Source organism: Lutra lutra, chromosome 8, assembly GCF_902655055.1.
Source record: "Lutra lutra chromosome 8, mLutLut1.2, whole genome shotgun sequence".
Taxonomy (NCBI): Eukaryota; Metazoa; Chordata; class Mammalia; order Carnivora; family Mustelidae; genus Lutra; species Lutra lutra.
The window spans coordinates 49,139,901-49,211,989 of NC_062285.1; the positions used below are offsets into that span (position 1 = coordinate 49,139,901).

General features: G+C 39.8%; 1 protein-coding gene across 1 annotated transcript; it reads left to right on the forward strand.

Moving 5' to 3' along the window:
• The first annotated feature begins 5,510 nt into the window (after nt 1-5,510).
• LRIG3 (leucine rich repeats and immunoglobulin like domains 3) lies at nt 5,511-55,638 on the forward strand. The gene is made up of 19 exons (XM_047742245.1): nt 5,511-6,023; nt 11,666-11,737; nt 11,942-12,016; nt 34,574-34,705; nt 35,261-35,404; nt 36,630-36,773; nt 37,089-37,232; nt 37,654-37,797; nt 38,717-38,797; nt 39,688-39,759; nt 42,272-42,343; nt 42,825-42,988; nt 45,014-45,334; nt 46,842-47,123; nt 48,266-48,718; nt 49,507-49,665; nt 51,495-51,638; nt 51,738-52,013; nt 53,242-55,638. Exons 1-19 carry the CDS (start codon nt 5,776-5,778, stop codon nt 53,484-53,486), a joined length of 3,372 nt encoding a protein of 1,123 aa, XP_047598201.1. The 5' UTR covers nt 5,511-5,775; the 3' UTR covers nt 53,487-55,638.
• The last annotated feature ends 16,451 nt before the right edge of the window (nt 55,639-72,089 follow it).

Below are 72,089 nucleotides of genomic sequence, written 5' to 3' on the forward strand. Positions count from 1 at the left end.
GAAACAGAGTTTTAATTCAGGGCACTTGATTTTGAGAATATTCATGACAGAGTCACCTTAATCTGATAGACTTGGGTAAACATTAAGAGTGTAGGAGGATGACTCTGTAAATAAAAGCAATAAATAACTCATTTATGAGGCTTTTACAGTTTGGAAATGCAAATTAATTCTTAGAATACTGTATAGACCAACTGCACATCCAAGAAGTGAAAGAAAAATATTCTTCAGAAAAGTTCTCAGGGGGGATATATGAGTCTTTTCAGTAAACATGCCTAATGATTCTTTTTGACTTCATGGCATAAATCATAACAAATTGAGGTATGCAGTAACTTTTGGAGATGGCATAAGAGACCTATTAAAAATCTCATGATATGTATAGTATGCTGTCATAACACATAGATTAAGGGTCTTATATGAAGGTTATAAAATGTTTTGTTTGTTTTCCATTTTAAGATTAAATATTATTTTCCTCAGGACAAATAGTTGAGGGTTTCCTTAATTCCAATATTCCATTGGTCAAAAACCCCAACAGCAGAATGTTTCTGTAGTGAACTTACTTTATATCAGTGAAACATGGAAAGAAAACAGCAACTTGGGAGTTTAGTAACAGGAACTAGAATCTACACAGGGCTTTGCAGTCACGGCATACTACTGTTTAGCAACGTGTCAGTCTTCACCTGTTTTACAGACCAGCACCATGAGGTAATATACGCCAAAGCTACAATGCATTTGACCTCCCTGTCAGCCTTCTAACTATCTCACATTCTCCATAACAAACTCTCAATCATTTGGATTTCTGCATTTTTGACAGGGTGGGCTATTTTTTATCTGTTGAGAGTCCCAGTAGGGTCTTAGTAATACTGCTGGCTACAGAAAAAGAAGGGAACAGACATTGAAAGAAGAGAATGTACCCTGAAGTCCTTAAAAGAATGGAGAAATTGGAGACCATTGAAAGGATCTGTTGCAGGGGAAGGACACACCACTGAGAAAAATCTGGAGGAGGTCATAGCCCTGAGCTTTCACCCTTTCCCTACCCCCACCTCAGGGCTCCCCACTCCCAGTAGTTCCTGGCTACACCTAGGTGATTTCCAGGGTCTCTAGTTCTGCCCACAATATGAATTCTGCTGAGAGCACTCATTATTCCTAGTGGGTGACTTGAGAAATGGGTAAAATAAAAGATAGGATATGTGTAATTTGTGGTTAAATGAAAAGAAAGTTCAGATAACATTGTTTTCAATTACAGTAATATCACACAGTTGGCCAACCTGAGAGAAACAGATGGGTGGTCATCTTCATTTTTCTAACTATTTTCTGAAGAGTTAGGACATGTTCACAGGGCTTTTATAAAGTAAGATTCTATTCTCCTGTTCTCTAAGTAAAGCATGGCACTTTTTGTGAGAGAGGACGGTTATCTATTTCTTCTAAAATGCCTTAATGAATGGGAAAAGATATGGTTAGGTTACAGAGTACAGCAACATTTGCTTTTGGCATCATTATCTGGGGATTTTTTTGTGCTTTTCTTCCTCCTCTGCCTTATCTCTTTTCCCTTTTCACAGTTCACACTTACACAAACTGTGTCATTCATTGTAATGATAAAGCAAGTACTGAGTGTTTAGCTTTCATTCTTGCCCTGGGATGTTAAAACTGACAGCTTAGCACCTCTATTACTTTTTATCAGTGAGTCATTGCCCTTGCCAACACTCAAGATAAGAAAGTCTCACACTTGCCAGAGAGAGGAAAAAAAAAAAAAAAAAAACAGGAAAACTGAAGAGAGAACTGGGCCTGGGTTACACTAACCACAAAATGGGTGACAGAAGGCTGTTTTAGAAAAATGGATGGGAATTGCCATTCACCAGGACAAAGTTGTCTGGGGTGATGTAGGTCATTCCAATAGTCAGTTTTCAACCACCCAGTTAACCAGTGTAAACCTCTGAAGGAGTACAGAAAGCCAACACTTGATCTCCTTTTAATCCAAATGTTAAAAGACCTCCGTTCAAAATGAATCTGGCTCCTTCACACTAAATCCTTATTTGTGAGAGATTAGCCAAAAGGACGGAAAATCAACATTTGATACTACTTAGTATTTGTGTGTGTGTGTCTGTGTGTCTGTGAGTATGAATGTGTGTACACAGATAAACTACCTCATAAGATCAGAGAACTCAATGACACGTTAAAACTGTTCCTGGACCACTGTTATCCACCAATAAATTCGAGGAGATTAAACAGAGTTTTACGTTCCTTTTCCTCCTCTATTACAAACCATCTTTCCTGACATTCTGCCTCCATTCCTACTGTCTATGTACCTACAAACAAAATGGCATAGGCGTGTAAGGAAACTGCTCATTCAGTAGCCACACCATAGAAGTTCTGTCCTATTGTTCATAAAGGGTTTTAGAAGTCTGGGAAAATAGTACAATGATTTAAAGTTCCCATGTAGAACTAGTTCCCTTTTCTATTGACTGAATCATTGAGGTCATATTGAGATGGAGAATAGCCATATTAATGTGTGCTAAAACCATTTCATGTCATCATTGTTAGCTCTCCCAATGACCATGTGAAGTTCTGAGCAAGCATAAGCCACGTCCATAAAATATCCTCTGCTGATTGATTCCCAATTACAATGACTTTGAAGTGAGAGAAGAACTTCAAGATGCTTGCAAAGCAATCCGTGTGAAGAAATCTCCTAATCTATAATTTCTCCCCAGTTATTCAATTGTCTTGTCCATACCCAATCTGATAGCATTGTGTTTTAGTAATTACCTTTTAAGAATCTTTCCCAAGTTTCAAATTCATCATTAGCTATCATTAAGCTACCAAATTCATTATTTGTTACAAGGAATAAAGCTACTTCCGATTGCACTCGGATTTATTTGGTTAACATAATACTTAATTCACTTGCTTATAGACATAAGCAAGCCTGGAACTACTACGAATCGACCTCCTCTCGGAAGGAGCAACCCTGTAAAGAAAGGACATACTAGGTAGGGGCTGGTTGTGTCTAGGTTTCAGCTACTCATAGGTATTAGTCAATAAATCTTACAGAAGGAATTGAAAGTAACAGCTAATCCAGGGAACTGACTTGGAAAATCTAAGCATTATCTAGGAAGTTCAAGAGTAAAAATGGCCAATTACATTCCAGTGAATAGTGGATATGCTGGTAATGTGAGGGATAGTTAAAACAGGATTCAAGGAAGCCTTCTTCAAAAAGAGGAATGCTTAAGTCGAAGCCCAAACCAATCAGATGGGAAAGAGATATAGGCCCCAGGGGATGAAAGAGAGCCAAAGGCAATGAGGGCAGCACGGGAGAAGAACTGCCAGTAGTTCCTAGAGTAAAAGGAATGGGATTAAATAAAATGAATTAAAGAGGTGATTAGAAGCCAAATACATGTTATGCCAGAGAATTTAAACTTTACTCCGAGAAAAGTAGGAATCAGGCTTTTGAGTTACAAGCTCTGATTTGAGCTTTTGGCTTATCATGTTGAGTGCAATGTGGAGAAAAGACTGCAATGCCAGACAGAGGAGGCTGTAGCAGTAATCCAAGCATGAGCTGCTGGTGGTCTCAGTTTGCATTGTATCTACAGAGATGGATAAGAGATATACATGTAGCTGCTAGGTTCATTAGGACTTGCTGATTGTAGAGGTGATGGTGACAATGAGGAAATATTAAGGGTGAATGAGGTTTCTGGAGTAGTTGACATGGGGACAGAGGGAGGTATCATTCCTCAAGATATCTAACTCAGGAGGAAAAGGAGTAAGGCTGAGGGGTGATGAAATTTAATTCTAGACATGTTACATTTGAATATCGAGTGTGAGATGACCTATGAGTGGTTGAATATACAAGTCTACAGTTTAAGAGAAAGATGTGGGCCAGAAATATAGATATGGTAAATATCAGCGCAGAGGTGTGAATAAGTTCACAGAAAATGAAATAAGGAAAGTGGAAAATGGGGAAAGAAACCAAGCCAAACTTCCTCAAAATGGTAGCCCATTTCTCACTACTTCTGTCATATGGGTGATATTTTAATTAGCAAGTTGCCATACTTATACACAAAGGCATGTGCATAATAGCATACTTCTTTTCAAAAACTCCAATGCACTAAGCCTGACTTTCCTTACATGAAATAGATGAAGACTGAGCTGAAAAATCCATAGCATAACTGTTCTGTTTCTTGACTCCAAGCAGGCAGAATGATCATTCAAAACCAAGGTGCCGTCATTATAAATATTTTCTAATTGCACATCATCAAAACGAGTGGTGGAGTTGACACTAACAGTAACTGGAAGAGGATGGGATATCTTACCTAAAGTGTTTTTCACCTTCAAAGTGAGACTTCTCTCTCCCTCAAGAATGGGGTTGCTTTTACAGGTGATTTGCTACAGTGGAAATTAAAAAGTTAAAGTCTCCACTCTACAAACTATCTCTACTCCTCAATAATGAGCAGTTTAAACAGCCCATACAGAATGCTTTGGCAGACAGCATAAGAAACAATGACTGCAGAAGTCGCATTTGTAAAATAAGCTTCCTCTTTTTACCACAAACAAGTTAGTAACTTTCTCTGGGTATATATCCTCACCTAGAGGAGCAGGATGTTCACAGATGAACTCTGGGGTTTCCAAAATCCTGCAGCCCCAGTCACCTGCAAGATTTATGTTAGAACATAGACTTCACTGGGGAAGTCCCATATGCCTGAATCCACCTCCCACCCCACGCAGGTAGACAAGTACTTCTAGCCTGGTAGCATTCTCAGTAAGAATTTGTCATCACTCAAAGCCCAGGTAGACCACGGTGCCTATGTTAATCTTTTCCTTCAAGGTCCTAGCTCTCATTTTGCCTTGAAGTAACTGTGACTATTTTTATTATCTCCAGCTATTGCATACACTCTATGACTGCCATCACAACTTATTAGAAGGTCACTTCCCATAATTTCGCCACAGCTCTAGCCAGTGCACTAACGGTGGCTGTTTGTAACGCAATATACCATTTCCAACAATTTTATTGTTTTTATTTTTTGAGCTAATATATAACGGGAAAAAATCGACCAATATTAATGTCAGAATAACTGTATTTTCACTGAAACCACTGTTTCATCTGTGGATGATAGGATAATTTCTGATTCTTTTTTTTTCGATTTGGAATTTAAAGTTTTCCTGATAAAGCTAACTTTACTCCCCTCATGTCCGCTAAAATACCTCCAACTCCGAAAGCTGGCCTAATTTTGTTCAGTTGTTTGCACACTCCCTTTTTCTCTTCAACTCCACTTGATATATGTTTCCCAGGACGCAGTGGAGACTGCTGGCCGCAGAGGCTGGAAAATATAACTCCGAATTTCCTACAATCTTAGCTCCACTTTCTCCCGCGCTCCCGCCGGGGTCTGGAGTCCTGTTGTTGTCACGTGGTCTCGGGGCGACCGGGCCGGGCCGGCCAATGGACGCGCGGCTGCTCCGCACACCCCGCCTCCCGACTCCGCCGCGCCGGGACTTTGCGCATTATCGCGGGGAGGAGGCGAAAAAGTTTCTTAGCGGGCGAGAGGGACTTGGGAGCGCCGACGCTGCTCGGACTGCAGCGCAGCCGCAGCTGGCGGTCTTCTCTGGCTCCCCTCTCGCTGCTCCGGGGCATGCAAGGGCTGAGCTGCTGGCGGTAGAAGAAAGGACTTTTGTCGGGAGCGCAGGACAAGGGCGCGCGCACGCGACCGCTCTCGGCTGCAAGTTGGTGCCGGGCCCCCAGCGCGCGCCGGCTGCGGAGCGCGGGGCAGGGTGAGAGGCCGCAGGAGCGCGATGGGCGCTCCCGAGAAGCTCCGCGCGCCGTCGGTGGCACTGGGACTGCTGCTGGGTGCGGTGCTGGGACGCCTGGGCCCGGCCGAGGGCAGCGGTCGCGGCAGCCCGGGAGCACTGGGGCAGTCTTCCGAGGTCGCCGCCGAGCGCCTGTGTCCCGCTCCTTGCCGGTGCCTCGGGGACCTCTTGGACTGCAGCCGCCAGCGGCTGGCGCGCCTGCCCGAGTCTCTCCCGCCCTGGATCGCTCGCCTGTAAGTATTCTCCTTGAGGGCAGAGGGGGACCCGCCTGAGAATCGCGAGGGGCCGGTTCGCTGGGCGCGCGGTTGCCTTTTCTGGGGGAGTTGCTCCTGACCCAGGCCTCCAGCGGTGCTTGGTGGAGATGGAAAAGGAGCCATCGAGGCCTCAGTTGCCCAGCCCTCGTGCCTAGCAGGCCGCGCGGTGGGCCCTGGGCTCGCCCTACCTGGCCGCAGGTGGGCGAGGGAAAGGAGCCACTGACAACTCCGAGGAGTAGAGTCAAGGTCCTGAGCCCAGAGCCTGCGGGCCCTGGATTCAAATGCGTGCCCCTGCGGGGGCGGGACAGCAGAGGTGGCAATCTGTGGGTTACTAGAGTTCGCAGTTCTCCCAGAGGGTAGGATCCTGTGGCTCAACTACAGTTTCTAACTCATTCAGGCCCCCTTTCCTGTTCCCAGCCAGTAACTGAATGAGCTCCTTTCATTTGAGAAGCCTCCTCACCAGAGTTCTGTCACTGCCCAAGCTATAGTAGACATCGTCTTGTTTTCGCCCCTGTACTTAATTTCGCTACAGGAAATTCCGTAAAGCTTCAACCAAATTGTAACACATCCTGGTTCCGGTAAGAAGTTGGCGAAACTAATCAGTAGATATGGAAAGAAAGGAACTAGAGTTTTCAGAACGAAGGGCGTGATTTCTGTAGTTTTGCAGCAAACAGTTTAAGAGAGAGGACTGGGCGCTGTTATGCAAGTTTTTGGATTCGAGCTGTGAAGTCTGGAAACCTGAAATCACTGCCAACTGCGTGGAAGAACAAGGAAGAAAATGTAGTTAAGTTGGAAAGGCTGATTCTTTCCAAATGTCATCTCCTTATTCTCTCCCAGCACTAGTGTTGTTAAAATTGGCGAACTTGTGTAAAATGTAAGCAATTACAAGTTGTGTTTCTTTAAAAAAAAAAAAAAGTTATCTTGTCTAAAAGAAATAAAGTGCAGTCCATCCTTGACCCTCAGATTTGGGCCTAGCAGAATTGCAATGGAAATTCTACATTCTTAAAACAATTCTACTAGACTATCGTAACATACTAATAGTAGTAGGAAGTTTGGTTCCATAGTTTAAGAAACTGTTTTTAAATCATTGTGCAAATCAAAATCTTTATTTGTGAATTGTGCGATGGTTAGCCATCAAAATCATATTCTTTGTGTTAATAAACCTTAGTTTATTAAAAAAGTGGAATTATAGAGTTTTAGATTTTCTAATCTCTTAACATGGGATGTCTTGTTTAATAGTTTTTTGGTTTTGTTTTTGTTTTATAATTGAAGAAGGAGATAAGGGCTTTAACCTGAAGCAGGAAGACTTTCAATTAGTTGTGGCTAATTCTGTTCAATTGCCTCTTGTGGAGGTCATGCTGCCTTATTCATGAAATGTGAATGGCTCTATTGACAACATATGGAACTGAACTGGAGGTGAACATGTATGAATAGAGAGATGAGAAAAAGAAAATGAATAGCTCTTCCTGGGGTGTGTTTAGAAATGCTTGAATGATTCACCAAAGTTAGCTTATATTAGTAGTTTTTCCTTGTCATGTAGCTTCCTGTGTCATGCCAGTGTACAATATATATTTTGTGCGTGTATTTGGATGTCTTAAAAAAAACTATTAGTCTTGATTAGAAGTTGAGTTAAACCAAAAGGGTTTTGATACCTATTTAAACATTGTCTTAAAAGTAGCTGACCTAATTAAGGATTTTGTTTTGCAGATAATTTGGTGGCACACTAAAAACAAATTACAGTTTATTTGGTTAGCACAATCTTTAATTACATTTCCGCCAGCAGTAAATTGTCTCAATACAAGTCCACATTCCTTAAATATATGTGAAAATAAGTTCCACTTGTACAAATAAGCACTAGGTCTGTTGTCAGAAGCCCCACTGTGATCACTCATTGGACAGCTCTGTCATTCTTGTACTTGTGTGACTTTTAACTAGCTTTGTAGTTGTCACCAAACCATGTGGTCTAAATTCTTTATTGTAAATGTTTCTTTTGTTTGTGCCTGAAGCTCTAGAGATCTCCTCTCTCTGCCTTTGAAAGAGGCAGAAAAACACGTGGAATTGGGCTTTAATTCTCACTTACTTGGTGTTTGGAACAAGAGACATAAGATAGCTGTTTCTTAAATTTTACATAATTATGTAAGTATTTAGTTGACTGTTTGAGAGTTCAGAAGTAAGTAGAAAAATACGTATTGTTTTTTCCCATATCTTAACTTTTTCTCAGGTAATTAAGATAGTAAACCTTTGCCTTAGGACTAATTTATGAGAGCACCATTCAAGGAAACTTTATCTTTTGTATCATTTGTTGAATTTGCAAGTTTAAAAAAAATAATTTCTCTAAAATACGTGTGCATGTATTTTTTTCACTTTATTTAGTTGTAACTTATTGCCTTAAGAATCTCACTTGTGAAAAAAATAGTTTGAGCTATAAAATAATATTGTAGTTCTCCTTTCAAAGAGTGACTTGTAATACTTTAATGAAAGTGGCTTTTAAAACAGTAACTATTTGAAGCTTTGCTTACAACTGCCTTTAAAGGCAGACTTGAGTTTACATCTAGATTTTGTGCTTACAAAGAGTTCTGAACCCAAAAAGGAGTTGCTTGATGGAATATGTTAGCCAAAAGAGGGAAAAGTTGCTCAATTGCCAATGAGAGCTTAATGTATTAAAATTTCACTGGAATTTCAGAATTATTTATCTTATCACGTAGAAATGTTTGCATGAGCTGGACTGAGGCGAAAGTCCGAAAGGTAATTTCTGCTGCTGTGACTTCTTTAGTGTTAGCCGTTATAAATCGTCTGGTCGGTACCAGAATTGGGGCTGGGGTGGGGGTCATGGTCCTCATGGTTTTCACAGCTGTTTTTCTATATTTTCCAGACTAAAACTTGAACGTAGCAGGCTGATTTATGAGTCACTTTGGATCAGTGTCTTAAAACAGCTACAGCCTGGCTTTTTGTTTTTCAGCTTTCCAGATTTCTGCTGAATTAGCAGCTCTGCAGGCCCCAGTGGGATTGATTAAGAAGCTGTGCTGGATTTGCATTTTAAAATTTGACTTGGAAGTCAGATTTCCAAATGCTAAAAGGAAGAAAATGATGGCTGGAACCAAATGTTATAAATTAATTATTTTCATATATATTTATTTGCTTGCTAATGTGCAGGAGGAAAGATATTTTTTTCTACTATGTAGAGTTTGATTTTCCAGCATTTGGCCAGCTGAGTTCTAGGTAAATAGTTAACACCTCCCCACCTTACCACTTATCCCATTTATTAAACTCACTACAGAGTTTTTTCAAAAGGTTTCCTGGGGAAAGTGTTCATACATGGAACTCTGAAAATGAAGAATCTTCTTTTCTTACTGAACGTTCTCATGGGTTTAAGAAAATATCAACATTGTACAACTTGTTTTTGTTTTTAATGTGGTCTAGCCATAGAAACAATATAGGGAAGATTTAGGAAAATATGACATCCTTTAACTGGAAAGTAATCATTTCTGAAACATAAACTGTATTAAACCTAAATTTAGACACATTAAAAGTTTCATGGCTTAAGTATTTAGCAGTAAAAGTCACTTAAGAGGTGATTCTTTTTTTCTCCCATATAATGTGGTTTTAATAGTACACAAAACTCAGGAATGGAAGTGTGTTGCAATAACTAAAATATTTAAGGTTGCCAGCTCCCGCTTCTGGATCAGAAATGAGTGGTCTCCAGCATGTGCACACTTCTCGGAAGGCAGTTTCTCATTTTTAAAGTCTTTTGTTGGAGAACTCGTTCCATTACTGGTTGGGGGGGGGGAGTTAAACACCCTCTTTTCTCATAGGATTGCCTTACAAAATAATCCTTAAAATGAAGTGAAGTGTGGTTTTCGTTTTTTTCTAATTAAAAAGAAAACCACCTGTAATAAATGTAAATGCCAGATCGGTTCCCCTTTTCCCTTTACACATTGAAACAATAGGGGATGCAGTTTTCTTCTGGTTCAATGTTCTTTCGTTAAGTGGATCCAAATGAGACTTTCTGTTGATTCAGGCTACCTCCCAGGTGAAGGACTCTTTCTGCTGGTTGTTTTTGAAACCCTGTGGGAAATCTGTGACTGTCTGTGGTGCTAAAAGCACACAGGTTTTGTTTGAATCCTAACATGAGTTGTTGGGCTCACGGGTTCCTTGATGAACTCCAGACGGACGTGAGCTGGGCTGGGAGGGAAAGTGTCTGGCTCCAGCGTGGTGAGCATGCACCGCAGTGGTTGTAATTGCAGGATTTTTATAGTTTAAAGACTGTGCCAGATTTTTTTTTCATGTTATAACTCTACCAGAACAAATCTACTCATGTCTGTTACTGTCTGGTAGGTCTTTAGGCAAACATGTTTCAAATAAAACCTTTGCAGATTTTTTTTTTTTTTTTTTAAGGTGAAGTAGAGAAATCCAGGTTTAGTCTCAAAACAAACATGAAAAGACTAAAAGGATCTCTGATTTCTCATTGTTCACTTTGTAGACTGGACGAGGTTATACTGTGTTTCTCTGGGTGTGATGTTTCTGCCTTTCATTTTTGGTTCATGCTTTGCACCAGTACAGTTTGGTTCTCTAAAACGCTGGTTGGTTAAAAGTAAACACTGAAAGAATTCATTTGGTAAGGGTTAGTAAACCCTTTGGAGGAGAGAGCTTTCAGCCATACTGTTTGTAAGTCTGGTTTTCAGTAGCTGTTCCAGCCTCTCACTTTCAATTCACCACATGGCAGGCACACACTCAGTGTGTCAACACATAAAGGAATGTAAGCGAACGTTCACTGGGCTTTCTTTAACACTGTGGAGTCTTAAATGCCAAGATGGCCTAGTCTAGGAATATTGTATATGTAGGAGTTCTGTTTCATTTTTTTAAAAATAAAATGTATTATGGAAATTGCTAGTAAGTCTGATGAAGTCTCTAAGAAGCAGATTTATTTAATGATTGCGAAGACATCTGATCGTAGGTTCCTATATAGCCTGCGTTGTACGTGGTTTATGTGGCTTAAATTATACATTATATTATCAGTTACTGAGATTTGGGGAATTCAGGAAAGCAGAGTTGTTTTCAACTCTCTCAACACATACACACAATGATACCTTCAGTAATTTGGTACCTAAACCCAGAGAAACAAATAGGTGTGAAAAGTAATTTCTATTTTGTTGCCTATAATAAATACACCAATGCTTAACTTTATGATAATAGTAAAAAGGTTTCTTTAGAGGTTTGAGTTTCAACAGCCTGCCTAATGAGCCCCTTTTCATAGGCCATGACTTCATCATATCATGTTGGAGGTGAGAAGATGGTAGGGGATGGGGAGGGTGAAGCAAAACAACCAGTTCACAGAAGACCTGTTCACCCTTTGCCAAAAAACATCTCCTAAAAATCTGTGGGCTTAAAGCACTTGAACCTACCAGTCTCCTAAACTAATTTTGTCCTCAGAATTTGTATTTTTGAGTTTGGCAATTTGGTTGCCATCTAGTTTGGGGATAGGATGAACCAGATCTTTCTTACATTGTCACTAGTGTCGATAGAGGTATTTCATAAATCCATTCTATCTTGCACATCATTAAACACTACTAGTGATTTTTGGAAACCACTTACAACTTGACTTTTTTTTTTTTTTCTCGTAGGGACTTCAGTCACAACAGATTGTCTTTCATCAAGGCAAATTCCATGAGCCACCTTCAAAACCTTCGAGAAGTGTGAGTCTTACTTTCTATTTGAGATTTGAATAAAATATGCTATTTAACCATAAAGAACATTTGGATTGCAATTAATTAAAAATTTTTTAACTTGGGAGGTGTTTTTAAATAATTTTATGAAGTTTTCACCTCTGTGATTTACAGATGATCTAATCAGCTTTTCTTTTTTTCCTGTTTTGTTTTGTTTTGTTTGGGCACTTAAAGGAAACTGAACAACAATGAATTGGAGACCATTCCGAATCTAGGACCAGTCTCAGCCAATATTACACTTCTGTCCTTGTAAGTGAATGTTAATAGGATTTTGCATGTATGTTTGCAGGGACCATGGGTAGCAGTTCCACAGTTCCATATGGGCTGGAGTAAAGGTCTTATGAACAAAATATGAATACTTCCTTCTGTAGATAATGGAGAAGGTTTTTTTAAGTTGTTGGCTTGTTTTCCAGGCTTTTTCTTTCCTAAATTTTAAGTACCATTTTAACAACACACTTTCCTTGTTGCTGTCACTGCTGAACTGGTATCCCAGATTCAGAGAAGCTGCCTTCACCTCATAGAGACATGGGTTTGATTATGTCCTTCAGACTAGGACTAATTCTGGTCATTACTCAGTGGCCGGCATGGGATCTGTGGATTAGGTATTACACAGTTGCTACTAGAGGGTGATCGGAATTGTTTTGTGAGAGGAAGTGGGAGTTGGTAATAAGGCACTGGAGTATTCTCTTTTAAGTGTGGTACCTATAGTAGAAATCAAGATTCAGAAACATCAACTCAAAATATCAACTTTGTACAGTTAAAATTAAGTATCTGATTGAAGTTATAAATACCATTGCATGTTGTTTTGCAAAGATGAGTTTTCACATTAAAATTGTGCTAAATTTTCTGTATTTTTAAGACCTAACATGTTTATAGTCACACATTGGAGATGTTTTGGAATAATTTTGACTTTTGGCACTTAAGGGTAGCATTTAGAATGTGCAGTATTTATTTCTAAGCTTTAAGTAGCTTGCCACCTTCATCTTGAATAATTTAAAAATATACCTAAGCCACCGAGGTTAAAATATTTTCCTTCCTTAAACCAGTTAAAAGACCACCATTGTTGGTTGCTTCTGAGAAAGGTGTCGCGAGGGTTAAAATTATACAGTAAATTTCAGGAAAGCTGTTCAATTAATTAAAGTGATCACTACCCAATTGCTTACATCTGGTGATTTATAGAGGTTGGTTTTTACTGAGGGCCCAGGTCACCTAAGTCACGGGTGCAGCCGCTGTGTCTGCTTCCCTCTGTTTGAATAAGAACTAAGTGACATTTGATACTGATGTGGTTTTTCCAAAGATCAGAAACAGAAAGGAATGGAAAAAAAAAAAAAAAAAAGGAGTCGGTATTTGACAAATAAACACTAAATTTCAAAAACATTTTTATGCTAGCATTAATACCTGTTTTCTTTGTCTTTCACATTTGCTTAAGAACTTAGAGTCTAAATGGAATACTGGTTTTGGTATCTTAAACAGCTTTAGCTATTCTCATTTGACCAATGGGGCCTTTCTAACTCCCAGGGAATGCTGCTTCCCCCTGCTGTTCTTACTCTGTGTCTTGGCAGATTCTGTCAGCATGTTCAAGAGAGTCTTGAATTGAGAGTCATTTTCATGCTTCATGGCTGAGAGGGTCCACAGTGGAGTTTTGGAGTTTTGGGTGGGGTGGAGAAAACAATCTTCCCTTTGCCTTGGTGTAGAGTTGAAATCCTAAGAACTTGTAAGGAAATCAGAAACTTCTATTAGGAATAAATAACCAGTGATTTTATACTTCCAAGCTTTCATTTATAATTAGAAAACCGAAATGCAGTCTGGAAAGATGGAAACCTTGCAAAATTTGAACTGTTTTCCCTATTTTCATTTGTTTCATTTTAGTGAGTGCTAAGTAATCTTTACTGACCTTGAATAATCTCACTTTTCTTTCTCCTTAATTTGTTGCATTGCATCTGACCAGGGATTATTTTGTTCATTTTATGTAATGGTAAATACTACTTATTACCGAGATTATGTAGTATCTGCAGAGGGTTATTTATGTGATGAGACTGCTAATTCAATGTGGGTTGTGAAAAATTGTCTTCATACCTATGAAATATGTTGAAAATATATTTCTCTGGCTCTTCTACAATTGTTTTCTCCTGTAGGTGTCTTTGGGTATTGCAATACACCATCATTGTTTCTAAAGCACCATTAATTTCTGTCTTGTGTTACATAGGGTAGAGCATTTTCTTTTATATAGAAACACATGAACATCAGAGCTAAAAATTGGTACTTAGGTTCTGAAATTTCAAAAGAAATTGTTCAACTATATACCATGGCTTAAGTTAGAAAATTTCCATGGCACCATGGTTAAATACCATGTCATTCCAAGCAGCTCTCAGAGCTGTTTGACTTTTATTTGATGAAGGGTTTTGTTTTGTTTTGTTTTGTTTGTTTTGTTTTTTAACATTTTGTGGAGAGAAGCAGATTTTTGGGGTCATTTGCACAAGTTAAATCATTTGAAAATATGTTAAAGGAAAGGAAAAATCAGTTGGAATCTTCAGCAGAAGATTTAATGTTGGTGCTCCATCCTGTTGCTGCTGTGAGCAGTGGGCACCCTTCCCAGCTGGAGGCAGAGAAGTTTACCTGGTGAGAACCTTCCTCCTTGCTCATCTTCAGCAGTAAATGGCACCCCATGTCCAGAGATGAACATCTGATAATGTTCAGACCACTTCTGATAATGTCAGTGACGCCTGGAAAAGTACCAGGGTCTTGGGGTGCCAGGTGGATGAGCATTGACCTCCCCCATTAACAGAGCTCATCTCTCACCTTTTTGGGGATCTGTGAGAATGCAAAAGACCTGAACAGATTTGCTTTCCTTTGAATCCCACCTAGTATGATCTCAGAAGTCAAACCCCTGCTAAGGGCAGGACATGGTTTGTGGGTTTTATTTTGCTTTGTTGTTCTTTTTTTCCTCTATCCTGTAGCCTTGCCAGCCAGGATGCTATATTTCAAGGGAAGAAATGCATAAGGTTTGGAATGAACATACAGTTAAACTGTTGCCCTGGCCTAAGTAAGTTGATTTTACCAGACGTGGTAGTTTCAGCGTCCTGTGAAGTGGCATGAGCCACTCAAGCATGGGACATTTTTGAAAACTGTGACTTGAGTTAGGACAGGTTTGAATCCATGAGTCCTATAACATTATTGTTGAACAAGAGAGTTCTCATTGGTCATTAAATAAAGCTGGTTAGGTCTTAGTCTTGACATTGATGGTTTATATAATAGTGCCCAACATGTAAGTACTTATCTATATGTTAGAATTGAAAAGATTTAGGTCCCTGAATGTCAAAGGAGTACCCTGATTACTTGTCAAAAAATGTAGATTTCCTGACCCTATCCCTAGAGATTCTGAATTAATGAGATGGGGTGGGGCCCAGGAATATCCATTTTAACACATCTGCTTTACCACATCTGATTAGATATTGCATAAATATTTCTGGAACTACTGATAAACCCGTTTGTTATAATCAAATAAGCCTTTTCTCATTATTTCTCATCTTAGAGGTAGAGCATTTCTCCCATATCCACCATGATCTTCATAGTCTCTAATTTTTCTGAAAATGGCAATGTCATCCTTCCAGAGTGATTATTATAAATATTGATCACTTTGCTGATAGGACCCCAAAATGTGAGTTCTACCAATGGACAGCCAATGAAGAGATTTAAAACAGAGTAAGGTGATCAGTTTTGCTATTTGACAGTGTCATTCTGGCTTTAGTGTGGAAGATGTCCTAGCGGTGGCCATGGGTGTTAGAGAGGGCAGATCACTGTGGGGTAGGGGGGAGGAACCACGAAAGGAGCCCAAGAGGGATGACAGCATTGTGTCATGGCAGCAGAACAGTGATTAAAGCAAAGCTCAAGTTGGATGGCTTAGAATTATTTGCTGCCTCTTCCCTTTGCTAGGTTTGAGATCTTAGTCAAGTTACTATCTCCAAAATGAGAATTATAACAATGCCCACCTTATAGGTTGTTGTGAGGATTTGGAAAAATAATGCAAATAAAACCATTGGACATATGCTGAGTGCTCAGTAACTATGAGCTGTGATCATGATGATGACGGTCATGCACTTGAGTGAAATTCATTGAATAAATGAGCAGGGCATTTTAAGGGCTAGGGACACAGCAGTGAACAAACCAGACAACTTGCTCCTATGAAGTTTCTATTCTAGTGAGGAGTAAAAGAACAATGAGTAACAATTTAAAAAAAAAAAAAAAAAAAAGATCAGTTCCTTGGTACATGCTGTCAAGGAAAAGGAAGGAGGACCAGAAGAGCCCTTTAATGGGGCTGGGAAAGGCTTCTGAGTATTTACCAAATCCTTCTATGTACTTGGGTACTGGTCTAAGGTGGAGATTCAGCAGTGAACAGACAGATGAAATCCCTGCCCTCACAAAGCTGCCTTCTCATGGAAGGAGAAGGACAAAAAGTCAAGTAAAAGATGTGGTCAGAGGTGGTGAGTGGTAGGGAGGAAAAAGCAGCAAGGAGGCAAAGGAGTGTGTGTGGCAGAATAGGTGTTGACAGTTTTAAATGGGGATGCAGGGAGGGGCTTGCTAGGAAGGTGACGCTTGAATCAGCGAAGGGGGAGGTAAGGGTTGTGTGCAGCACCCTGGGGGTGAAGGTCATCTCCTTAAGCCTCCCCTACCCTCTCCAGGTCCATCTTGCCTCTTATGTCCAACTCTTACATGGCAATAAATGAGTTTGTTTCTATTTTTCTCCCATGCTATACTTTGGGGCTTATGGCTGACTCTCATTTTCCCCAGCACTAAGTGCAGGTGTATGGCGTATAGCTGGTGCTGGGTATTACAATTAAGGAATATTTATGGAAAGCCACATGCACTTAACATTATCCAGGCAGGTGTATTCGTCTATGCTACTGGCTAAAAATTTACAGTGGAAACAAAGCATGCCTATATTTTACTTAACTTATGTTTAGCTCTGCATGCATGGTAAATAATAGTAATAAATTGTAACAAAAGCAACAATAATGAGTAAAAGAAGTGGTTTAAGTAGGGAAGGGATTCAGCTCACCACTCTCACCAGTGAACAGGTGCCCTATAGTGTGTTTGAGATGGAAGTGTGTGGGAAATAAAAGTCCCCTTTTATATTTGCCTTTTTCAGTTTCAGTATCTCAATACACCAGGGATGACTTTTGTCTTCAGAGATACAAATTTTTCATAGACCCTGTGTCCAGCACGCATGTGAACTACTTTATTGGGTCCTAAACTAAAAATTCAAAACAAAAAACAATAACAAAATACAAAATCGATCTGGTCCAATACTGAAGAAAAAACTGACCCTCTAGGACTCAGAGAGGGAAAGGGAAGGAGAATATGTTTGCATAAGAACACTTTGCTGGTGTTATGAGGAATCTTCCAGGGTGTGTTAGTGATAGATGTTTTCCCTTGTGCATTCCAGGGTAGAACTCAGGTCTTACTGAACTATCAGTCCCCTAAGATGCCCAGGCCAGAATTTGGCCCAGAGGAGGTTCTCCTTCAATATCTGAGCAGATGAGAGGAAGGCCCGAGCTGGAAACGGGGCACATGTGTTGTTATCTTGTCTCTCGCTAGTGTCTTGTCTGACCTCAGGCAGACTTAATTACTTCTGCTTTATCTGTAAGAGCAGTGGGAGATGTCTGTGCCTCTATCTCAGATAGTTCCAGTACAGAATCGAATGGCAAAAAGCACAGGTGAGGACTCTGAAAAGTGTGAGCCACAACAGTTGGATCCGAGAAGGACAGCAGGAGTTAGAAACCTTATCCTGGCAGCAGCAGGTGAGGGAGAAAGAAAGAACTTTGCATCTGGACTGGGTTATCTGGAAAACTTTTGCTCTCTTCAAGTAGTTCAAAGAGCTGGTAAACACTCAGTTATAATTAATAACGGAGCAACATTTCTAGCCCAAGGGCTTGTGCGTCTATAAGGAGGATTTTGAGCTGTTCTGGGTGCCCAGCAACACCACCTACTATGTGCTAAGTGCTGGGGAACAAAGGAAAAGAGAACTTGGCCTCTGCCCTCAGGGGGCTTTGAATAATGAACAAAGGGAAGATGGACAATACAGACATGCTCCCTGTAGGATGATGCCCTGGACGATGGGGAGATGCCCAGCTGGGCCAGTGCAGAAAAGCGCTACAGCTTCCGTGTGTGCGGAGGGCAAGGGTGTGTGAGGTCTAGAGAAGGAAAGGACATGTGATGCATTGGTTAGCGATGCACTTAGCTGTTTTAAAGGTTTGGGGGACCAAGTGATCTCTTTCCTAAGCAGAGGAATGAAATGACTACATTTCATTGATGCACAGAATCATCTTCTCTCCTTGTTTTCAGGTAGTCATTAAACCATTAAACCATGTTCATTTTCAAAATCAAAGGCCATGAAGATAAATAATGTGCTTTTTTTTTTTATAATCATAAACATTATGACTTGCCAAATACTTGCTATCCAGCCATCCTTAAAACTATCCCAACTCTGAGCCTTGCTCTATGTTAGGGCCATATCTTTCTTTGTGCCCACGAAAGGAAATTGACCATAGGGCGGGTGTCATATAAGTGTTGACTTGTATGTATGATATATGTGTGATGTATGTATTATATATGTATGTATAATGTATGTATGAATGAAAAGGGTGGGGTTGGGCGAGTGATCAGCAATCAGATCTGCAGTATTCTCTTATCGATGTATTGACCCCAGCACCATAGGTGGGAACTTCATCCATAAGCACGCATTTTTCATTGAACATTTCAAAAATCAGCCTAATAAAAAAACCGGGAGACAGTGATTTGAGAGACTATTGCTTGGTTGTATCACACTGAGTTTATTTAAATAATTCATCAAACTTACTTTGTGATTTTTTTAAAACATATTGATATTTTAATAGTCACAGCTCAGAGACATAACTTCATACAGGGAAGGCAAAGTGTTACGTTTTCAAGTGATGATGTAGATAAGTAATTTTGTAACTATGTGGTAAAGTTCAAATAGTTGTTTATTTGTTTTTAAACCAAACCTATGGTAAGTCAGCTTTTGAAAGGAGGTTACCATTGCATCATATTAATTAGAGAAGTGAGGAGAAGCTTTGGTCAACATTAGAATTTAAGTTTCTGGGGAATCAGGGAGCTTTGTTCTGATTAAGATGGTAAATCCCATCTTCACCCATTTGTGGGTATAGATGAGTCCATCGAATTTGAGCCCCTTAACTGAAAAGTTCATCCCCCACATGTATGCCCCACTGATGTGGACGAATGGACTAGTGTCTTTGTATTTAAAGGACATTGCATTAGAGGGCTGCAGCCTTCACTAGGATAAACAAACCAGATGTTATGGTGTTTAATGAGAATTAGCTCATAAAGCTCAAGTCTTACAAAATAAATACATAAACATCATAATACGATAAGTTGTATTCTTTTATTGGATTTTAAAATGTTTGTACGTGATTTGCACATAAAAGAGTTTACTGTACACAGAGATGTATTCTCTACCCTCTATGTTTATCTTCACAATTAATCATAAACCAGTTCCCACAATACAAGTTTGCTGGGTGTTCGAACTCTCAATTTAGATTTGAAACATAAATTTGTAATCCTGCTGTGATGCTTTCAACCCTTGAGGAATTTCCCACTGCTCTTAGGTCAAGAGTAGACTCCGTCCCAAGACCTCCAATGGTCTGGCTGATCCGAGTCCTCTTTTCCAGTGGGTTTCCTCTAGACGCCTTTCTCTCTTCTAACAGTGTGCTAGTATGTTCTGTGTCAGGCCCCGTTACAGACTTTTCTCTCGGCCTACAGTACTCACCCTTGCCCAGCACTGTTTTCCTATCGCCCTTCCTTAGTTATTATCATACACGTGGTGACATCTGTCAGTTGTGTATCTGTGATTCTTTCATGTCCCTTTCCCCCACCGGAATGAAATTTCCTGAAAGCTGAGAGCGTGTGTGTTTTCATCCCTGTGTGTTTTCATAACCCTAGCATGTAGCTCCGTGTCTAGCACCTGGGAGGTATGCACGGTTATTGAATGAATGACTCAATGAGTAGCCCAGACCCAGTTAATATTGTATATAGTTAATTGTAGAAAAAACTATTCAGTTAACCTTTCTGTTTGTGCCCCTCCATATACACTTAAAAATCATTTTCATGACTAAAACTTGCTTTTTCCAAGGTAACAACATTCTTAGATACGACATCATGAACCAGTGGACGACTTTGTTCAGTGGCCTTTCTCGGAGCCCATAAAATGGTTTTGAACTTGACCTTCCAGCATAGCTTGCCAGAAATTCTCCTGTATGACCAGTGTCTATCCTGAACCTGCACCATTTTCTCATCTCTGCCTTCAGTGTCATGCTGGCTATTTTGTCTGCTGCTTTGAAGGTATCAAGTGCAGCTTCGGCCAGAGACATTTCTGTGCTGAGCCAAGCTTGTGCTGCCAAGACAGACAAAACAGTAACGTTACAGCCAGTTGCTTTTCATGATAGGGGCGGCAGGAGTCAACATGTCTCTCTCCCGGCCTAGTTCCTTTGCCTCCTTCTCGTCCTCATTTTAGTATCTCTGCCATCTTCCACAGATGAGAGGCTCGGGGCTCTAGTTGGGTCGAGAGACCAAAACAATGAAACAGGCTGCTAACCAGTACCACCACTTTTTTCCTTGGCTGAAAGTCACTGAAGTGCTAAATTCAAAACATGAAAGGAAAGGCAATTATAAGTATAAGCACTTCCTTTCTAAAATCACCTGCCTGACAGTCTCCCTTCCTCCCTGTGAAGCTTTAGCTGGCAGATAGAGCAGTCTCTAGAACGAGGTTGAAGGCAAAATGAAATATCGAGCTAATATTCATGCTGCAAGTACCCTACAGCACAGGATGAACATGGTGTGCATTCTTGGACTGTCCGTTTTACTGTGCATGAGCAATTTTAAATGTTTTTATTCCAAAACAAACATTGGAATAGAATCAAAACGAACATTTATTTTTTAGGAAAAAAAAAATAAGATGCCTTTTGAAGTTAATCACTAATTGCTGTGTAATCCTGCACAAGACACTGGTCTAGGAATAGAGGCAGTACTTTTTAAAGATGAATGGATGTTTACAAAATCAGGAAATGTAGTCAATTGTATAAATCCCTCTTTCTCTTATTCTTCTCCTCCTGTCTCTTTTGCTTTCACTTCCTCACCATCATCCCCATTTATGTATCAACTAAAGGATGAGAGGAATTAAAAATAGTTTTAGTAGATTGTATAACTGGTCAAAACCAATTTTTTTGTTGGTTTTGTGTATCTGCTTGCAATCCTGGTAACTTAGAATGGGAAGAGACATTTCTCCCTGTGGAGAGATTTCTGGAAAGAAGACGTTATCCAGCCTCCCTTTGAGCCTTTTCTGGGACAAAAGCTTACTTCTTGATGACACACTGTTCCATTGTGATAGTCCTAATTACTGGGACTTTTTGTTAAGCTGCACTCTTCCCTTACCTTAACCTATTGTGTCGGTTCTCTGTGTTGGAAAGAATAACTTTGTTATATTTTCTGCAAATTAATACCTATAAGTCTTAAAATTCAAGGTTTTCTTAAAGCCTTCTCTTTTTCCTGGCTAAAATCCAATTACCCTTTCCTGTGTGATACATGTCTAGACCAGAGCTTTGCAGTGGCACTTTCGGCAGTGATGGAGATGTTCTATATCTGTGCTACTAGACACATGGATATTGAACACTTGACGTGTGGCTAGTGTACTGAAGAATTCCATTTTTAATTTTATTTCATTTAAATTTAAGTAGCTACACATGCACAATGCAGGTCTAGACTCTTAAAGTCCTCCCATATATACTTCATCTGGCATGACAGTGTAAAATATAGCACCCAAACAAGATATGCTAAGCTAAATAAGTCTGTCAGAGAAAGACAAATACCATATGATTTCACTCTTATGGGTAATTTAAGAGACAAAAACAGATGAATGGAGGCAAGAGAAGAAAAAATAAAATTAGATAAAATACAGGGAGGCAAACCATAAAGGACTCTCAATGATAAAAAACAAAACTGAGGGTTGATGGACAGGAGGAGATGGAGGGATGGGGTAACTGGGTGATGGGCATTAAGGAGGGCAGTTGATACAATGAGGAGTGGGTATTACATGCATCTGATGAGTCACTGAATTCTGCCCCTGAAACTAATAATACACTACCTGTTAACTACATTGAATTTAAATTTTAAAAAATATGGACATAAATGAAGCTTAAAATTATGTTAACCTTTAAGGACCATGTTGTATTATTTATTGGCTCCTATCGAGCTGTGGTCAGCCAAGCTCCCCAGGTCTACTGTCATTTTCATAGGAATTGCTTTCACATAGGCCTTTTTAAAATGATTAATTAAAAATTCAAAACACTGCCTTATCCCAGCTTATTTCTTATTTCTCTGGTTGCTTCTAGACCATCATTTGAATACGTTGAAAGCTTTGGGATGCTGATTCATCTAATAGATGCACTATACGTGTAGTTCTGTGACATTTGTACTTGATTATTCCTACCACTGTCCTTGCTCGTACAGATGTTGACCCCACAAGGGCCACAGTCTGACCCAGTCACAGCCACTAGCAGCTTCCTTTTTTTTTTTTTAATTTTAATTCCAGCATAGTTAATAGTGTTATATTACTTTCAGGTGTACAGTTTAGTGATTCAGCAGTTCCATATTACCCAGCGCACATCAAGATAAGTGTACTTTTTATCCCCATCATCTATTTACCCATCCCCCACCCACCACCCCTCTGGGAGGCATCAGTTTGTCCTCTATAGTTAAGAGTCTGTTTCTTGGTTTGTCTCTCTCTTTTTCCTTGGCTCATTTGTTTTGTTTCTTAAATTCCACATATGAGTTAAATTATGGTATTTGTCCTGCTCTAACTGACTCATTTCCCTTAGCGTTTTATACTCTAGCTCCATCCATGTCATTGCAAATGGCAACATTTCTTTTTTATGCCTGAGTAATATTCCACTCAGTGTATGTATGTCTGTGTGTGTATATCATCTCTTTATCCATCTCTTGATGGACACTTGGGCTGCTATCATAATTGGCTATTGTAAGTAATACTGCCCTAAATATAGGGGTACATGTATCCCTTTGAATTAACGTTTTCATATTCTTTGGATAAATATCCAGGAGTATAATTAATTACTGGATTGTAGGGTAACTGTATTTTTAACTTTTTGAGGCACGACCATACTAGTTTCCACAGTGGCTGCACCAGTGTGCATTCCCAATAGTGCACAAGGTTTCCTTTTTCTCTACATCCTTACCAACACTTGTTGTTTCTTATGTTTCTGAATTTTAACCATTCTCACAGGTGTGAGATGCTGTCTCATTGTAGTTTTGATTCACATTTCCCTGATGATGAGTGATATCGAGCATCTTTTCGTTTGCCTATTGGCCATCTGGATATCGTCTTTTGAGAAAGGCCTGTTCGTGTCTTCTGCCCATTTTTTAATTGGATCTTTTGGTTTTTGGATGTTGAGTTATATAAGTTATTAATATATCTTGGATACTAACCCTTTATCAGATAATGTTGTTTGCAAATACCTTCTCCCATTCAGTAGGTTGTCTTTTAGTTGTGTTGATCGTTTCCTCCCCTGTGCAGAAGCCTTTTATTTTGATGTAGTCCCAATAGTTTATGTTTGTTGCTGCTTCCGTTGTCTCAGGAGACATATCTAGAAAATGTTGCTATGGCTGGTGTCAGAAAAATTACTGCCTATGTTCTCTTCTAGGATTTTTATGGTTTCAGTTCTCACATTTAGATCTTTAATCCATTTCGAATTTATTTTTGTGTATGGTAAGGAAAGTGGTCCAGTTTCATTCTTTTGCATGTTATCTGTCCAGTTTTCCCAACACCATTTGTTGAAGAGACTTTTTCCTGTTGCTTATACTTACCTCCTTTTTTGAGATTAATTGACCATATAATTGGTGTTTATTCCTTGTGTCTGTTTTGGGGACAGTACCATACTGTTTTGATGATTATAGCTTGTAGAATATCTTGAACTCTGGCATTGTGATACCTCTAGTTTTGTTTTCTTTTTTTAAGATTGCTTTGGCTACAGGGTCTTTGTGGTTCCATACAAATTTTAGGATTGTTTGCTCTAGTTCTGTGGAAAATGCTGTTGGTATTTTAATAGGGATAATATTAAACTTATAGATTCCTTTCAGTAGTATAGAAATTTTTAACAATATTTGTTTTTCCAGTTCAAGAGTACAGAATATCTTTCCATGTCTTTGTGTTGTCTTCAGTTTCTTTCATCAGTTTTTTTTTTTTAAAAGCTTTTATTTACTTATTTGACAGAGAGAGATTACAAGTAGGCAGGGAGGCAGGCAGAGAGAGAGGGGGAAGCAGGCTCCCCGCTGAGCAGAGAGCCCGACGCGGGGCTCAATCCCAGGACCCTGAGATCATGACCTGAGCTGAGGGCAGAGGCTTAACCCGCTGAGCCACCCAAGTGCCCCTTTCATCAGTGTTTTATGGTTTTCAGAGTATAGTTCTTTCAGTTCTTTGGTTAATTTATTCCTAGGTATTTTATTATTTCTGGTACAATTGTAAATGGGATTGTTTTCTTAATTTCTCTTTTTGCTGTTTCATTATTAGTATATAGTAATGTATCAGATTTCTGTACATTGATTTTGTATCCTAACAACTTCCTTTAAAGATTCATGTCACTCTGGATAAAGATAAAGATAAGGGATATAAGCTCACTTGCCTGTCTGATCATCATCACCACATTATCCATGTCTTTTTCACAAGAACAATTTAAATACTTGGTTAAATGTGATGTTCTTAGTCCATCGGTCTGTGAACCATATCAGAAAATAAAATAACATTAATTTAACCTGATGTGTTCATACAGAATTAATCTTCTGCATGAGAACTGTTTATTAATTTGAGGTTCAGAATAATGATGTGTTTTCTGGTTTGTATTATCATCTTGAATGAAAATCCTTTGTATAGGCTAATTTTTCATTAAAATATACAAAGCTGAGTTGGGTGAATTTTTGGGCAAAAAAATTACAGTAGCTCTTTTGAGGGAAGGTTTTGTGGTTTATTTTGCTTTTTAGAGAAAAACCGTTTTATTCATTGATTGGATTTCTGTTGAAGACTTCCTATTAAGCCTAGTGGGCTGAATATATTCATTTAACTCTGCTCTTTCTTAAAACTCCCTTAAAATGGAATTAAGGTCTAAAAAAATATACACAGAGAGGAACAAAGATAAAATAGGAAAGAAGACAGTCCAAATAAGAAATGTCATAAAAATTTTGCAAGCAGATGAACAAATTATAACTGACTTAGAAGAGAGAAAATGGAGTGGATCCCAAAAGCAGCAACTTGGTTGTTCTGTTTTGTTTTGTTTTGTTTTCAGTGGAACCATTCTGAGTTCAGAAATTCAAAGCCTATAAGGATACAAGGTAGGACTGAAATTGAGGGATAAGTTAAAACTCTTTTATAAGAAGCAGTGAGGCCTCCAAGTTTCTCCTCCATACTCATCCTCCAAAACTCAAAGCCTAGTGACTGACGTTAGCAGAAGATTAGAAGTTACCCTCTGGAGAGTTGAAAGATTAAGTCTCTAGAATTTGGGACACAAGCCAACCTGGGCAAGGAAGGGATGAGGATTGAGGGTAGCATATTCTGCAGTCAGGGAAATTAAATCTTATCTGAACACTGAGGATGACATTTCCTTGCCCCAACTTATTTACCTGTGAGCCTTCCTAGATCTTAGCAATCATGCTCGGACCCACCAGACTAGAGACTGGAAGATCAGAGCAGTAAGACATGTGGAGATCCCATCATGAAATAGGTCCCCTCTCTGCCATCATGGTGGGACTCACCAGTCAACAAGTCTATTCTGCACACAGTCCTCAGTAAACTTTTGAATGCTTTTTATTAAATATGAATGGTTAGCCCAGTGATCGCCAGACTTGTGTAGACATTTCGAATAAGATCAAGTGTCTATGGAGTGTCTGGGTGGCTCAGTCAGTTAAGCATCTGACTCTTGATTTCAACTCAGGTCATGATCTCAGGGTCAGGGGATCAAGCCCCATGCCAGCTCCGTGCTGGATGTGGAGCCTGCTTAAGATTCTCTCTCTCCCTCTGCGTCCCCCCACCCCTCTTCTCCCCCTCTCTAAAATTAAATAAATAAATAAGATCAGTGTCTGAAATAAATGGGAAAAGAGAACCAGAGACAGTGGAAGGAAAAGGGAACCTCTGGAAAACCTAATACGTGCAGAAAGAAAAGAGATGTGATAGCCACAAAGCAAGTAAAGAATGGTAAATCATTAATAATAATAATAATAAGGAATATTGAGAAAATAAGGATGAACCTTTGAAAGTTAAAAATATAACAGACTCTTGGGGGACGCCTGGGTGGCTCAGTTGGTTAAGCAGCTGCCTTCGGCTCAGGTCATGATCCCAGCGTCCTGGGATCGAGTCCCACATCGGGCTCCTTGCTTGGCAGGGAGCCTGCTTCTCCCTCTGCCTCTGCCTGCCACTCTGTCTGCCTGTGCTCGCTCTCTCTCTCTCTCTGACAAATAAATAAATAAAATCTTTAAAAATATATTTATATAACAGACTCTTTAAAAGGTTAACAGAAGTGTCGAAAGAAAGTCGAAAACTTTATCTAAAAGAAGAACGGAAAGACAAAGGGATGGAAAATGGGAGAGGAAAAAATGAGAAAATAGGAAAATCAGGCGGAGATCTATTCCCAACCTTATTGGAATTCCACAGAGATGTATGTGGAAATAGAAGGGAGGAAATGATCAGACAAACAAAAATCCCAGAACTAAGAAATACACGTTTCTAGGTTGAAAGGCCCTACTGAGTGCCAGCAGTTGAAACAAGGCCTACCACTGGAGATAATACTGGGCAGTCTCAGAATATCAGGAGTAAAGTGAAGCTCTGAGAAGAGGAAAACAATAAAACAACACAGGTGACCTGTGGGGGTTGACGGTGGTTCTCCTTGTGTGTTGCCAGTGACACCTGTATCACCCGGGAACTTGGTAGAAATGCAGATTCTCAGGTTCCATCTAACCTGCTAGAAGAAGTCCCTGTCCTCTGGCTCTGATGTCTGCCCACGTTTGAGAAGCACGGAGATAGAGAATCAGAATGGCTTCTGGCTCTTCTGTCAGTACTTCCATGAATGCTTTGGATAGGGTAAAACAGTGTCTTCAGAATCCTAGGGGAGAAGGACTTCGAAATTCTGTATGCACTCAAACTGTCAATCCTATAAAGACGTTTTGAAACATGGGGGCTGAGGGGAGCATCTCTGTTCATGGTTACTTGGAAAGCTAGTGGAGGATATGCCCCAGGAAAATGAGGGAGTAAACCAAGGGTGAAGATGGGCAGCCAGGCAGTGGGACTCCCAAAAGAGGTCTCCCCGCAAAGCGAGGCCAGGTTCTGCAAGAGGCTCCATTTTCTACATAATGTTTGCCTGAAGCCTTTCTAGCAATTCTGATCTTCTGCAGGGCTTGTCCTCCAAATCCAGAATCACAGCTCCTTAGGTATGCCTGAGATCATTGCATTCAATGTCCTCCTGCTTGACAGGTGAGAAAATCAAGGTCCTCAAAGTCTAGTAAATCAAAATACAGCCAAGAAGAGAATCAAAATCCAATCAAAATCCCCTTGCTAGGGAACTATGATTGGAATTGCTGCTTCAACAAAATGGCAGTTTTGCTTTTTTTTTTTTGGCTGGCAGCTCTAATGGTCATCCCATTTTCTGATGTACGTAAGCATTTTGAACCACACTTCAGATAAATCCTTACCAACCAATCTAAAGCTTGATCTAGAATTTCTGGATGAAGCACTGGTCACTTATGGTTTCAAACCCATTCACTGAACCCCGAGTTCTAGGGGATCAAAGATGAATTAGTCTTTCTGTTCACAAGCAAATCACAAGCCAGGTGGGAAATGCAAACTCAGAGCTGAACTGTAACAATGGTCCGGCATATGAAAAAATGTATAGAAAGCCTCTGCCTCAGAGAGAAAGGGAAAACTTCTAAAGTTTACTAAATTTGGGCACCTGGGTGGCTGAGTTGGTTAAGCGTCTGCCTTCGGCTCGGGTCATGATCCCAAGGTCCTGGGATCGAGCCCCACATCAGGTTCCCTGCTCAGCGGGAAGCCTGCTTCTCCCTCCCGCTCTGTCTGCTGCTCCCCTTGCACGTGCTCCCTGTCAAATAAAGAAAGAAAATATTTTTAAAAAATACTTGACTAAATTAGAATTAATTTTTATTGTACATAATTAAATTATTTCAGATTAAAATACTTGCTCAGTAAGTCTCTTTGGCATCTTAAATTTTAAGTTATTCACCCTTAAATTTCTATTTCCATAAAGAACTAAACTGAATTCACGCTTGGGAATCCAAAAGGGTTGTTTTCTTTGTGACGAAAATGGGTTTTTGACCCCTATTTCTTTTTTCGTTTTTAACCTATATTATAACTGACCGGTAAATAGGGCCCTGATCATTGTAGGATGTTCGTATTAAAGTATTATGGCCATCTTTATTCATGTTCTTGATCCAAAAGACCGTTATAGTCTATGTTGACCTGGCTTCTAGCTGACAGAATGGACTCTCTGCTCCTTACAGTGCCCCATTTGCTGTTTAGTATTGTTAGTTCTTAATCAAGAATCTTTCTCCTTGCAAAAGTTTCCTCAGTTGGCTTTATTCTTTGATGCCACAGTACCAGGGGACCAGTCTGAACATGTGTTCTTTTAATGAAACTTCTTAATTATCTTTTTTAGAAAAAAGATGAGCAAAGAGAGTTTATTTTTATCTGCATGGGAGAGGTTCTTTTGCTTGCCAAGTCTCTCTCTTAAAAGAAGCCTAATATTATGGGGTGTCAGTTATTCCAGCCAAGGTGGTTTTCAAGGAAGCATTTCAAACCCATTCACTGGGGGACAAAGGTTATTGTTGGAAATGTAAGTGACCTTTAATGTATTTGCAGAATGTAGTGTTTTCTTTAACAACTTGTAATTCTTTTATAAATGGGTGCTGAAGTGGTTGCTTGCAAGTTATATATAGAAATCAGTATTTCCTTGGGGCTGGGTTGACTGACCCAGTCAGTACAGTTAATATGCCTTCTCTGTAGAATGACTACAACTTCAGCCATTTGTTAGCTACACTAACTGAATTGGACTCAAGGGGTACGGTTAGTGATACATTCTAAGAAGGAAGGGCGTTGCAACATACAAAAAATGGTTTCAAAGTAAGCTTCGCTGCCCACACCTTCGCTAAATGATCAGTGCCACTCACACATAACCTCTTATATGCCCAAGATGGCACATCTTTCTTCACATATCACAGTGGCAAAGCCTTAAGCTGCCTGTTATTAACAGGTATTTCTTATTCACCAAGAAGCTGCAGTGTAGTTGGTGTAGGAATTCCAGTGTGAAAAAACCTGATATTCTAGTTCCTCACAAAGAATATTCCACTCTCCTTTTAGACTCTGGAAATAAACTGACACCATTTTTATGCACTTAAGAGTCCATGAAATTCTTTTGAGACTCTTACGCTTTGTGGAGATAGCAGTGAGTCAGAAAGTAAAACCAATCATCATCTTACCAAGTGATCATGTCACTAACCTCATAACTTTTATTTTGCTGTTATAATTTAGTCTGGGTTTACATTCAGTGCAGGCGTTCAGAGGATCAGAACAACTAAACACAGCCTTATCTATGGGAATAACACACTTGTCCGTTTTCCTAGTGACAATAGACATTAAAATGGTCAGGAGCATCTCACACCTGAGCCAGCTGGGATCCCAGTCCACACCCCATGCTTTAGAAGGCCTTCCATGTCAGCAGCACACACAGAAGTGGTAATGGAGAGTGGATGGGAACTCTAGTGGTGCCAAACTGGGTTCCAGTGTCCAGAGGTTCCAGAGCTAGAAACCTGAGCCTGTATGTCAGTGGGGGTAAAAAGCACAGCCTGTGCTCTGGGGAACCAGATGCAGAGTACTACTTTACCTCCAAAGTGGATCGCTAGGCAGAAGGTCATTGTTATCCCAACACTCTGTCTTGGTCCTCTGCACCTCCTGGTGCTCCTGCACCTGGTCATGCCTGTGTTTCCCCTACCAGTGTTTCTACCCACTACTTCCAGAGCACACTTTTGTGTGATATAGTCACCCCATTCTGAAATCCTCTGTGCCTCCTCCCCCAGCTGATCTTGAGATAAAGGCCCAATGCGTATGAGGTGTATAGGGTCCCACTTGACCTACATTCCTCTCCTCCTGGCTACCTCACTCCTGGACTTCATATCTCCCTAGTCTTCACCCATGAACTCTCTACCCCAGCCACAAGGCTTCCTTTCATTTCCTCAAAGGGAAGCCTTGCCTTCCTCGCACTTGCTTCTGCTTGGAACGCTAACCTGTCTTCTTGCCATGGGAAGTTTTGCTGACCGCTGTCACTCCTTTTTAGGAGGCTGTTCTTTCTTCTCCATTGCCATCTTATCACGGTAGTTATCACGGTGGTGACCCCTTCCATCTGTCTGCCTCTTCCCCCCGCTAGAATGTAAACTACATGGGTTCAGGGAGGGACCGTATCCATCTTATTCCTTGGTAGATCTTCAGCACTCTCAGAGCAAATCTCACCATAAGAAAATGGCAGGCTATGTTTGGCTCTGCATTTTAGAGGTATTTGGCAAAGTGGGTTACAAAAGAGGAAATTAGCAACATAGTGAAACTGTTGTAGTTGGGCCCAAGAAGCCAAGGCTGAGTAAAACTACCTGGGACTCCTGTTTTTCCTGTGGCCTCTCAGATGCCTGAGGGAACCGTCTGTGCTCTGACAGACCAAGCCCCCAGGTCTGTGTGTGTCCACAAGGGACTAATTATACTTGACCTCTGCACTGATTTGACCATGGAACACCTTGTACTGTCAACATACACAGATGACGGAAATGTTCGCTGTCCTTTTGGGTTGGATTTGCACAATGTTGCAATGCCTTCCAATACTTATATGACTTACGTATTGTGATTTTTGAACAATGGAAAGATGGTACTTCCACATCAAGTCATGGAAAAAAGTATTCACTCAGTTTGTTTGTTTGTTTGTTTTGTTAAAGCATTGCACATCCTGCCAAAAATATTAATTAACCACAGTGCTTTCAGTGTGTTCATCGGTTTTGGCATTTACCCATATTTGGAGAAAAATTAAAGCTGGAGTTGAATTGAATCTTTATCTTTTAGAAGCAGCTATTTGTGACCATCTCTATTAGAATTATGTTTATTTTGAGGGTTTTAGGTGATTAAAAAGATCTTTCAATCTAGTTTTTAATGGAGTTGTCTCCGTTTTTAGAAACTCTTGCATGATACAGAGCAAGTTTGTTTTGTTTAAACTGGTACATATCACATGGTTATTTGTCAGTCTCCGAGAGCTAATATGAAACTGGTATTTGGATTTAATTCAGTTCCATTAGAACAGAGTTAAAATTCTGTGATACAGGGACTATTATCCTGGCAGTTGTAAGGGATTTTTGTGCAAGGAAGCAGGGCTGACAAAGAGGGCACTGTGCACGCTCCGTCTGTAACAGAGCACTTTCACACTGCAATTTAGGAAGTGTGCAGTTCAGGAAATTGCTGGCTTTGGCTGGAGCATACTTTAACTGCAAGGAAAATTTTATTCGTCACTCAAGTAATTGGCAGTTTTAATACCTTGTTCATAATTACTTAATAAACAAACGAACATATAAACCAAAGACTGTATGGCCTGTTATCTAACTCGTGGCCTTATTTGACCAACATGATAGACACCTGTGGGTCTCCCTCTCCCTCCCACAAAAAAACAGTTTGTTCCATTTATTGCAAAAATCTAAGGCTGAGCATTTTCTTTGTGTTGTTAAATGTTAAGTGTGGCTCTACTAGCCTCAGACAGCCTGGGATGCAGAGTTTGATGGGAGGTGGTGACTAGGAACAGGGGAGGGCAATGGAGAGAGGGGAGCATTTCAGGGTTACTCTGCTGTTTGTGGGAGGACATCCTGGTAATGCAAACATTTGGGTTATGTGTTTAAGAGAACATTTTTGTTCCCTAAAGTGTGGTTTTGTTTAACCCACACACCCTGACCCTAAGGCCCTGTGGCTTGTCTCTTGGACGAAATCCATCTCCGGGATCTAGAAATTGACTAATTGTCTCGCTTGCATTACCCTGTACCTCACAACTAGATCAAGGAGTTTATACACTGGCAAATCCAGATGTGGGAAATGGTCAAAATCAGAGGTCATGGCTGACTTGACTCTAAACAAAGTCTGTAAGACTTTATGGGAGACTAAGGGGCTTGATATTTGTTACTTGTAAATAGGACTGTTAAACCTTTTTTTTTTTTTTTAACATTACTATAATCACAGACAAATTCAGCTCTTAAGATACGCATCACCTATGCCTGTTACCTTGTATAAGATGACATGAGAACATAGTTAGATTCCCAGATGACCTGGATCAAAAGACATGATTCCCTGCAGTCCTTAAAAGTAACATACAGAGGATTTTGACAGTATTTTGAGAAGTTTTGTTAGGTTATTGTAGTTTAAATAGAAAAAGTCTAACCTGTTTTCTTCCTTACTGTTCTTTCTTGTGGGGAAATCAGCACCTGACATTGGCACATATTCAGGAAGTTGGTCTTCTACTCTGGTGCGTGGCAAACATGTGCACACCCCTCGGTTGTCTCCCTGGGGTACAAGCAAGACTGAGGAGACCCTGTTTCCAGGGCATCCTTAGTGTTGGCATGGTTATGGCTCCATGAGGCAGGGTTGATTCCCACATTAGTTTGAAACCAGAAGTTCAGCATTTCTGCAAGAGTGGGAAGTCATGGCCCTTTCTGGGCGGGGGTGGGAGTGTGCATATCCACATAAGAACTTAACTGCCAAATATATTTGACACTATATTCTATGAAACTAGCCTTCAGCAATTGCTTTGGTACGAATATGACCTTGTGGGTCAAAAACCCTAGTTTCCTAATTTTACAGTTGTCTATAATACCTCTATGGAGGAATGTTACTGTGATTAAATGCCAAATGGTATAATATATGAACAGTCCTTAGTCTCAGCTTGACATTTAAGATGTTCTCCACATTCTTAGATTTCATAAACAGTCCAAGACAGAGGGTAAGAGACCTATCTCCTTACTTCAGAGGACCTCAGAGTATGGCAGAGAAGACCAGCTGTGTGAAAGCGCTGTGTCAGAACGCAGCATAAGATTTTGTGAAAAATATGCATGAGGGACTCTTAACTCAGAGACCTTCTGAGATGGTGAGAGACCTGTGTGCTATAATAATGCAAAAGAGCTTAATAAGTTCTCAGAGCACTATAGGAATACATTATTGGTCGAAATATACACACATGAGATGTATTTCCTAAGTTCTCTCATTAAATGAGGCTTACTCTTAGACTATGTATAAAAACATCTGCATGTGACATATCACATATAGAGTTCTGCCTAGAGCCTCCACATTGTTTGATTTTTCTGTGGATTATAAAGAGACCTTCTTTGTAAGTGGAGTCTGTTTTCGTCCTGGCCTTCCTACGTTGACATGTTGTTTTCCCCTGCCAAATGATGCTCTAAAAAGTCCAGGCTCCCTGATCTAATGTGACAAATAAGATGGCTCGCACATCAACTTGATTCCTGTTTTCTAGCAAGATTGTCATTTAATGTTGAGCTTCCCCTTGAAAGCTGTTGTATTGATGACCTTTTAAGAGATTTGACTTGCCCCCTTTTTGTTTTGTTTTGTTTTTCATTTGTGGTCTAGTATAGGGCTCACCAAGGGAACTTTCAGTGATGAAATGATCTGTATGTGCACTGACCCATTTGACAGCCACCAAGCACATGTGTGTGTTGAGGACCTGAAATGGGGCTCCTGTGATTAAGGAACTGAATTTCAACCTTTAATTTAGAGTACTACTTGTGGCTACCATATTGCTCATCGTGGTCTGGTGTTTAAGACTATTAATGTCAAATCTTATTAATCTAATTAACTAGAGATTATTTAGACTGGTGTGCTTTTATGTAATACTTTTATAATATTCAAAGCCCTGGAGCATATCCTCTGGTTTTGAAGACTATGGCAATACCTTGAAACCTGCTGTTTCTTAAAGAAAAAGCTCTCTAGCATGGCTTATAAAACAATCCCAATCTGATGAGTATTTTAAATTCATTAGTACCTGTTGTGTGCATAATCTCCAGGAGAAGAATTAGAAATAGGTTAGGAATCAAGGAAAAGAATAGACAAAGGAGGCACCTGGGTGGCTCAGTGGGTTAAAGCCTCTGCCTTCGGCTTGGGTCGTGATCTCAGGGTCCTGGATTGAGCCCAGCATCAGGCTCTCTGCTCGGCGGGTAGCCTGCTTCCTCCTCTCTCTCTCTCTCTCTCTCTCTCTGCCTGCCTCTCTGCCTACTTGTGATCTCTATCTATCAAAAAAAAAAGAATAGACAAAGACCACATCAGTGCCTAGAATGCCAACTCAGTGTTAGTCATTTTATATACCATTTAATAAAATGATAAGGAAGAAGGACTGGTAACAAAAAAAATGTAAAAATCAGATAACTTTTAAGTGCTTAGCATTTGGGTAACCATAGCTGTTAAACACACCCAGATTTATATAGGAATGTTTTTCATACATTTGAATATTACGATTTACTATTTAAGGTGAAATTAAAGTGATATAAGAATTGCTGTTTAACTTTTAAAAGTATAGTTTAGAACAGTCAGTTTTCCATATTTTGAAGAACAAATTAGGAATATAAATTATTTTACACCTTTTAGATTGTTGTATTATTAACCCTGTCTTCTGTGCTGTCTTTAAATTCCAGAGCTGGAAACAGAATTGTTGAAATATTACCTGAACATCTGAAACAATTTCAATCCCTTGAAACTTTGGACCTGAGCAACAATAATATTTCAGAGCTTAAAACTCCCCTTCCATCCCTACTACTCAAATATCTGTAAGTCAGGTCTTCTTTAACAGAGATATTCACCTATGATGACAATACCATGTCATAATAATAAAAAAATCAACTTTAAAATGTAATGAAGTCTGCCTTTGTTTTTAAACTGCTGGTGTATCAGCAGTGTAACTTTAACTTTCTTCTTGACGTGTAATTTGCTACAAACCCAAATAACCACAGTCTTTATTTTGTTGTTATACTTTCCGATTATAAAAAATTAGACATCCTTTGTTAGAAAAACTATGTGGAGCTAAAAGTGCTTCTTTAGAAAATTAAGCCACTCTTTGTTTCATTAATAAATGAATTTTATAAAAATTGGATGAGTATCTGAAACAAATTTTTATACGCTTCAAATATTCCAGTCATTCCTTCCTTAGCAGTATGTGTGAATCGTAGTCCACGTTGGTCCACAAGGACCTAACGACTTAATTTTTAAGTGTCCATTGATACAAATGATGGTTAGGTTCTCTGGAGATTACAATACAGGGAATTTATGTGTTTTAACTTTCCAAAGAGCCAGAAGGAGAAGCTCACCTTCAAACTTTTTAACAGGTATCTCAGTAGCAACCGAGTCACTTCAATGGAACCTGGGTATTTTGACAGTCTGGCCAACACACTTCTGGTGTTGAAGCTGAACAGGAACCGACTCTCAGCTATCCCGCCCAAGATGTTTAAACTGCCCCAGCTACAACACCTGTAAGTAAGATGTTCTCTTAGACGGTGTTTCTTCACCTCCTCTAAACCCTTGGTGTCTGTTGCCTAAAATCCACAACATGACCAAAGAGGAGTTTCGAAGCAAGAATGTAGTTCTCTTCCCATTGAGAACTGGAGTGGCTGAATTTCTGAATCAGAAAGAGCCTTCGCAGCCGCGTAGTACAAAATCCTGCCTGACAGGGCAGGTTAGATTGTTACTGAAAGAATGAACAGCGTCATCATTGAACAGTCTCCATACAAAGGCATTACTGTGGCCCTAACGAAATCATGGCGACGCCCAACAGCTGTGGTTTATGAAAATAATACTGACAACTCCAGGAGGCTCTGATAGCTTAAGTGGCTGCAAAGAGCTGCTCGTTAATAGTGGTGGAATGATCTGTGAACAGGCTCCTACAATATAGTGGTTTTCAACCTTGGCTGCACATTATAGGCACTGGGGAGCTTTTAAAAATCCCAATGTCCAGGCCACACCCTACACCAATTATATTAGAATCTCTGGGGGTATGATCCAGGCTTTGGTAATTTTTAAAGCTCTCCAGGTGATCCCAGTGTGCAACCAAGGTTGAAAATGACTGCCTTGAAGAGAAAGATTAAACAGAAAAAAGAATTTTGGAAAGCGAGAGTAACCAACTTTTTAAGCAGAATAAGCTTGGCGGCCCTACCCCTGAATAGATCTCATGTTTTAACATAATATTCAGCATACTAACTCTAGATAATTTAAAAACAAATACACAGAGTAGATAAGTGTTTTAAAGAAATTGAAGTGTTGGGGCACCTGGGTGGCTCAGTGGGTTGAGCCTCTGCCTTCGGCTCGGGTCATGATCTCAGGGTCCTGGAATCCAGCCCCACGTCGGGCTCTCTGCGCCACAAGGAGCCTGCTTCCTCCTCTCTCTCTCTCTGCCTGCCTCTCTGCCTACTTGTGATCTCTCTCTGTCAGATAAATAAATAAAATCTTTAAAAAAAAAAAGAAATTGAAGTGTAGTCTAGTTTCAATATTTCATTTTTCCAAAAATACATCACACATTTCAGGAGGAAATTCACTCCCTGCTAATAAATCAGAATTCTTCTCAATAAAAATGTTTAGAAATTTAAAACGTTCTATGTAATTTAACACTTGCTGATTTAACTGTATTGTGGTAATGTCACATTTTATTACTACCCCCAGAATTTTGTCATATAAACTATTTAACTGTTCTATCCAATGCAGTGAACTGAACCGGAACAAGATTAAAAACGTAGATGGGCTCACATTCCAAGGACTTGGTGCTCTAAAGTCTCTGAAAATGCAAAGAAATGGAGTAACAAAACTTATGGATGGAGCTTTTTGGGGGCTGAGCAACATGGAAATCTTGTAAGTGTGCTTATCACAGTTCCTGCTTTGATAGTACAATCATGGAGTGCTCAGTGAATATGCCGTAGCTTTGTTTGAGATCCTATGTTAAAAATCTCGTAATTTACAGTCTTATCATTTAATATTCAGTTTTGTTCCAGGTAACATGACTGAGAATTTATAAGCCCATGGTATCTTTTGCTGATGTCTTTATACAACAAAAGCTGAACGTCTCGTAACAATGGGAATATGTAATAGGTTGTAATCCTAGGTCTCCTTTGCAGAGACTAGATAATGAGCTTGTGATCCTGCTTTTGATTCTTCTTGTAAATGTAGGCAGCTGGACCATAACAACCTAACAGAGATCACCAAAGGCTGGCTTTACGGCTTGCTGATGCTGCAGGAACTTCATCTCCGCCAAAATGCCATCAGCAGGATCAGCCCCGATGCCTGGGAGTTCTGCCAGAAACTCAGCGAGCTGTGAGTTGCCTTTTATTCTCCTCAGGTCTGAGAGCAGGGATCCTGCTGGAGCATGAGCTTCTTACCACTGATCTGTGAAATTTTCATAACAAAGTTTCCAAGGTGACAGCTTTGTTCACATGCAACCTAGTCATATTTTTGTTGTGATAAGTTGAAGCCAACTGTGCTGTTTGAGTTCGAGGCCACATGGGCTAAATCAGTGATGGTTTGTTTATTTTCAAATAAAGAGCAATTTTTTTTAACCAGTAGGATTACAAATAATGTTTACCTAAGTATTATTAAGACGGCAGAGTGTTAAAATAAGGATTATTGGGGTTACATGTATTATCTGTTGTTTGAAAACAAATCATTGTGTTGAACTGGAGAATAAAGGCTACTATTTATTTTTTATTCTTTTTTTTTTTTTTTTTTTTTTAAACAGGGACCTAACTTTCAATCACTTATCGAGGTTGGATGATTCAAGCTTCCTGGGCTTAAGCTTACTAAATACACTGCACATTGGGAATAACAAAGTCAGCTATATTGCTGATTGTGCCTTCCGGGGGCTTTCCAGTCTAAAGACTTTGTAAGTTACACATTTTACTCTCCATGCATGAACCTAATTGGTTCCTAAATGTGCCCACTTTTCTCCAAGTAGATTTCCTTTGTTGTGAAGGAAATATGTACAGCCTCAGAAGTAGTGTCTTAATCTTTCCCAGATCAGTTTGATTAAAATCAGTCCATTTCATCCATATGTGTTTCTTAGAGAGATTAAAAAGGACAATGATCAGATTGGTTTGGTGATTACACTTAACCTTCTCAGATCTCCAGGAAGTTGGTAACTGCTCAAAAGAGAAATGATTTTAAATCCACTGATTTTTATAAATCCACTGATTTTTATAAAAATGCAGATTAGAAATTACCCAGAACAAAAATATATACAAGGGGAGCAAAGGAAGATGCCTGTTTGGTATACCAGTTATATCCAGGCTTGAACTCTATCCTCAGAGGAAGAAGAGAGAGTTGGATTAATTGACCTTTGAAAAATCTCTGAAATGTTAATTTTAATGTTGTGCAATGGGCTTTTGGTTTTTGCACGGTCAGAAACTTTTGCTCTGTTCACTATTTGAAGCATTACATAATTGGAAGACATGCTGTGTGCTTTGGCTAACTCCTACTTGTGTGGTTGGATCAGTGGTTTTAAAGTTTAATGTATTTTTCAGACTGTTCAGGTCTTTCAGAATTTAGTCATCTTGATAGAGGAATTAATAGGACAGAATCCACTCTCTTGATTTTGAGCAAAAACTTAGTGTTGGGAGAGAGAAAGAGTTTTCTATTGTTTTGAAAAGGGTGGAGATGATATGGGGGATTATGAGGAATTTATTACGAATTACGTGTCACCTGGGTGGTGATCTTGGCTTTCTGAGCATCTCTCTAAGGAGAATGCTTGTATCTTTTGTTAAGTACCTGGTACGAGTTTCAATAACATTTCTTCTTATAATTAGGGATCTGAAGAACAATGAAATTTCCTGGACTATTGAAGATATGAACGGTGCTTTCTCTGGGCTTGACAAACTGAGGCGGCTGTGAGTAGGATTTGCTTCATGGTGGCCTCCCTGTCTGACCTACACTCATTGAAGTCCATTCTACAGGTTAAGATTTGAGAGAGTTTAGAACTAGAGGCTGAATCTGGTTGCTTCCCTTAGCCATCTCCCCAGATGAGTGTTGCTATACAAGATGGTTATTAATTCGCTTTTCTTCCTTGGTATGGCGGTTTTATTCAGCACTTTGGGGAGATGTGACTTATTTTAACATCTAGACAAGAATTTTAAATTGTTTTGAGCACTTAGAATCTTGGGCTTATCACTGTGTAAAAGGACACTTCCTAATTTCACCATTTTGAAACTCTGAGTGTTCTAGTCTGCTCACAGGACTTTTTAAGTGACATGATCCAGTGTCCCCTGATAATACTACAGTGGGCACTGAGCAATACAGGCAAAAAACAGGCTTCTGTTTGGCCTTACAGTGGCCTTATGTTTTAAGTTTTCAAGTTGAGTTCCATGTAGCCCAAAACTTCCATGAATGATAAAAGTATCCGTGGGGAAGGAGGGTAAGGAGAAGATCTCCACTATTATCTGCCTCACTAATTACAGTTCTGAAACCATTTACCTGGAAGGAAGTTTCTACCTCTTAAGAAGACTTTGAAAGTCACAGCTTTAATTTAACTGCTGGAGTAACTTATTGAATACCTATATTTGCTGGGCTCTCTGTTGAATGCTTTGAGATCATGCTGAACTGTATTACTGAAATAGATGGCATGAATACGCTTGTGCCCATTATATCATTTAATTGAAGAAAATAGAATTATTCACAGTGATTTCTTTTTTCCACAGTGATTTTAAAAGAGATTCTTTTCATGAGAATTCCACCCCCAAATGTCTTTAACTATTCCAATGTAATTTTTTTCCCCCCTCAGAATACTCCAGGGAAACCGGATTCGATCTATTACCAAAAAAGCCTTTACTGGTTTGGACGCATTAGAACATCTGTGAGTGACTGGAATTTAGTTACCTGAAGGAATCTAAAATGATTATCTATTTATGTGTCATGAAAGATAAACTAGAATGTAATTTTGTTGGCATTCTCTCTGTACCATGAAGTATCTTTTCACATCTGTTTCTCTTCTACCTGTTTATCTATATATCTATATCTATATGGAAGTATATAGGTATACATTTCCCTTTGCATTTGAGGAACTATACTTATTGGGTTTTCTTTGAGTTATTTTTCTTAAGTAGTGATATATTTAATTTTCAAAAACCAACACTTTATTGTGCACTTACTATACATCAGGCATTATGCTGGATATTTATATATAGTCTCATTTAATCCATTTAATCATTATATATATATAATATATATATTTATATATAGTTTCATTTAATTTAAGAAAATTTTCAGTAGCTCCTATTACTTTTATCTTTAATTAAAAGAAGTGGAGGTTTTGAGTGTCCACTGATTCTGTTGAACAGTTACGATGGATGTCGTGCATTTTAAAGATTAAAAAAGCAGAGGCACGAGGGTGGCTCAGTGGGTTAAGCCTCTGCCTTCAGCTCAGGTCATGATGCCAGGGTCTTGGGATCGAGTCCCACATCGGGCTACTTGCTCAGTGGAAAGCCTGCTTCTCCCTCTCCCACTCCCCCTGCTTTTGTTTCCTTTCTCACTGTGTCCCTTTCTGTCAAATAAATAAAATCTTTGCACAAAAAAAAAAAAAAAAAAAGATTAAAAACAATTCCCCGTGGTCCTTAGGAGTGACATTAGGAGGGTAGTGACATTACTTTGAGACTTGTATTAGTTTGTCATTGCTGTTGTTTAATTATAAAACATACAACCTGTTTTTCTACCTTCGTTCTTTCTCTTGTTCCGTTTTGCTACCAGCGCATCAGCTCAGAGTTGCCTGAGGCAGGACTCACACCAGAACTGCCTCTGCTGTCCATGTCCTTGTGCTGCTAACTCTTGTCTTCACAGTCTCTGCGCCATCCCCTCTTAGTAACTGCTGGCACACATTTTTGAAGTGACATTTAGGGACGCAGGTATTTCCAGTCACTAGGAGGGCAAGCTAGCTACCCTGGATAGGAGTCAAGACCCGCATGAGCACTGAACCAATCAGCTTCTTAACAACTATGGGAATATTTACACTTGTACAGCAAAAGTACAAAGTGATACAAAATATCTCCACTCTGTGAGGGAATGCTTATAACCAAAAGTTTTAGTATCTATTAACTTGGACAAAAGAAGTTCAGAACACATTTGGGCAAACCCAAGTGCATTTGCACTGTGTATTGAGAGAGACGATTTCATCATTATCTGCAACCATCTTTCTGTCTCCTGACTCACTTATTAGTTTAAGAGAGGTTCGAATTGCTAGCCACGCTGACAGACACATTCAGGCTGGAATAGGATGATTCTGCAAAGCAGAATTTGGAAGGGCGGACCAGTGTTGCTGGACTCCTTGAAACAAATTATTTTCAAAGGGAAACTAGCCAAAAGGTTTGTCATCTGACCCTTTCCATTTCTGGGAAAGTGGAATTAGTGGATCAGTGGAGTATTAACCTCTGCTTCAGTTTTCAAAACCTTCTTGACTCTCCCAGCCTCTTTTTCTGCCCATGTTTGGTACCTTCCCTCTGTCCTGTGTTGCCTCTCATCTCATTCAAAATCCTTTTTGTATACTCTGACCCCATAAAAGAAAAACAGAGTAGTAATCGTTGTGGAGACTGCTTTAATTCAAACTGTTTGTAAGCACTAGTTAAAAATAAAGTCAGCCTGGAATATTCTCTGGTTTTATAAATGTCCTGCCCGAAGTGTGTTTTAGCAAGTACCTCTTGTCTGAACACCTTACTTTCTCTACTCGTGAGTTGTATGTGGCAGAATGGGCTACTGACCAAGAGCATAGGTGTTGAAATGGAAAATAATTGAGTTCATATCTTATCTGCCCCTTTCATGCCAAACAAGATAGTAAAACCATCTTCTTTTGGGTTGCTGTGAGGAATAAATGTAACACTATGTAAATGTAAATCCTTTAACCCAGTGCATGTCATAGAAAGTATTTTACACATAATGGGTTTTTTAAAAAGCGTAACTATGAGAAATTTTATTTGTGTATTTAGAAGTTACTATTGAGCTTTGCGCAGTGGCAGTATCGTAGCCAATTTACTATTGGTTACTAATTTGAGTATTGAGAAACAGTAAAATAATACAGCAGAACAAACCATGTAACTACAAAAAAAAAAAAATACAGCAGAACAGTGTAGGCCCTCCTGAGTCCAATAACATAGACATGAGGATATAAAGCAAATCTTTTTTACTATAAGAGATCTGCCTCTGAAACAAATATTCGTGTTCTTTGATCGAAGCTTCCTAATGGGTTCTCTGGAGTTGCCTGGTTGGTGCATTTCAGCACATGGAGTAGTTTGGCGAATGGGGTGGGCAATGTGGGCCCAGCTTTTGCCTGAGGCAGGCAGTGACCATAATTCGCTCTAACGTATTTGATTTATTTTCAGAGATCTGAGTGACAACGCAATCATGTCATTACAAGGCAATGCATTTTCACAAATGAAGAAACTTCAGCAATTGTAAGCTTTCCTTTTCTTTCCAAGAGTTTCAAATGAAACCTGGTGTCAGGGGGCATGTCAGCCTAGATCACATGTCTATAAAAAGCATCTAGTGCTTTCTTAGCTTGATTTTTATACCAAAAAGCAAAGGGAGTTGGCGATCTGTTCCCTTTGTTGAGAAGAGAAGTTTTTCTGTTTCTGTTAACGAATTTGCAATTTAAATGTGTGGGACCTAATGTGGTGCAAGGCCTGACCAGGATAGCAAGCCTTCAGGAGTGAGGTGTTTTCAGTATATCAGCACTTCTCCCTCAGTAAGTCAGAAACAGCAACAATGTGGTGCTAATGCGTTTCCTACATTTTAAGATGGACTAGAGAATATTTATTGCATGGGGGTGTGTATTTGGTTTCCACATTCATTGCTTTGTTAATATTTACTTGAGTTAGTTTACTCATAGAATCTGCATTTCATATAAAACAAATTGAACATAATTACTCTCCTCAGGCATTTAAATACATCAAGCCTTTTGTGCGATTGCCAACTAAAATGGCTCCCACAGTGGGTGGCGGAAAACAACTTTCAGAGCTTTGTAAATGCCAGTTGCGCCCATCCTCAGCTGCTAAAAGGAAGAAGTATTTTTGCTGTTAGCCCAGATGGCTTTGTGTGCGGTGAGTGTGACTGTTGCCTCTGTCTCCATTCTTCTTTTTTTCCTGCCAATGAATGGTCTTGAATAAGCTTATGTTGCCTTGATGAATCTTTTATTTCTGCTGAGGTAGATGAAAATGGTGTGCTGATGATTTTAATGTTACAGATGAGAGAGAATGTCCTTAAATGTCTCTGTTTGGACATCGGGGGCAGGGGTTGATGGAACGAGAAGGATGTTGGATCTTGGGAGCACCGGTGGGCAGTCGCAGCGCTCCCTTCTCCCTAAGTCTCTGTGTCTGCGTCTGTGAAGTGGGACGTGTGCTGACTGCCCTTCCCACCTCTGGGCTTGTGGAGAGGCTGAACTCACCCATGTCAGTGCTGTGTATTGGGGTACGAAGGGAAAATTATCAGTTCATAATTTACAGGCTGCTAAAAATGTTGCTCCTGGCAGTTAAAGCATTATAAGTAATAGGAAGTTTGAATTTATTATCAGTCAGCATAAGGTCCATTGTTCTAGCGTGAAGAATCTCAGTGCTAGAAATCTCAAACCTCAAATCTCACATAGCCAGTCAGCAGATCTGGATCAAAACCCCGGGTTCTCCTCTCCCTGGTGTAGGCTTCTGTCGACTACACTACACTGCTGTTTACTATTCACTGTCATGGAGACCTTTGTAAAAATAAATGCACATGTAGAAGACAAAATCAAAGTTTGCTTAAATTTTAGTGTGTGTGTTAAGATATTACAGAACCTAATTTTACGTTGGCCTTTAAAAATTTATTTGAAACTGCTTTGCCTACGATTGTCTAGTCAAGTACAAGAAAAATAGATTTTTTTAGGTTGCAGCATTAAACAGTGCCAACGGTTTCTGGAAATAAAACGTCTGATGTAGCTTTTGGATCTAAATAAGCTTTTGGCATTCATCTAGAAGGGCTTGAGCCATGCCTTTCCCATGGTGCTTATTTTGCATTCTCTAGTCCCAAGATAAGAACTCTCTATTATTTGGGGACGTGTCTACGGTATCCTTGGATTTTTCTTTCAGTCCCTCAACTGTGAATCTAAACATTGATTTATCAGATGAGAAATTTAGAGTAGCCGTACAGACGCAGAAACCATCTTGATGACAGTGTGGTATTGGACGTGAGCCGCACTGGAGCGCCCAGAGCCTTCCCACAGCCCATTCACTCACACACACGCACCCCCCCCCTCCCCCCACAAACACGCACAGGCATGCAGGCCACCGGGTGTCCTTTCTCCGGAGCATGCAGATAATACATTTTGGTAGATCTAAACTGTTTCCTTCTGGGTTTAGACCATCTCCAAGAAACTGCAGTTCAAAAAAGGTAACTTTTCCAAAAAGTAACAGAGAACTAAAAATAACCGTTTGGAATGAAAGAGTTGCCCAGTTCTAATTATCATGTAGTTCTGACAGTGAAGCACGGCGGCCTGGCCTGACTGACGGTCTACCCTCAACCCCAGGCTGAAGCCAGGCTCTCACAGGGCGTTTGAGAGGGCAGAGTTCTTTGTTTCAACTCGATCTAAAGATTACTGCTCTTTAATACGGGTTCTGTTTTTAGTGAATGGGGTGTTAATTGCTGTCTTTGGTGATATTGATTTCTTAATTTGGCTGTGGCTTTTTTGTGGATAACATGGAAAAAATTGCAGTTCCTACTAGTAGCGTTTAAAGATGATCCATGAGTTAGAAGTTTCTTAGCTGATCTCTTCTCATATTTATGTGTAAAAAAAAAAAAGCATAAGGGGCCTAGGATAAACTATGTTATATTCCAGAATAATAGCCTCTCAGTTAATGATTGATAAGTAGATGCCAGCCCCTATTTGAAGTGAACAAATTAGTTTATAACTATTATTAGTTATAGTTTATAATTTAGGCCATCATTTCAACATGAGGATTGGTAGTCCATCTGTGAAACATACACCGAGTGTAAAACCTAAGCACTCACTTGTTTTGGGTTTCTTGGTATTAAAAACTGACTAGCATTTGGACTGTCGAGCCTTAAAATCATTGTTTCCTCCTCTCCCTCTTGAACAGATGACTTTCCTAAACCCCAGATCACTGTTCAGCCAGAAACACAGTCGGCAATAAAAGGTTCCAATTTGAGTTTTGTCTGCTCGGCCGCCAGCAGCAGTGATTCCCCAATGACATTTGCTTGGAAAAAAGACAATGAACTACTACATGATGCGGAAATGGAAAACTATGCACACCTGCGGGCCCAAGGTGGCGAGGTGATGGAGTACACCACCATCCTCCGGCTCCGCAACGTGGAGTTTACCAGTGAAGGGAAGTACCAGTGCGTCATCTCCAATCACTTCGGTTCATCCTACTCGGTCAAAGCCAAGCTTACAGTCAACAGTACGTGATCTAACTTTTCCGTTTGCATTTAAAGACACCTTTTAGATTGGGTTTTTCTCTCTCTCTTACTCCTAACCCTGTCTTCTGTTTGTAGTTCCCCACCTCACCCTTCCTTTCTCTACCTCTCACTCTGCAAAACTAATATACTTGGAATCTGCATCAGCGGGGACTGCATTGAGGACCCCACCATGGTGGGTAGCACAGAGCCGAACAACACACGGGTTGTGCTTCTTGGGGAGTTCACAATGTATTCGTCGGCTGTGGGAGGCTGTGAAGCATTACAGCACACCACCTTTAATTCAGAGATCTGGGTTTGATTCCTGCCACTCCTGCATACAGCTGTGTAACTCTTATCAAAGTACTTAACCATCCTCTGCCTCCATTTCTTTTTTTTTTTTAATTTATTTTTATTTATTTTTTATAAACATATATTTTTATCCCCAGGGGTACAGGTCTGTGAATCACCAGGTTTACACACTTCACAGCACTCACCATAGCACATACCCTCCCCAGTGTCCATACCCACCCCCCTTCTCCCAAACCCTTCCCTCCAGCAACCCTCAGCTTGTTTTGTGAGATTAAGAGTCACTTATGGTTTGTCTCCCTCCCAATCCCATCTTGTTTCATTTATTCTTCTCCTACTCCCTTAACCCCCCATGTTGCATCTCCACTTCCTCATATCAGGGAGATCATATGATAATTATCTTTCTCTGATTGACTTATTTCGCTAAGCATGATACCCTCTAGTTCCATCCACGTCATTGCAAATGTGTGCCTCCATTTCTACATCTTTCTATTAGGAAAAATCGTACATATCTTATAGAGATATGATAATTAGATAAAATAATTGGTGTAAAGGATTAGCCTGGAATACAGTGAATGCTCACCAAATGCAATAAGTATTAGTTGCTGTTAATAAAAATTATAATTGTTTGCTCTGTGTGACCTGAATACATTTTTTATGACAGGAGCCTTACCACTGTATTAATTAATCATTTGTACTTTCCATAGTAGAAGATTTTTGTATATGACTCATTAATGCATTCATTCTACAAATGATTGCTGAGGACTGACACACAGAACAATTTTGAGTTTAAAGTTGTAGGAGAAAACACCTATCTAAAGTCATAGAATGTTAGAGCCAGAAGGGACTTGAAAAAAAAAAAAGATGAAGTGAGTCGTCAGGGTACAAAGAGATTAATTGATCTGCCCAAGATCTCACAGATAATTACTGAGGAAACTAAAAAGCAACTAGAAAATAGGAGAAAGACCTTCAGTTTGTACAGGGGATGACCTGTGTCTCGGCCTGACTTTATCATTTCTGTACCTGTGTGTAACCTTGAGGGAATCTCCTTATCTCAACTTCAGATTCCTTCTCTTGTAATCAGAAATAACCCCAGCCTAACCTACAGTAGGGGCATTTGTAAGTATATATTAAAAAAAAAAAATGAAAATGAACCTCTAAAACTCCATAGCACTAATGCCCTCATTCTTTCTCTGATTTCAGTGCTTCCTTCCTTCACCAAGACCCCCATGGACCTCACCATCCGCGCCGGGGCCATGGCACGCTTGGAGTGCGCTGCCCTGGGACATCCAGCCCCACAGATAGCCTGGCAAAAGGATGGGGGCACAGACTTCCCCGCCGCGAGAGAGAGACGCATGCATGTTATGCCCGAGGATGATGTGTTCTTTATTGTGGATGTGAAGATAGAGGACATCGGGGTTTATAGCTGCACAGCTCAGAACAGTGCAGGAAGCATTTCTGCAAACGCAACTCTGACTGTCCTAGGTAAGCGGCTGTTGTCAGACTCTGGGATAGAAATTAAAGATGCCGGCTGACTCAAAGGCCCTAAGTGTCAGGAGTTGTAAGGGTGAGAGGTAATCCATAGGATGCTGCCCTTCCCTGGAGAGAACAAATGGCTTTTCAGGAATTTTGAAGTCAGGAGTGCATTACATCTTAGCCTGTGGCCGGTGAGATGACTCTGCTTCCTCTGTTCCAAGGGGAAAAGTAAATGCTCTGTTGCCTCCACTTGCTCTGCTCTCCTCTTCCCATCACACAGGCGCTACTGATAGTCTTCACACTATAAAACACATATAAACATATAGAACATGTTAGCAGATTGGGAAAGATCTACTCTGTTTTCTAGACCTACCCTACCATTCTGGAAATCAGAGTTTGTCTTTTATCTTTTGCCTGAACAGGAGCTTTTAAAAAAATGTGAACATGTTAATCATACATGTTTCTTATGAGTTGAGCAAAACTCAGGGTTGAGCAAAGTAACCTGTGAACACCAAGTAATAAAAGTCCTTTCAGAATTTATGCATAGGTTTGGATGTCTAGCACTAGAAAGTTTCCCTTTAAAAATGTAAACATTCTGACTTTTTCCACCCATCAACATCCCCCCCATGCTTGAAATTACTTTTTTTTTTTTTAAAGATTTTATTTACTTATTTGACAGAGAAATCACAAGTAGGCAGAGAGTCAGGCAGAGAGAGAGAGAAGCAGGCTCACCGCTGAGCAGAGAGCCCGATGCAGGGCTCGATCCCAGGACCCTGAGATCATGACCTGAGCCGCAGGCCCAGTCTTAACCCACTGAGCTACCCAGGTGCCCCTTGAAATTACTTTTATACATTTGACTAGAATGTTTTGCATTGCCCTTCTTCTACCATTCCCAATCTTGTCAAGAGTGTGAGAGATTTAAAAAACAGTAAACATATTATCCTTAACAGGTGGTGTAACAAATGACAGGCAAATAATGAAATGAGATTCTGAATGTCGTACCCGTGTTTCGGCTCTCACAGAAGCATGAGCATGAATTTGTGGATGAATACAGTGTTAGGTTCCAGTGTTAGTAAATTCAAGTGGTCAGTCTTACGATATGCAAAACCTGATTTCATTTAGGAGATTGAAAACATAACTTGTCCTTTCAGAAACACCATCATTTTTGCGGCCCTTGTTGGACCGAACCGTCACCAAGGGAGAAACTGCCGTCCTGCAGTGCATAGCTGGAGGCAGCCCTCCTCCCAGACTGAACTGGACTAAGGATGACAGCCCCTTGGTGGTCACCGAAAGGCACTTTTTTGCAGCAGGCAATCAGCTGCTGATCATCGTGGACTCTGATGTCAGTGATGCTGGGAAATACACGTGTGAGATGTCTAACACCCTTGGCACTGAGAGAGGCAACGTGCGCCTCAGCGTGATCCCCACTCCCACCTGTGACTCCCCTCAGATGACCGCCTCGTCATTAGATGATGATGGATGGGCCACCGTGGGTGTCGTGATCATAGCGGTGGTTTGCTGTGTGGTGGGCACGTCGCTCGTGTGGGTGGTCATCATATACCACACAAGGCGGAGGAATGAAGATTGCAGCATTACCAACACAGGTGTGTAAACAGAAGCTTGGCACGGGGTGCTGGAGTCGTGTGTGCCTGTGGTCCTGGGGTAATTTTCTTCCAGAATGTGTGTCTCACAGCCCGAGGCCATGTCAGAAGGGTGACTCATTTGTTTCAAGTGGCAGGAATATGGTTAGCTAAAAATAACACCCCAGCCCAAAAATAAAGCTGATGTTTAAAGATTAACCCTTTTTGTTAAAACCTCATCGGAGTATCCTGTTGGCTATGAGATATAGTCCAAAGCACAGTGTAAAACAGTCCCACGCCTTCACACAGAGGTGATGGAGAACAGGAGCAGCCCTTCATTTATGAGGTCTACACTCTGCCGTAGTTCTCTCTCTCATCACATGTTGCCGTGTGCGTACATGTGCAGACGTCTAGGGAGGATTCTGTTACTAGTGGGAGCAGGCTGTGACCTGATATGTGCCAGCTCTTACATTGATGAATATTAGGTGAGAAATATGGCAGAAATCAAGCTTAATCCAAAAGCTTAGCTACTACCCCACAAAAATTCCTAAGGCTTTATCTCTTGAAACATCTGTTTTTTTGACATTTGGGAAGGGCTTCCTATAGAAGGCAAAATAGAAAATTGGCTTGTGCTTCCCAGAGCAGCGAGCCCTAACCTTCCTAACCTGAAGACTAGACAGTCAAGGTGGGTTTTCAGGAGTAGATTTATTTGATTTGTACAGAAACCAAGACAGTATAGAGTGTTCATCAGGGAAGGCTGTGGGGTATGTATGGTCGATCTTGGTTAACAGAATGCTGTTGTTGGATTATAGATGAGACCAACTTGCCGGCAGATATCCCCAGTTACTTGTCATCTCAGGGAACCTTAGCCGACAGACAGGATGGGTACATCTCCTCAGAAAGTGGAAGCCACCACCAGTTCGTCACGTCTTCAGGAGGCGGGTTTTTCTTACCACAACACGACAGCAATGGTAAGTGTTTAAAAGGAACACAGGCTGTAGCTGTCTCAAAACAATCTGATGGAAGGCTCAAGTACAGTATTAATTTTCACAAGCAGTCAATACATTCATATGTTGAGCTGGCCCAAGCTCACTGGCAAAGCTGAAATTAAATACTATTATGCCATTCTCTTAAATAGTAGAAAAATCTTTGCTTTGGATAATAAGAGAAGACAAGTAGGAGAATTAAAGTTTAATTTCTCCATGCAACTTGATACTTTTCTTTACACTATAAATGTTCTTTGGCCCTGAATGTTCTCCTTTCTTAAATGACATTAACTGGTTTCATGTAAGGTCTTAAAAGTCAAATGATTAAAATTCTGTTAGGGAAATCAAATTCTGACTCTTGCTTTAAGAACTGCGTGGTTTTAAGAATAATCATGGGGGCGCCTGGGTGGCTCAGTGGGTTAAAGCCTCTACCTTCGGCTCAGGTCTTGATCCCGGGGTCCTGGGATGGAGCCCCACATCGGGCTCTCTGCTCTGCGGGGAGCCTGCTTCCTCCTCTCTCTCTGCCTGCCTCTCTGCCTACTTGTGATCTCTGTCAAATAAATAAATAAAATTAAAAAAAAAAAAAAGAATAATCATGGAGGCACCATAACACAGACACACACACAGGCTTGGTTCAAGACCCACTTCTGTCGCTTACTATGTATCCGTGGGCAGTTACATAGTACTTCCTTATTAGGTTGTTGTGAAACTAAATAAAATGCTATGTTGGAAAACTGCATGGTGCTTGGTACATATGAAGGGATCCAAAAGAGAAAACTATTGACATTTTTTTCAAACATTTTACCATCTTTTCCCACAGGCATTTATTGAATGTGTGCTCTGTGGTGGACTCTATAGTTGAGAGGGAGGAATATGTGCTCTCAGTCTCATAGTGTAGGCCGTGGTGAAATGAAAATTGCAACAAATAGTCACTAAGTGCTTGGCAAGGCAGTGATAGAGGGTGTAGAGATAGAAGATGTGCACATACAGGTGGGTGTTCTGGTTAGACTCATTTGGTTCCAGCGTTGTTCAAATGTAGCAGGGCTGACGGAAAAGACATTTAGGAAAGTTTAAAGCGACAGAACTGGAACATAGTAGTGCTATGTCGCTTAGACGCTAGGGCTGGGGATTGGTCTGCTCTGAGTGCTCGAGGGGCCAACAGCACTAGGGATTGCATCTTACACAGTCTCTTCTGAGACCACTCAGTGCCCAGTTCCTGCTTCCCAGGCACATGGCCCATTGCAACATCTCTCGCCTACACTACATTTCTTGTCCTTCAACTGCTGTGGCCACTCCTAACCGGCATGTCATTTCTGAGTTGTTTGGCTCAGATACTCAGATACTCACAACAGCTTTTTTTTTTTTTTTTTTTTTTTTTTTTTTTTTGTTGAGCTTCTCTTTGATCTGGGCATTCAGAGATGATTTGTTGAATGCCACTTCCTGGTCCTGCTCATCTGACCTGGAGGGAGGGGGCAGTGCTGACGGCATTGTGTGTTTCAATGGCTGCTTTGGCTGCAGTGTGCACACACAGATCAGTTTCTCTGGGAAGCCATTGGGGGCCAGTGCTCTGTGAACACATGCAGTTCAATGGTTCGTCATGTCCTGTCTTTGTAAGATGGCACAGATTTCGTCAGTTACTAATCCGTAGGCCTCAGCAAATGTTTTAAACCCCTACTATAGATTTCTCCAGTTTTCCCTCTTACATGCTGTTCAATCCAAACTTTTTATTTACAAATATGGAAAATCCCTGAAGTGCAGTGTTGTAGGGTACTTGAATCACATTAATTCGGTGACTGAAATGTCTTGTTTTAAAGTGACGTGCCATATTGACAATAGTAGTGAAGCCGACGTGGAAGTCGCCGTGGATCCATTCCTTTGTCCCTTTTTGGGCTCCTCAGGCCCTGTGTATTTGAAGGGGAATGTGTACGGCTCAGATCCATTTGAAGCCTATCATACAGGTATGCGGTTTTCTTACCTGAGTTCAGTTCTGTTTCCTGGAGAGACTTCCCAGAGGCGCTAACTCTGTCTCTTTCTGTTACTGTCCCCAAATGTAAAAGGTTGTGGCCCTGACCTGAGAACAGCCTTAATAGACCACTGCGAGCCCAGTTACATAAAGAAAAAGGAGTGCTACCCGTGTCCTTACCCTTCAGAAGAATCCTGTGAACAGAGTGTCAGTGACATAGGATGGCCTTCCCATGTGAGGAAGTTAATCAGCTCTCCTTACTCTCAAAATGAAGGACCTGGAATGAAAAGTTTGTGTCTAAACAAGTCCTCTTTGGATTTTAGTCCAAGTCCAGAGCCAGCATCCGTTACTTCAAGTAATTCTTTCATGGGTAAGTTTATTAAATTATTAGACACCTTGACTCAGGACTCCTATTTCAAGTTGCATGTGGGAAAGCAGTGAGTATCAGATGCCAAACTTGTGAAAATGTGTTTGTTTGTTTGTTTTTAATCATGTAGTCATGACATCCTCTGAGTTAGTATACGTGTTTCTAAAGGCAAAGTCAGACATGGGGGATTTTACTTGATTATGTGTCTAATCCGTAACTAAGCCTTAGATGCTTTCTGGTTAACTCTGTGTGTGGCATCATCTAGAAGACAAGTTTTGGGAGTGACTTAGGAGCTCCATTTGTCACCCATGTGGAAAAAGTGGTTTTGGACTACAGCAGCTCTTGGGGTGGAGTTGTATGCGCTGCATGATTGTGGTTTGGGATGTCTGGTGGCTCACCCTTTGACCACAGTCAAAGAAAGGGAGAGTGGACAGCATCCCACCTGGCAACAACTGCTTGTCAGCCAAGCTGATTGCTTTGGCAGAGAAGACTACCAGAGCCTTAAAGCATAAGTTGGGGGTGGTAGACAGTGGCTAGTGCCAAGACTTGCTTGTGAATTTTTTTGTCTGTACATGGGGACGGTAGATGGAAAAACTGAGATCATCGTTTCACTGAATGGAGATATGGGAAAATGAACCACAAATTATCTTGTGTAAAAAAAAAAAAAAAAAAAAAAAGGAATTTTAAAATATTTTACCCAGCTTTTATGAAATTTTATGTTTTGTCACAGTATAATTTTTTTATATTCCTTTTTTTAAAAAAATGCCAATATGTTTTATGTGACTGTGACAAGAGTTTGAGTCCGTTAAGTAACATTCTGCCAGTAAAGAAGAAAGGGCAAGGCACAAGGATTATTTTGAAAGACACTTTCCATATCCAGGCACAGTTTACTTATAACCAACAATCCAGATCTCCTTCATAGAGAATTGCGGACTGGCAAGAACTAAAGCCAGGATTTGGAAGAAATTATATTGGGGAACTTCATTGCTCAATGATTACTATTACTGTGAGCGATGAAATGAAATAAAGAGTGGACGTATGTATTCATTCCCCAGCTCCATTCTGTATGTTCTCTCTCCATACCAGGAATGCACATACACCTGATACTGTAAATGGCTTATAGAACCCACTTATGCGTGCTTACGGGCTAAGATGCTCCTCCATTTGAAATGTGTTTTGAATTAAATGCTAGCCAAAGGACCTATATGCTCAAGGGGTTTCTTCCTTTCAGGAACATTTGGAAAGCCTCTGAAGAGAGCTCATCTGGATGCCTTTTCAAGCTTTGGACAGCCAGTGGGTTGTCAGCCAAGAGCCTTTCCCTTGAAAGCTCGTTCTTCTCCAGACTTGGACTCTGAGTCAGAGGAATATGGGAAAGAAAGGACAGATTTTCAGCAAGAAAATCACACGTATACCTATAAACAGACCTTAGAAAACCATAGGACTCCACATTTTCAGTCTTATGACTTGGACACATAGACTGAATGGGAGCAAAGAAGAGCTCAAACATACTACCTCAAGTGGACTTTTATTTAAAAGAATCCTATGTTTTTTTAATGGAGTTATGAATTTTAAAAGGATAAAATGTCTTATTTATACAGATGGACCAAAATTACAAAATGTTATAAAAATTTTATACTGGGAGTAACTTTCATATAAGAATACCTTTTTAAACTATTTTAACTTTGTTTTATGCAAAAAAAAAATCATATGTAAATTAATGGTATGAATCCATGACTATTTTATGTATTTTTATAATGCCAGATTCCTTTTTATTGAAAACGAGTACTAAAGCATTTTAAATAGTACCTGTCTTGTACCCTTTTTAAATAGAGTTCACTTAATTTTATTTTGCACACTGCATTTAATAAAATGTGTCATTTTGATCCCAAGCCCCATCTATACAATTACGGTTTTTATTGTTTTCAACACATTTTCGGCTTAATAATTTCATATTATCATGTCTCAAGTTGATGGAATTATACTCAGCACATTAAAATATGAGCCGAATAAATGACCATTCTGCCTATCACGCAAAGTTGGGGTAATACAGATTCAAATCAGATTAGTGTATGTGAAAACACGTTATAAATGAAAAAGAGCTGCGAAGACTTGAGGTACGTTAATTTATCCCTAACTTTACAAATAAAAAAAGATTTGTTGATATAGTCTGGTGTAATGCAATACAGCCACCATGGCTTAAATCACTGTTCAAGCCATGTTTCTTTAATTATAATAATGCCTTATGTGGTCTAATGCCTTGTGCTTTTCCAAATAGTTTCACATTCACCATCCCTTTAATTACAACAAGAGCATGGTTTATTGCACATTTCTATAGTTAAAATGGCTATGACGAAGGTGGATTTTCATCTACTGTTCCCCATGATAATGGGATGTTGATGGAACTGTTGGCTATTACTGATTTTCTGCTGGATGAGCAGTTCTAATAGAAAAGGCACTTTTAAACTATTCTGCAACATTCTTTAACAATTAAATTATTTTTCTAATTTGGTCATCCTGCTCTACTTGTTAAAAACTAAGTATCAAATCTATTACTTAAACTATTTAAAGTATTTGTTTTAAACAGTATTTAGATAAAAATGGCATTACATGACTGGCATATATACATGCACAAAGTGAATGTAGTCATTTTTAAAATTAAGTGACGTTGTTTCAAGTAATTGACATAAACTTAAGTTTGATAATTCAAATGATTTTTTTAAAGCAAATTCTTGTCTACATCTGGTTTAAAGACAAATCCATTTGCCCAAGAGAAAAGAATACATGTGGGAAGAGTTAACATAGCACATTAAGCTTTAAAATCTTACCTTAAGAAGGTGTGAATTTATGTCATTGTCAGTTCTTTGAGTTAAAGTGAAAGCAGATATTAGAAAAGCAGGTTCCTCTCAGGGGAGGTGGTGATGTTTTTCTGCTTTGTGAGTGTACAGCTTTGTTGTTTGTGAGCCAGAAACCTGGACCCCAGATTGCAGTTAAGATTTTCCTTCTTTCATTTGGACACCAGAGTCCAGGAAGTTGATCCTTCCCTGGACCACCGCTGACTAAGTGCAGAGAAGTGATTTTGTATGCTTTGACTTTATCATCTTGCCAGATTCTCAAAAGCTTATTGTTAATTTGTCTTCATTATTGCCAGATGTGATGCAAGCATTGATAGGATTCTATTCAATGTTTATGAACCCCTTTTAAAGGATTTCATTTTTCCGGACTTAGCCACAAGGGTTTAAATCATTAACACTTGAGATTCAAAAATTAGATTAACTTTACATCAATACCATTTTTCCCTTTCACTGTGTGTGCTAAAACCTATGGATAACATGTATTTTATGTTATGTGTTTATATAAACACATAACATATGTTTATGTTATATATTTTTATGTTACAGGAGGAGCTCAGTTTTTCATGGATATATAATATTGAGATTCCATATTAAAATGCATCTACTAGGTATTAAAGTGTCCTAAAATAATACAGACTTCAGAAAAGAGGAGATAAATATCAAATCATTCGGCTTATTTATGAGAAGAGATGCCTAAAATTTCAGTTTAATCTTTCTATGCCTTTTGATAGAGACTAATTCATGTACAACATTTCCTTAAATAGATATTCACCCAACTTTGGCACTGTTTTTTCTTCATTATCAGCACTAATGATAACATCATTAATATGTATAAAGAGTCTGTTTTTTAAGATGTTGAGAGATGACTATTCCTTAATTGTGGCAGGCAACATTTTATAAAATATCTCTGGAACATTTACAAACTTATTTTCACAATCTTCTTACAGGAACAAACCAAAAGGTATTCCTCAGAATAAAGCCATTGGTACTATTTTTTAAAAATTTGGTACGAAAAAAGAAAGTGATGTGGTATTTGTACACACCTGAGGGGTTTTGGTCTTTTTGATTTAATGTGATAGGAAGTAATTCATAGCCAATATTACAATAGATGTGCTACGGTGATATTTTTCAAAGAAAATGAGAACCAAATGTTACCGCAGAGTGCCTGTTCTGTTCCTCCCACTCTTGGAATCTTCAGTGGCTGGACTTGTGTAATAGGATAATTTAGAACTCACAATTTTTTAAGACAGCATTCTATTAACACATTGAATAACTCAGTGTCCTGCCAAAAAAAAAAAAAACCTATTAGAGTCTTCAAAGAGAGGTACAGTTTCTTTGTGAATTGAATAAATTCAGTATTCTAGAAATATCCAGTTACCAGAACTTATCTTTTCCATGAGGCATTTCTTAAACTAATGTATAAAAAGAAAGTTCTGAAAGAATCTCAAGAGGTTTTAGATTTGTCCAAAAATGGCACAGAGGTACTTCAGTTGGGATTTTCTTTTAAGAGAGAAGAGGTTTGGAGTGCCTGGGTGGCTCAGTGGGTTGAAACCTCTGCCTTCGGCTCGGGTCATGATCCCAGTGTCCTGGGATGGAGCCCCACATCAGGCTCTCTGCTTGGTGGGGAGCCTGCTTCCCTCTCTCTCTGCCTGCCTCTCTGCCTACTTGTGATCTCTGTCTGTCAAATAAATAAATAAAATCTTAAGAGAGAAGAGGTTTTGCCAACATATATTTACTGAGTTATCCCAATATTGGGGGCCATTTTTTTTTTTGAGAAATCTGATAGTGATGTGTGTCTTTTAGTAAAGATGCTTGATTTTACTTGAGATATATTAGGATAAAAAACATGAAAGTATATTGTAGATTGAAATGTGTACCATTTCTCAAATTCCCACTACTGTAAAATTGCAAGTTAATTTCTTATTCCTACTGTATTTAGTTTCAAGGGTCTGAATCCTATACCCTCCCATATGGTGATTGATATGCATGAACACAGAAATTATAACCAGTATTCACATGTAGCTTTTTATTAGAATTAGATTTTTTTAATTAAAGAATTTTTGAGAATGCCTTTTAAGGAATAAGGCAAAGCAATTCACAACTGTTACAGTTTCACTCCTGGATTGCTATAATTTTCTCATATCCTTATTGGGTTTCATGGTTGACTTTGGCTTTTAACAAGTTTAACTTTTTTTAAATCCTGTTTGAACATAACACCTAAAGCCTTCATGAGATTATTGCCATTGTTTTGGTAGTTACTTTGATGTTTCTGCATATGATTGTGTTTTGATCTATCTCAGAGTTGAAAACTGATAGCACACTATCAGTTGTCAAACATTTCATATATACTTAGTCGTATATTTTGAATAGGTGATGTAGAAACAAAGAAAGTGGTCCTTGTCCTAATTATCAGTGGGACAGGAAGCAAATTCATAAATATTTATAGTACATTGTGTTAAGTGTTATAACTTAGTAGGGCCCCTGAAACTGACACTAATTTTGTCTCTAATTCTAATTGAACTACCTAGAAGTGTTACATGCACTTCGCTCTGCATGTCCTTGAGCAAGTTGATTATCTGGATTTTTCCATCTGTATCCCAGAACAGTTGAAGTTCTGGTACTCCCTTCCATGTTTAATTATCAGTAATCACCACTCCTGTGGCTCTGGCACCTGGAAGTCCTCAAGATTGTTTATGCCTCCCTTCTTAGTCCATTGCCACTGCCAGCTTCGGACCCGTCTCTGTCTCTCTCATCAGTATCTTCTTGCCCTTTGTCTCTGTCTTACCCAATTCATTGTTTCACAGAATTATTTTTCTAAAGTAGATCTGGATTTGTTACTTTCCTGTTTAAAAACCATTGATGGCTACACTTTAAATCCCAGTTATGGTGTCTAAGACCTTTCACTCATTGATCCACCCCACCCTTCCAGCTATACCCTGTATGGAACCCCCACCTGTCAGCTTTTCACAGTACAGTACGGTACCCCTGACCAGCCCCTGTGCACCTCTGCAGCTTTATGTTGACCTATGTGCAGCTCAAAGTTGAAATTTGGCAACAGTACACTTGGTCCTTATGCATATTGTCTCAGTTTTGTTTCAGAAACCTTTGAGTATCTACTGTGATAGGTCCTATCTTAGATGTCCGGGCTATTAACATACAAATATTAAAATAAATATTCTTGCCCAAAGAAACTCCTAGACGCACAAAATTATTCTCCTGAGGTGGTTTTTTTTTTCCCTTTGTTAGAATACAGAACCTCTTTCAAAAGCAAACCTTTCCTTTTTGTCCCACACATAGCAATGTTTTCCCATAGAACTTTTTTTTTTTAATTTTATTTTTTATAAACATATATTTTTATCCCCAGGGGTACAGGTCTGTGAATCACCAGGTTTACACACTTCACAGCACTCACCATAGCACATACCCTCCCCAGTGTCCATAATCCCACCCCCCTCCCAACCCCCCTCCCCTCATCAACCCTCAGTTTGTTTTGTGAGATTAAGAGTCACTTATGGTTTGTCTCCCTCCCAATTCCATCTTGTTTCATTTACTCTTCTCCTACCCCCTTAACGCCCCATGTTGCATCTCCTCTCCCTCATATCAGGGAGATCATATGATAGTTGTCTTTCTCCAATTGACTTATTTCGCTAAGCATGATACCCTCTAGTTCCATCCACGTCGTCTCCACATCACTCGGCATCAGGGAAATACAAATCAAAACCACAATGAGATATCACCTCACACCAGTCAGAATGGCTAAAATTAACAAGTCAGGAAATGACAGATGCTGGCAAGGATGTGGAGAAAGGGGAACCCTCCTACACTGTTGGTGGGAATGCAAGCTGGTGTAACCACTCTGGAAAACAGCATGGAGGTTCCTCAAAATGTTGAAAATAGAACTACCCTATGACCTAGCAATTGCACTGCTGGGTATTTACCCTAAAGATACAAACATAGTGATCCGAAGGGGCACGTGCACCCGAATGTTTATAGCAGCAATGTCTACAATAGCCAAACTATGGAAAGAACCTAGATGTCCATCAACAGACGAATGGATAAAGAAGAAGTGGTATATATACACAATGGAATACTATGCAGCCATCAAAAGAAATGAAATCTTGCCATTTCCCATAGAACTTTTATATGAATTGTCATGAGAAAATCAGAGGAAAGCTGTTACTTACAAAGCCAGCTGTGATGTCACTGTATGAGAAATACTAAGAATAGTTAACCTGTAGTCAATAGGGACATCTAGAAAGAAAGAAAGAAAGGAAGTCAAAAGATCTGTATTTTTTTTTAAACAATCACCAGATGATGTGGTCTAACAGTTGGTGGGAATATCAATTCCTGTTCAGTTTACTAAAAGTAAACAGATGGCCAGGTGTGTCACAGATTTTTTTTTTTTTTTTTTTGGTTGGTTGGAACTGCACATATGGCTGCCCAGCTACTGAAAATTTCTCAGTCACCTTGCGTTTAGGTGTGTCTATAGCCATATGACATCTTTCCCCAGTGGAATGTGAACAGAGGTGTAAAGCACTGTGTTCAAGCCTGGTCATCAAAACCTTTACATACACCCTTCCATGTCCTTTTCTTGCAGCTATCCGATTGGAAAGCCATAGCCAAGAACTACTCTTTCTTGAACTCACTTGTAGAAGAGACTGGGTCTCTCAATGGCTATATGGAGTATAGTCTCCCCACCAACCCAGAGTATTTGCTTTGAAGCCTAACTTAATGTAAGTGAGGAAAAAGTTTATTGCACTTGGAAAATTGTATTTCGAGTTTACTTATAACAGCTTGTTCTGCCCCAACTTGAAATAGTAATTTTAATGTGAAGAACTGCCTAAGATTCTTATTGACGTTGTTCTTCATTAATTTATAAAGCTCCCTTTTAAAAATGAACAGTGTGGCCTCAGTGAGCAGCCTTAACACAGATGCCAGGACCTGGGTCCCACTGTTGTGGCAGGTCACTAAGCCTTTGACCCCACTAGAATTTATTGAATATTTTATTGCAATAGTATATCCTGTAGCTGTTATAATGTCCTATTTCCATCTCAACTTTAGATGCAGTTTTAAAGAAAGCTTACTAAGTATACTTGGTCATCCAGATTTTTGCAACTTTGTTTCAGGGTCTCTTAGCTCCTAATAATATGTGAGTTCCAGCAATATGTTAGGCTCTGGGGATATCAAAAATGAATGAGGCATGGCCTGGATCACCGAAGAATTCTTGTCCTGAGGAAGTCAGACCCTGATAAAATGATTTTTTTATGGTAAAGTTCACAATAAAAGTAGATATGAATATAATCAATTAGTGGATGTGATTTGCCTTTCTCAGGACGCAACTGGTTATTATCTGATCACTACCAGAAAAAAAAGGGCTGTTGCCCACATAGCTTGCTCTTTTGAGTGGCCTTATAGTCTACATACCATATTATATGGAAGCCAATAACCAAAAAGCTCTTTGTTAGTAATAATAGCAGCTGCATAGGAAAAGAAAAGCCATTAAACCTATGCAAAATCTCATTTTGATTAAACAAATTTAATCAGTAATGTTTAAATTTTATAGCTATGCATTTATAACTTTTAAAACTTTACTGTTGACTTTTTTTTTAATCTGAAAACTGCTACTAGCTTTCCCATTTTTTTTTCCTCATTGAAACACCGATTATTGAAACAATTATTTTCAGATGTCAGACACTGGGAACCACAAAGGCAATGATCCCTAAGAAAATAAAAATTAATGAGGTGAACCCTATAATAATTTCCTGTGGCTCAAGAAAAGGGAGCCGAATGGAGCTCAGCCATCTATCTGAGTCAAGAAGACAGAGCTGGGAGTCTAGGATACTACATAAGAGAGGATGACACACAGAATTCCAGACATCTGCAAGGGTCCCCTTTGAGTCTTCAGTTGAATACCCACTAGCACATGCATGTGAGGCAAATACCCAAGGCCAGGAAAAGAAGCATCCAAAAGGATTAGAAGGAAATGTTCCTGAAGTTCCCACAGGGCCAGTAGTTTTTCTACTAACCAGAGTGGAAAACCTTATAATTCCATGGGCATCAGGTGGGGTACTCAGGACCCTGCCTCAGTAATAGGGCAAAATTAGCCCTGAAGACTGTTCTGGACCCACCTAAAAGAATCAAGGCTCAAAAGGATCAGGCTACTTCCAAGTAACTTACCGGTCTTTGAAACCAAAACTCAAGAATATTTACAGAAATACCAAAATATTCAGCACTCAACAACTTCAAACCCATAATATTTGATATAGAATAAAAAAATTACCAGGTGTGTGGGGCGCCTGGGTGGCTCAGTGGGTTAAAGCCTCTACCTTCGGCTCAGGTCATGATCCCAGGGTTCTGGGATGGAGTCCCACATCGGGCTCTCTGCTCAGCGGGGAGCCTGCTTCCTCCTCTCTCTCTGCCTGCCTCTCTGCCTACTTGTGATCTCTGTCTGTCAAATAAATAAATAAAATATTTAAAAAAAAAATTACCAGGTGTGTAAAGAAGCAGAAGAACATACGACTTGTAATAAAGGTTGGGGGGTACTCCATGGCTAAAATCATACCTAGAAATGACATGCATAATAGAACTAGTAGGCAAGATATTTAAAAAATTATAACTATATCCCATATAGAAATAACATATATCTTCTTATCATTTATCAATGAATACAATGGAATGAGAGTTTAGTTCTCGTAGGAGAGTCCGAGAAGATTTAACAAAGGAGAGAATATCTGAGCTAAATCTAAACAGATGAGTAAGAAGTGGCAGACGAGGGAAAGGAAATTTTATGCCCTGGGAATAGTAGCCATTATCAAAAAGAGGTAAAGGTATGGGGTTGTTCAGGGACCAGTGAGTGGCCCCCTGTTAACGAAAATGTAATTTATGTGGGGGCTGTAGATGCAGCTGGAGAGACAAGTTGCCACCCCTCCATTGTAATCTCTTTGCCCTGAATCTATCAGTATGGTTATGTGAGTCCTATAAAGCAATATTTATCTTCCCTCAGCCTCACTTCTAGATTATCATTTCTCCTATTTTTCTCAAACTTCTCAAAAGCATAATTCCTCTTCAATCTGAGAGAGAGGAATTTGCTCAAATTCAATTGAAATTGCTTTTGCAAAGGTCACCAATAGGGATCACCAGTACTCCGAACTTCCAAATTTCCCAAGAAAAGGACATGGAAGGGTGTATGTTTAGGTTCTCACTTGACTGACCTAATACATAGTTGCATGATCCTTACTTTCTGAATCTCTACATTCTTCTTCTTCTACTCATGTTCTACCAATCATTTTTTCTTGGTTTCCTCCATGGATGCTTTTTCCACGGCCCACCCCTTAAAAAGCAGTGTTGCTCAGTGCTTAAGCCGATTGGAGTGTCCAGTATGACTCTATCTATTCTGTACCAACTAATTTTCTACTTCCTTTGTGTATCTTTTCCAATCCTGTCATTTTCCATTTTTCAGTGTGATTTGAAAAGTATAATTTCACTTATCTGAGGTATCCAAAGTAATCAAATTTATAGAAACAGAAAGTAGAATGATGGTTACCAGGGTTAGGGGGAAGGAGAGCTCTACTCTAATAAGGAGAGTTTCAGACTCACAGTATGAAAAAGTTCTGGAGATCTGTTTCATAACAAGATGAATACACTTAACGCTATTGAACTGTACACTTAAAAATGGTTAAGAGGGGGCGCCTGGGTGGCTCAGTGGGTTAAAGCCTCTGCCTTTGGCTCAGGTCATGATCCCAGGGTCCTGGGATCAAGCCCTGCATCGGGCTCTCTGCTCAGCAGGGAGCCTGCTTCCCTTCCTCTCTCTCTGCCTGCCTCTCTGTCTACTTGTAATCTCTGTCAAAAAAAAAAAAAAAAATTAAAAAAAAAATGGTTAAGAGGCTAAATTTTTTTTATTAACATATAATATATTATTTGTTTCAGGGGTAAGAGGCTAAATTTTGTTGTCTTTTTTGCCACAGTAAAAAAGTATCTTTTATAATCAGAACATACTTGAAATTTTTCCCCAATATGGTTTTTAGTTTTTAGTAGAGGAGTTCAACTGTTACCATTTGAGGTTGCTAATATATTTGGAAATATTTTTACCATTTTATTTTGTTCTGTTTCCTATGCTTTCTTCATTTTTCCCCTTTCCTGACTTCTATTAGATTGCTGAAATTTTTCTTGTTCACTTTTCTTTTCCCTTGCTAATTTCAACATATTGTTTGTACTTTAATTCTTTGGGAAATAACTACTAAAATTTTAACATGCATTTCTCTCTCGTATTTTTTTCTAACAAGAGGTGAAGCTTTTCTGTCCTTCTTTTAATGACCTCAGCATATTTTTCCTACACACTGAGTTCCTACCACTTCCTACCACCCCCACTATCTTCAATGTTGTTTCTAGAATTTTCTTTCACATGAGTTATAGGTTGCCCAACATAATTTTACCATTCCTTCATTTTAGTCTTCATATTTGATTTCATTAATTTTGATTTGTTTTTCTTATCAATGAACTCTATCCCTTAAAAGTTCTTTTAACTTGTTGAAAGGTACATTTTCATGGCATTTATGAGTCTAGAAATATCTTCATCTTGTCCTCACTCTTGATTGTGGGTTAGCTTGATATAAAGTGTTCTCTTGGCATTTCAGAGATAGTATTGAGATAAATTCTAAGTATAATTGTTATTCTTTTGCTGCTAATCCATCTTTTCCCTCATAAATTTCAAGACTTTTTACTATATCTTTTATGCTTTTCAGTTTCACTGTGATGGGTGTAGATGTGGCTTTGTTTTTGTTTACCATACCTGAAACAAAGGATGCACTTTTAGTAGGAGAACTCTTGTCCTCAAGTCTGAAAAATTAGTTTCTAGAAAATTGCTTATTTGCCTTTCTGTTTTTGAATTCTCAAATTCTTTAAGATGAAATTTAGAACCTCAAATTATCTTTTACATTTTTCATTTACTCTCTTGTGTTCGTTCTAGGCAAATGTTCAATAATGTCTGAATTCTCTAATTCTTTGACTACATTCTGGAAGGTCCTTTTTTTTTTTTTTTTTAAAGTCAAGGACTCTGTCTACATATACACGATCGCTAGTTGTGTCTGTTTTTAACCACTTCTTCTTGAGCTATATCTGCTGGTTGGCATTTCACAATTTTCTTCCCTGGGTCCTCCTTTTTTAGTGTCTCTGAGAATCTTAACAGGATTTCAAAATCACATATAGATTGTTCCCTTTTTTTTTTATTTTTTTAAGACTGACACAGTCTCTCACTTGCCAATACCATTGACTGTTTCTTTTAGTGTTAGTTTTAGTTATGTGCTTTGGAATTTTCATTTACAGGTTTATAATTTTTCTTTGTTCCCTTTAGGACCACTTTTTTTTTTCTTTATAGTGTTTTTTATGATTGCCTTGGGGGCACAGCTGGACCTCCAGTTCAGAAGCAGTTCGTATAGTAGAAGCTATGGGTGATACATGGCACTTAGCAAATTCAGTCATGGCAGCTGGCTGGCAGCTTGGTTCAAGCCCAGTGTATCTCATTCAAGCATTACAAGTGTGTAGGTTGACAAACACTTTCACCCTGGTCAGAAGTCACTGTTTTTTCCATTGTATTTGCAGGTAGAGAGCCCTGCCTCAGTGTCCGAGTTCATGCAGTGAGTCTGGCTGCATTCTCTTTGACACCTGAGGAACTTGTGGCTCTTGGTCAAACTTCTGGTTGTAACCGCCAGTTTTCTAACTTAGAGCTTAATAGAACAAAAACTAATGATGTACTATATATTGGCTAATGGAATTTAAATAAAAAAAAAACAACTGTGACTTTAACCTCTGGTGTGTGTGTATGTGTGTGTGTGTGTGTGCGTGCATCTTATACACATAGGCCCATAGATGTATGTACAGATGTTTATATTTGCTAGCTGAAGATGGAAACAAGAAATCAAAATGTCATCCTGGCCAAAAAGAGGTTTTCTAATTGAAGTTAGAAATAACTATCATGGAGAAACTGCAGAAGACACCAAGTTCTAACTTTTATGATTAGATAGATTATGGCATCATTAATTGAGCTATAGAACATGAAAAGTTTGGTAGAATGCAATGAATTTTATTTTATACAATTTGAGGACCTTATTAGAAAACCACATGGAATGATTAGCAAGTATGTTAGTCTAAGTCCTGAGAAGTATGAGATGAAGAGTTTGTAGAGGGAATAAATAAAAGAGCCAAAAAGTGGACAAAAGGGTAACATGGGATTAACATTGAAGCCTCAAAGAGTTTTCAGAAGGGTAAAAGAAAAACAAAGAGCAGAAATGAAATTTAAACTGCAGTAATTGCCTATTATTCATTCATTCAGCAAACATGCATTGACCACTTTTTCATATGTCAAGCACTGTTCCACCAGCAGGGAATGCAAGTACACACGAAATGAAAGTTGCTACCCTCACTGGCGTACTGTGGAGGACAGACAATAAGCCAAATAAATGAGTCCAATACATGGTATGGTACATAGTGGCAAATGCTAAAAAGAAAAAGGAAGGGAATGTGCTTAACAGTGAGACAAAATTCAGGTTCATTTGAGCTAAGTGCTGAAAACAAGTGAGGGATTCAGCACTGTTGGTATCTGGGGGCAGAGTGCTCTGCATGAGGCGGAAATAGTACAAGTGCAAAGGTGTCCGAGCAGGAGCTCACAGCTGGCAGGGGATGGCCAAGGGCGAAAAGAGCAGGAGAGGATGCCAGAGAGGTCACACAGTTCAGACTGTGGGGCCTTAGGGGTCATCGCAAAGACTTTGGCCTTTTCCCAGTGCAGCAGGCATAGACTTTGAAGGGTTTTCACCAAAGCAAAGATTTCTATGTTAACAGGTTCATCTAGTATCTGTGTTGATAATAGATAAAGAGGACGAGAGATTAATTATGTGACCATTTTAATAATCCCAGCAAGATGGCCTCTGGACTAGAGTTACAGTTATGAAGGTAGGGAGGATTATATTGTCTACCTATTTTGAATTGAGAGTCAGCAGGATTTGCTGATGTGTTGGATGTGGGGTATGAGAAAAAGTAAAGCCAAGAATGACCATAAGTTTTGGTCTGAACAACATGAGAAATGGAGGTGTCTGATCTCAGAGGGGGAAGACTGCAGGAAAATCAGGTTAGAAGAACATACCGGCCCAGTTTTGGAACCACATCAATTCTGAGTGACAGAAAAGTGGTAATGTCAAGCCAGCAGATGGATATACAGGTCTGGGAAGAATTCATAAATTCGGGAGTCATTAGCATAGAGATAGTTTTTAAAGTGCCCAATTCAACATTCTGGGACACAGATTCTGTTACTGTGTATATCAACCTGATTTTGAGGACCTGTATTACTGGGTCTATGATGCCTCTCTAACTTGGCTTCTAGAATCCCACCTGTCTCTCCACATCCCATGAGAACACTATAGGCTCAGAGAGGATTTCTAATTACCATTACTTTGTAAACAGAAGTCACATTATAACCACAACAGTGCTGTGACCCGGATGAGGCATGATTCAGGCACCCAGTTACCCAGGTGTGAATGACCATCCTCATGCCGTGGCTGAAGCATGCTAGGCACTCTGTGACCCAAGACCATAGAGACAGAGGCCCACAATGACCAAGTGCTGCTGTGACCCATCCCCATGCACACAGGCAGAAGAAAACGAGCATACTCTGGCCAAGATCTACTATGACCAAAGCATACGGTGCCACAACAAAGATGTACCATGCTGAGAGGGGTTCTGTGGCCAGTATGCTGGGACCGAGACGTGTGGAGATCAAGGAGCATGTGGCACAAGCATGGTGTGACCAAGATGCCTTCTGACCAAGGTGTGTCAAGTCTAAGGAGTGTAAGTGAGGCAGGTTGTGATCAAAGCATGTGGTACCTTGTGACAAAGCATGCTATGAACAAGGTATACTATAACCCAGGCACATGGAAATCAAGGAACACTGCAAGCTCTGTGAGCTCTGCAAGCCAGGCACGCTGAGCCTAGTCCTGCCACGTGGACCTCTGCTGACCAATCAGTCATTCCCTGAGGGCAGTAGAAAGAGGCAGGCCTTTCCTAGAGTTACTCTCAGCTGTAGTTGCCCCATAACTAAAAGCCTAGACAAACCTAAGGAACTCCTCCCTTTCATGATACAGCTTTGTGGTCTCCACACTCACAACATGCTCATTTCCTATCATCTTCGATCCCTGCCCTGTACCTCTTGCAGAAGCTTCACGATGGCAGTGTGTGAATTGTTGCAAACTCATATAGCAACATTATGGGCCAGGCACATAATCTCAATGTGTGCCATGAACCAGATACGATGCATCAGGAGGTGGCAGGGAGTGTGGTTTCCATCAAGGATGCTAACGCCTAAAATCATATTGTCCAAGACGCTCTGGGAGCACTGCTGTTTGGGAGCTCTTGTCTAAAACATCTGTACCCAAGATCCAATGTTGTAGTGAATGAGTGTCTTGGGCATTCCCTCTATGGTCCCTTCTGCTGATTTCTCCAGTCCCTCAACTTGGACCTAATCTCAGTCCAGGTGTTTCTAAATGAGTAGTAGAGATTTTTGTTTCTAATCCAGGAGGAGGGGAATCTGAGTGTAAAAAAGAGCCATTAGAGCTAACTACTTTATTTGTAAATGAAGGCTGACAGAGGAAAACATTTTGAAGTCGTTTCTAGGTTTTGTTTTTTTTTTTTTATCCACACCCCCCCACCCCATTTCTCAGGGGGTCAGGTGTTCTTTACAGTTAAGCAATAGGGCCTGGCAGGGAGAGGCTAAGTTCCCCAAACTTTTCGCAAAGTAGTAAAAGTTTATACTGGCCTTCTTAACATCTGTAATTTTAAACATGTTGCCTAAAAATAAAACAAAAGGAAAACCCAGTACCTTCGTTCGATTCTGTTTGCAAGTCTCCAATGCCCATAGGAAACTCAGCAACTGGGTAGTCTGAAGTGGGCCCAGGCTCAACCCCACCCTCCACCTCATTCCTACAGATGCTAATATAAATCAATTAGGGGCTGACACAGCAATTGGCTGCCTGACAAATGTTCCATAATAATGCAGCTCAGGAGAATGTGGAATTTCTGAGCTGCTGGTTATAACGCTTTCAATATAGCTGTAAATTCCACGCCATGTCAGCACAGGTGGAAAGCTGAGTCGTAAATAAAATGTTTCCCCAATTCCTAAAGAGCTCCCCAGATGATTGACCAAAGCAAGTTGTGATTTAATTTAACCACTTAAACTTTCTGGGAGTAAAAACCAGACTTTCATCAAATTCAGACCAAAAACAGGGGAGGGAGGAGAGACTGTGTGTGTAGAGAACAGAGGGAAGGAAGAAAGAGAAAGAACACTGGCAGTCAACCATTAAAATGAGCAAGGGCCACTCCAACTGAAGCAATTAGAGTACTCATTATTTGGAAAATAGTAAAAGAAAAGACCATGGCTAGACATGTGCTCAGTTCCGTGGGAGTAATTAAAGGAGGCACACCACTTCTCCCCCTCTGTGGACCACAGCATGTCATGCATGCGGTGACTTAAATTTTCCACTGTATTTTAATGGCTAATGATGGAAGCACTCATGATTCATGTGGCTCTACCAGACCCTTCTTTCACTTCAAGGAGCCTCACGGTCTTAAGCCAATTACCTTAGTTGAGTGGGGAATGAAAGGAGAACTGTAGTTCTCATGAGTTTTCTCTGGGAATCTTCCCAAGGGCAGGTACTTCTTTTAGTATTCTCCATAGCTTTTAACATAACTCTGAGAACATTGTAGACACATCAATGCGACAGTGAGGAATGAATAAAATCGAAGGGGTGGCCTCGATGATGCAGGGTTTCAGGATCCACAAGATATGTAGGACACTAGTAGCAAGTTTAGTTGAAGACCTAAAATCTGAATATACCCCAAGTGCGACTTTTTAAAAAATGAAGTCTCATTACCTTGTCATCTCCGCTCTTAATTCTCTACAGTTTAAGATGTCATTATGTCCAAGTATCTTTCGATTATTTGTGGGAAGGATAAAAGCCTCCTAGAGATATAAATATTAGAACATATTACTATCTGAATTGATGCTAATGCATACTCTTATTTTCAGAGGGTTGCTAAGCAGAGTGAAAGAACTCTTATTGCCAAGATAGTAATTGGTTTTATTTTTATGTTCTTCCATTTCACATTTTATCTAGCTTCCCTGCCAAAGTTATGAATATCTACGTATGTGAATAGATGTGTGTTTGTGTAATTCTGGGTGTGCTCTTAGGATACTTCTATTAAAGATACTAAGTATCATAAGTGTATTATCAAATTTCTCTCTGATGCAATAGCCATAGAGATATTGCAGAGGAGCTGAAGATAATGTAGTCTACTATTTGCAAAATGATTAACACTTTTCATATTTGTGAATTGCAGTTATGCTTACTTTACTGTTCATGGGATTAACTGTGACTTTCATTGAGGACATCAGGAATTCCCAGTGTATCTGATTTCACAAATACGTATAAGTCTCCTAACCCTTGACTTGCACTTCAACCATCCTAATTCACCAAGTATTTTTATTATCAACATTGACAAGACCAAACCCCAATGAAATAGAAGACCTGAAAAGTGACTCTTCTACCCATCTAACTCTATAAACTCAGTTCCTCTGCTTTGCTCATCATGCACTATGATCAGCAATCTTTATATGTGTTATGCTTTTTCTACTTCCTAGGTCTTATCACATACTATATTCCCTTTTCCAGAAGGTAAGTCCCCTGGCCATTTGATTAACTCCAACTCATTCTTAACATCTCAATTTCCAGATCCTTTTCTCCCAAAAGCTTTTGCAGACTCCCTAGATAAGATGAGCACTCCCAGGCTCCCTGGTTTTTTTTTTTCCCTCCCACACTCCTACCTAGATGATCATTTTAACTTCCTCTCTCCATGAGCCTCCTGAGCTTCATCAATCCCCTGTTCTCACTCAGCTGATTTTGTTGAAGAAACAGAAAAGCATTTTCACAAACTCCACCACTACCCACCTATACGCATCTATGCCCAAGTAACTTCCTGTCTTTCTAGTTATTTTGGAGGACCTGTCAGTTATCCAGTCAAAAGCCAGAACCTTCTGTTCTATTTCCAGCTTATGCATCACCTCAGATCAATACACTGACCAGTGGTCCTCTGCCAGGAGTAACCTAACCACAGCTTACACAACTAAAGAACCGGGTACCTGCTGCCACCACAACTGCTGTTCAGACAAGAGGTCACTCAGGGTACTGCTCTGAGCTTCCAGAATCACTGTGGGTAACAATCCACTGGCAAATTCCCTACTCCTTTGGATGCATGCCCTTCTCTTGCCTCCTGGCCTGAGTTTTCAGAGGGGAGGTGTGAACCATTGAGAAAATCCTACTCTGTGTGGGGACTTCCTAACTTCTCGGATACAGCATCTCTGAAGATGTCCTGCAAGGACAAACAGTTGTGACAGTTGGTCACAAAGCTGCAGTCAGATCGGTAATATTCTCTCATATTTGTTTTCATTCCTTCCCTACCACATGCCCTTTATCCTCATTCCTGTTCCTTGTGATTTTGCCCTCCCAATAAAATGTTAACATATGAAGCTTTGTTTTTCTGGAGGGCAGCACTAAGACCCTCAATCTTCCCTTGCCTTCTCAATGCCCGTGATCTAGTAATTTCTCCTCTCCTGCATCATCAATTTTTCTCTCTATTCTGGATTTTTAAAATGAGGATACATACCAGTGTTATTTCTCTCATATTAAAAATAAAACTCTGGATGCCATCTGGACACCATGTCCTTCTCCATATGTTTCAATTTTCCTCCCTCCCCACCCCCCGCCTTTTTCTATTTTTTTAAACCACAGAACTCTGGGAACAGTTGTATTTAACTCCTCAACTCCGGCTCTTTCATGGACTCGCCCCCTTCACATTTCTACACCCACCTCTTCTCTAAAATTGCCTTTGTTATGGTTTATGGTCACCTATGACTTCCATGTTTCCAAATCTAGGGGCTACTTCTCAGTCCTACCAATACCTGATCTACCAACAGCATTTGACAGTTGGTCGATCCCACCTCCTTAAAGCATTCTCTCCTCTTGGTTTCCAGAGTGTTTTCCCTCTACCCAAGAACGGCTCCTTCTCACTGTTCTTTGGTGGTTCCACCTCCTACTCCCAGTCTCTTAACATTGGAGCCCGAAACTCTCCTCGTATCTGTCTATACCCAGTCTTTCTGACTACTATCCTATCTTATCGCTTTGAATACCACCTAAATGCTGATGATGCTCATGCACCAGCCCTAATCTCTGCCCTGAACTATTTCTCTGTCTCATTTATGTCTCCTTTTAGGCGGCTTTCAGGCATCTCAGCCTTTACATGTCAAGCACTGAACTCCTCTCTTCCACCCTCGAAAGTTGCTCTTCCTATTGTCTTCCCCATTTTATTTAAGGGCAACTTCATTCTTTACTTGCTTATGTTAAAAAAAAAAAAAGGCCATATAGGATCTGAATTATTACCATTATCTACTACATTCTCTCCTCCCTCACTACCTCCAACCACATGGACTGCTTACAGACCTTGGAAAACATCACCATGCTCTTACTTCAGAGTCTTTGCCCTTGCCGGTCCCTCTGTTTCTGCCCGACTTCCCCTCCTCTTCCTTTCCCTCTTCCAAAATGCTCCTACCCTAAATATTCACATGGCTCATTCCTTTCACTCCATTGGGTCTTCAGGCAAATATTATTTTCTCTGGCAGGCTCCCTTTATCTTTTATATGATTACAGTTGCTCCCCCTCCCTTTTTCCTGCTTTAGGTTTTCTGTACAACTTCTCGACATCTTACCTACATTGTAGTTTATTTCTTTCTTTTATTTATCTCTCTTCCCTCACTATAGTGTAAGCCCTACCAAGGCAGGGATTAGTAGGTTCCTGGTTATATCCTCAGAGTGTGTGGCAGCACCTTGTACATAGTAGACACTTTGTAAATATCTAGTGAGTAACAGCATGCCGTCCCTTCCCTCATTATAACATCTGCCCTACTCTGCAGCCAACCCTTGTTACATTTCTCTCTGCTTCGCCTGAGGGAGCAGTTTGCTAGAGCAGGTTAGAGCCTTTATTCTTTTCTGTAGTATCCACTGAGCCCTAGCAAAGCACTGGCATGGAATTAGATGTTCAATAAATGTTTGTCAGAAAACCAAATGCAATTTTTCTATCACTAGTATGAGTTACTAATTCATATGCATTTAGGTGGGTGATTTGCTAAAGTTTAA

What these genes read in the sequence shown, in the direction of transcription:
- LRIG3 (XM_047742245.1), top strand. Translation starts at nt 5,776, where the DNA reads ATGGGCGCTCCCGAGAAGCTCCGCGCGCCGTCGGTGGCACTGGGACTG. An exon ending in CTTGACAAACTGAGGCGGCT is followed by an intron (nt 38,798 to 39,687) that starts GTGAGTAGGATT and finishes TTCCCCCCTCAG; the next exon opens with AATACTCCAGGGAAACCGGA. An exon ending in TTGCAGCATTACCAACACAG is followed by an intron (nt 48,719 to 49,506) that starts GTGTGTAAACAG and finishes GTTGGATTATAG; the next exon opens with ATGAGACCAACTTGCCGGCA.